This window comes from Cololabis saira, chromosome 8 (assembly GCF_033807715.1).
Source record: "Cololabis saira isolate AMF1-May2022 chromosome 8, fColSai1.1, whole genome shotgun sequence".
Classification (NCBI taxonomy): Eukaryota; Metazoa; Chordata; class Actinopteri; order Beloniformes; family Belonidae; genus Cololabis; species Cololabis saira.
In genome coordinates, this window is record NC_084594.1 from 19,492,829 (window position 1) to 19,564,701 (window position 71,873).

Sequence of the window (71,873 nt, forward strand, 5' to 3'; positions counted from 1 at the left end):
CGTCCACAGCTTCGAGCCGCCGCGTCGACAATGGAGGCAGAGAACATGGTCCACTGGGACTCAGTGTCCCCCGCCTCCTCCGGGATCCGAGAGAAGCTCTCTCGGAGGTGGGAGTTGAAGATGTCCCTAACAGAGGGCTCAGCCAGACGTTCCCAACCAACCCTCACAATCCGTTTGGGTCTGCCCGGTCTGTCCAACCTCCTCCTCCGCCATCGCATCCAACTCACCACCAGGTGGTGATCAGTTGACAGCTCAGCCCCTCTCTTCACCCGAGTGTCCAAGACATGCGGCCGAAGGTCAGATGAAACGACAACAAAGCCGATCATTGACCTCCGGCCTAGGGTGTCCTGGTGCCACGTGCACTGATGGACACCCTTATGCTTGAACATGGTGTTCGTTATGGACAAACTGTGACTAGCACAGAAGTCCAACAACAAAACACCGCTCGGGTTCAGATCGGGGAGGCCGTTCCTCCCAATCACGCCTCTCCAGGTATCACTGTCATTACCCACGTGAGCGTTGAAGTCCCCCAGTAGAACAATGGAGTCCCCCGTTGGAGCACTATCAAGTACCCCTCCCAGGGACTCCAAGAAGGCCGGGTACTCCGCACTGCTGTTCGGCCCGTAGGCACAAACAACAGTGAGAGACCTTTTCCCGACCCGAAGGCGCAGGGAAGCGACCCTCTCGTTCACCGGGGTGAACTCCAACACATGGCGACTGAGCTGGGGGGCTATAACCAAGCCCACACCAGCCCGCAGCCTCTCACCCTGGGCAACTCCAGAGTAGTGGAGGGTCCAGCCCCTTTCAAGGAGCTGGGTTCCAGAGCCCAAGCTATGTGTGGAGATGAGCCCGACTATCTCTAGCCGGTATCTCTCAACCTCACGCACAAGCTCTGGCTCCTTTCCCCCCCACTGTGAGGGTTTTGGTCCAGGGATTGGGTCGTCGAGGCACCCCGCCACGACTGCTACCCAGCCCACAATGCACCGGCCTTTCATGGACCTTCCTGCGGGTGGTGAGCCTACAGGAAGGCGGGCCCACGTCGCCGTTTCGGGCTGAGCCCGGCCGGGTCCCACGGGCAAAGACCCGGCCACCAGGCGCTTGTTTCACCATGTGTAGTTAGATATCCAAATTTATTCTAAGTACTGTTTAATTTCTAACATTTGTGTAAATAAAATCGGATTAATTTCAATGAGAGAAATTGTTTGTGTTTATTTTACACATAATTGTAACATTTGTTGGTTGCAAAGGCCTGTGCTCGAACTCCTTCCTTCCCTGTTACACTCTAGTGCCACCCCTGGCAACAGGCTGGCATGAATAGAATAATAGTTATCTTCAGACTGATTGTGCTGTTCAGTTATTTCCTGACATTCAGGTGGTGCCCCATGTTAATGTATTCATTTTGATAATTTATTTACATTATTTATAAATATTGTTAGACAATTATTAATAACCTTTTTATAACTGCACAAACACTCCCCTTTGTTGCATAACAACAGATAGCTTCCTATTGCAGTTATCCCACAGTTAAGCGCTGAAGACCTGATCTAATACATGAAATACAACTGATTTCACAGTCTCAATGACATTGGTGGAGACCCAACTGTCCATTTCTTCCACCACATTTTCAATCTTGTCACAAGAGCAGAAGGTCTCTTTGCTCGGGCAGTAGCAACTGGGAGTTCTCCAATCCTTCCTCTGATTCTGGAGTCGTATATTTTTTCCACAAAGTCTCAGGAATGTCTGGCAGAATATCTCTAATCTGCTCTCAACCCTCCTCCACTTTCTGACACCAGGCTTGTTATGGTAGCTCCGGGACAGTTTTAAACATCCCTCTTCTTCCTTAAATTCACGGTTACTTTTGGAGTATCCTCATGGTGGAGCGCAGGTTTTTTTTTTTTACCTTATTGACAGTCTTGTGCAACACATGGATAAAAACCAATGGAAATGATAAACTTCTTATTTAGGCTGATGAAAACTCAACCCGTTTCTTGATGCACTTACTTCTTCCAAATGTGATCAATCACTTCTGTCACACAGCCCGACGTCATACCGAACAGGAAGTATTGAGGTAATTCACCCACCTTTTCTTAAAGGTATTGTGACATCATTTTTAACATGCTTTTAACACTATTAAAAGTCTTGGCCAACATCCCTCAAATGTGTCTAAAAGGGTGTAACAAGAAAAAATTAACTCCAGTACAGGCTTTTTATGACGGTATTTATGACGGTATTTTTTTGCGCCGTGAAAAACGCTTCCTTTTCCCCCTTTCCTGTCAATCATTGCGCCGCTCCTCCTCCAAACCTCCTCCTCCTGCTACACGCTTCTGCCGGCGTCTCCACACACACGCGCGCACACCGAACCACAAACACAGCCCAGACAGGGCGACTACAGCCCGGGGGTGAAGTCCGTCACGTCCGGTCACGGACTTCTAACAGCGGCGTCGGAGAGTTAAGCCGGGAGCGACAGGCGAAGCATGCACGGAAAAGCAGCACGGCGAAGTAGTCCACCGCAAACAATCATAAAAATAAAGGCATGCAAGCAGCAGTGTCCCCTTATCTTAAGTCCAGTCAGTGGCCGCGGGTCTTTTTAGCAGTTTTGCGATGAAAACAAAAGAGGCTCTAAACAGCTCCGTGTTAAGCCTGATTTATGGTTCCTCGTTAAATCGACGCAGAGCCTACGCCGTAGGGTTCAGCGTACGGTGTGCGTCGCCGCGTAACCCTACGCCGTAGGCTCTGCGTCAGTGTAACGCGGAACCATAAATCAGCCTTTATGGTGCGCTGGAGAGGAGAGGAGGCAGGGAGCTTGGTGGAGGGGGCGGTGATTTAGCGGGTCTATACGTAACGGCCCGCCACCAAACCACATGCGCCGTTTTTGCATAGTTATGCGGAAAATCCCAGAAAGCATACAATACACTGAATGTGAAAAGTTTGTTGTTTTTTGGGTGTAATTGATGTCAAGACACCCAACAAAACACAAAAAATCAAGAAAAATTTGTTTTTCATGTCACAATACCTTTAAACCCCTTCTCCCACTCATAACACGGGCCATTAAAAAGTATTAAAAGGTCAAGGACTAGAATTAATCACTTGACAGTAAAACATCCCTACTTCCAGGGTCAGTCTGTTCAAAGGTCACCTGCCAAACTGTCAATCAGTTTGACGAAAGGATGTGCATATATGTATTTTCCATTAAATATTATCATTCATTAGTAGGATTGTCAGTGGGCCTAATAGTGATCAATATTTTTTTTTCTTTTTTTTTAATGATGATTTCATAAGAGATTTATTTTGATCATTGAGTTTAGCAGTGAGTTCACAAGGTAAATCTGTCCAGATTATATAGGCATGGCAGGTTCATTTATATAGGACATTTCAACAAGAAGGCAATTAAAGGTGCTTTACATAATGAAAAGATAAAGAGTAAATAGAATAAAAAGGACAAGATTATGAGTTCTAGTGCAGTGACATATTAGAGAAGTTATGATACAAAGTATAAAATGTATAAAAAGCACTTTTTATACAAAATCTGAAACGCAAACTGTATCACGGGTTAAGTTACGTAAATTATATACAGACCTACCAACACACACCATAACATACAGTACTACTACCGGAAATAAATAGTTTAATAAAATTGTATTAAAATACAACTCCAAAACGTGTTAAATCATAACTTAAAAAAGCCCCAAATCTCATTTTAAAAGTAAAATTAAAAAGGTGGGCCTTAAAGGAGACCTATTATGAAAAACACGTTTTCTCTTGCTTTAACATATATAAAGTGGTCTCCCCTCAGCCTGCCAACTCAGAGAAGGAGCAAAGCAACCAAATTCTGCAGTGTACAGCCGCCCGGATGAGCCCTCCACTGTGATGTGGCTTCTACGAGCCGTTCAGATTCTGCTCCTGTCGTTACGTAACGATGGGAGCAATTTACATAGGTTGGCCTCCGATGCGTGAAACCACGCCCACAACTAACACTGGCCGGAACAACAACAAGAACTCTGCCGGCCGGAGCTTCCGCCATTTTCTATGCGTCATTCAGGCAGCCAATCAGCACAGTGCCTCATTATCATAGCCTCCCCGCCCACTCAGAATCCCGCATAGATAATGAGGTTAGAGACTGGGATGCTGAAGACATGGCTCAGAGGCTAAATTTCTAATTTATTTAGCAAAAAAAATCAAAAGCTTGTTTTTAAGACATTCAAGGCCTGTTTAAAATAGGTATAATATGCCATAATAGGTCTCCTTTAAGTTTCCCTTTAAAAGCTGCCTTTGGATTTTGATTTGGAACAGAGGTGGCCAATTCTGGTCCTTAAGGGCATGTAAATGGAGGACAAAAACCATTAAGACCTTTATAGACTAGTAGAAACAAAATTATAATCAGAATGAAAGAAACAGGTATGCTGTGCAATGACTTTAAAATTGGTGTAATATGTGCTATTTTTCTTTCTTTAATCAGCATCCATGCTCCTGAGTTTTGAAGTGATGTTAATTGTGAAAAATGTTCTTAAGCAAACCAGAATGGAGAACACTACAATAATCCAGTCTCCATGTAAAAACCTAAAGACCAGTGTCTCTGTGTTGGCTTGAGAGAGAAATGCTTTGAACCTGGAAATGTTTCTGTAAATATTACTAACAGCTACTGATTGTTACTTGCTTGCATGGTACAGAGCAAATACTTCCTTAAATATCTTTTAAATGTTGCATCTCGTAGCCCATACACAATGGGACTGATAAACCTGGGGAAAATCTGAATAATGATGTAGCAAACAAAGAGTATTTGTAAAAAATGTTCAGGGAACAATCGTATCAAAGCTGTCTGTAAGATGTGAAATAAATACGTTACCATACTCAACAGCAGCTGAAAACCATGAAGGAGGATTGTGTTCCTGGCTTTCTTGAAATTTCCATCTACTGAATTAGCTGCTTTAGCGGCAAAAAATATCTTGAAGTAGGTGTAGAGCAGGGTTAGCCAAACTGAAGTGAGATAAATTAGATATGAAACATCCCTCTTTTCTGAAATTACTGGATGTCGGAAAAGGTTATCCATTTCACATAATATTTCTGAATAAAATAGCTCCAAAGGTTCTGTTGCCAAGGTTATAAAAAAGTCTGGCACAATTGTCCCTGCGCTCAAAGCCCAAATACAGCCGATCAGAACGTAGGTTCTTTTGATGGTGCAGAGTTTCGAGTGTCGCAGTGGAAAACAAATAGCGATGTAGCATTCAACTGCCATTACAGCCAAATTTAATGGCGTGTTGAGGGTGACGAGTGTGACAAAGGTAACCATGAAGCAACAGAAAGAAGCATTAATTTTATAAAATACATAACTAAAGACAAACAGACTGATTGATACAGTGAGCTGGATCATATCATTCAGTACCAGGTGGACGAACAAGATGTAACGAGGATTCATGTAAAATACCTGTAAAAGTGAAAGAAACAAAGACTTTAATCTATTCATTGTTATTATAAATAAAACTATCAACAACATTAATTGTGACAATCCATACCTGGTGTTTCCTGAAGGTGTGAACCAGTGTGCCATTGATATAATTGATGATGAGGCCAAGAGCGAGAACAATCACATTTTTAGCCACAGCTGTGCTTGCGGAGTCTCGGAAACTCAGACTGCTCGACACGTTGAAGTTGTAAGATGATGAATTCATAGAGGTGATGTCAGTAGTCTGCAGGATTGTTTTACACAAGAAAGAATATTTAATATTTTATTACAGTGCTCGAAACTTGACGGAATTGGCAGAAATAATTCTACAGAGAAAATGATAAACAACACATCCAATATTTCACCATAATAGCTCATCATGATAGAAAAACCTAAAACTCAATATTTAAAAACGTCAAGTTACTGGGTAAAAAGAGAGCATCCTTTAAGACCTCTTAACTAGAAGAGAGAATAGTCAATATTTAATAGTAAAGCTCAAAGATTGATGGGATTTCATTGTGCACAAAATCCTGTCTGTCTTTGTAAAATTTGAGGTTGAAGATATTAGCTCAGAAGAATTCTTTCAAAGATTGCTAATTTAAAACAGCTGGTACAGGTTTCCATATCTCCACAATTTTCTTTCAAAATTCTTCACTTAAAAAACAAATTCACATTTTGTTTCTATAGGTGGAAAGATTACCATTGGAAATTCTTAAGTAATAACTGAACATGTTTTCTTGTACATCAAAAGTGATAAACAGTGTGACAAATAGAACATAGAAAGATAGATTAGATGAGTAGAAAGCTTGTTTCCTGCCTCACATTGCCTCAGGTTCCTCTTTGAGCTGTGGAAAAATGAGAGAGAAATATGGCTGACGCGTTTATATTAATATTGTTGATGCACAGTTCCTATTGGATAGCTGGACCATGGTTTCATGGCAGTCCAACACTCTCAGATTAAAGCGAGAGACAGGGAAAGAGAAAAACAGGCAACTATTAAATGTACTTTGAAAGTTATGTCTTTGCAGACACTATGAATGTAAGACATTTCTCGTTCTTCTTACAAACACATTTGATGTGTTTGACTGCATGGACTCATCTTTAATCCCATTTGTTTAAGAAAACTATAAAACCATTCATTGAATCTGGAGGAATTTCAGGAAGCACTTAAAAAGCAAGACAATAACCCCTACTCAAGAACAATGGATTCACCTGGTCGAGGAAATCTACACAAACGAAAAACTGATACATCGCCTAAGGCTGCAGGAAGCCCAGTTCAAAGAGAAATGGACGCCGGGATAGACAATATTTATGACGGAACAACGACAAAACAAAAAAACTTGATTGTGGAAAACAAAATAGAATATGGACAGATTGCTTGGAAAGTGACTCCCAAATGTTGATGTTGTTTTATCTTTTTTATTTTTTTTAAATGTGTTCTGTACTTGTTTTAGTACTATTTTGATTGAGTTGTCCCACCTTTGTAAAGGAAAAATTTGAAATAAAAACTAAAGTGAAAAAAAAAAAAAATCAAGACAATAATTAAAGCTGCAAGCGGGCCTTGTCAACCAGTTCCACTGACCTCAGGTGCCACCACCTACCACACTTTTTTTTATTTACCAAATGTTAATCTAGATTCTTCCTTTGGCCATGTGGTGCTATGGATATGAACAAATACGAGCATACGGTTGTGTTCAGATCATGCAAAGCAAATCTCAAACCTCTATAAAAATGTTTGCCAGAGCTAGTTTAATTTTACTTGCAAAATAATTTGCGAGCTCCTCCCGAGTGACTGAGCTCCTCACCCTATTTCTCAGGGAGCACCCAGCCCACCCTGCGGAGGAAAGACATTTTGGCTGCTTATGTCCACAGCTTTACCACAGCTGAGGGTGGGAGGATAGATTGACTGATAAATTGAGACCTTTGTCTTCCGACTAAGCTCCTTCACCACGATGGTCAGGTACACCGACCGTATAACTGCAGATTCTGCACCTATCCATCTGTCAATCTCATGGTCCATATTGCCCTCACTTGTGAACAAGATCACGAGATACTTAAACTCCTCCACTTGAGGCAGGACCTCTCCACCTACCTGCAGAGGGCATGTGACTCTTTTACGGTGGTGGACTACGTCATGTGATCATGTGAACTCTTATTGAACATTTTGTGAATATGTGAATCCGACTTTAAAGCCGGTTCAACCTGAAATCAGCTTTAAAGTGCCTCTTAAAATGGCCGCTTTGTGAAAGACTACAAAGACCACGGTGCCTTGGGGGCGGCGCCTGAAGGGCGTGCGTCCAATCACTAGCCAGGCGCTGATGACATTACCGCAGCCCCTGGAATGAAAAGTCTGTGTTCCCCAGCTCTCAAGTCTCTCTTTTCCAGCCCAGCCGGACAGGATAGACGCATCCGGCCGACCAGCGCATCTGGACCACGTCTCCCCATTTTTTCCGAGAGCTGGCAGGGAAGAGGGCCGTTCAGGACCTGGATTAACGGGCCGAGCGTAAGATCCGATACCAGAGCGCTGCGCTCTTGACTCTCTCTGCCTTTAACCCCCTTTTTTTCGTTCCGAGCCCTTTCCTGCCCCCGGAACCGTGGCGTTCCAGGGACGATCGCCAGCGTGAACCAGAATCCGCCACAGAAGCTCCAGCCTTGGACTCCTTCCTCAGATCACTTCACGCTTCAGAAATCCTGTCCATAAAGATTACAAGAGCACCAGTAACAAAGGCCGAAGTCCAAGATCCCATGGGAACATGTCTTATGACATAGGGCTGTGTGAAGAGGAATTTTGGAAGAGGTAAACCCATCAGGAAAGAGGGTGAGTTTTCATCAAAAGAAGTCTGTGATTTGCATTGGGGTGGTAGTCTAGTGGCTACAAAGGTGGGATTGGGTCTGGAGGACCCAGGTTCATGTCCCAGAATGTAAATGTAAATGCACTTTATTTATATAGCACCTTACATCGACCTACAGGTGAACCAAAGTGCTTTACATAATAAACATACAATCAGCAAAATAAAACAAGAATAAAACATATGAACATATAAAACATCAAGACCAAAGTATAAAAAAGTGTCGCCACACTACTGGGTATTAAAAGCCACCCTGAATAAATAAGTTTTCAGTTTAGATTTAAAAAGGCCCAGGTCAGAGATCGCACGTAACTCACAGGGGAGCTTATTCCAGAGCCTGGAGCCGGCAACTGAAATGGCTCGGTCCCCCCAGTGCTTCTGCTTTGACCTGGGCACTTCCAACAAACGTTGGTTGGAGGATCTCAGAGCTCTGCCAGGCTCACGCACTGTTAAAAGCTCTGATTAATAAGGAGGGGCAAGGCCGTTCAGAGCTTTAAAAACAAACATTAAAAGTTTAAAATCAACTCAAAAAAGGAACAGGCAGCCAGTGAAGGGAAAAGAGGACCGGGGTGATATGCTCTCGTCTGGGTGTGTTTGTTAAAAGACGGGCAGCTGCATTTTGTACCAGCTGAAGACGGCTAAAAGAAGATTGGGCAATGACAACATAAAGTGCATTGCTATAGTCCAATCTGGAGCTGACCAGAGCGTGGATAGCTCTCTCCATGGCATGAGGGCTCAAAAATGTTTGTACTTTGGCTAAAAGACGCAACTGATACAAACTTGTCTTCACAACATTGTCCACTTGTCGGTCAAATTTTAAAAAGCTATCAAATCACTCCCAGGTTTCCCATTTTCACCCAGTGCTCCTACCTAAGCTACAGTCCAGGGGCCTCATGTACAAAGGGTGCGTACGCACAAAAACGTGGCGTACGCCCCTTTTCCACGCAAATGTTCAGATGTATCAAGAGTGAAATGACCGTGGAAATGTGCGGTGCCCTACGCCAACTTCATGGCTGGCGTACGCATGTTTCCACAGCTATTGGTCTGTTGGCGACACTTAAAGGTGATGCTAGGAAACTGTTAATAATGTGAAAACAATTAGCCCTCAGAGTGATGTGCACATCAGAGACACACTGAACAATTAACACATTCACCTGTCTGCAATTACATGAGTGGATATAAAAGCATGCGCAAAGTGGTGCAGAAAATACCGTTAACAACAATGGCAGCTTTGGCAGTGTTAGAAGATATCGCAAATGGCGCAGTAAGAAGAGAAAGAATATTTAGAGAGCGAGAGGATTTACTGGCAAACGATGATGACTGGCTCATCAGCCACTTTAGGTTCCAGAGGGCGACCCTCTTGGAACAGTGCGCGGAGCTGCGGCCGGTCTTGGAGCGCGACATGGCGAGGAGCCATGCATTGCCGGTACCCGCACAGGTGCTGACCACACTGGGGTTCCTAGCAACAGGGACATTCCAGAGGAAGCTGGCCGACCGATCGGGACTGTGCCAGTCGACCCTGAGCCGAGCCATGCCAGCTGTGTGGGACGGAATTATCCACATGTCAGCCAGTTATATCAAATTCCCATACAATGCAGTTGAACAGGCCAACATTAAAGCGCAATTTCCTGGAGGCATGCCTCTGCGGCATTGCATAGAGGAAGGGGACAGTACCGCTGGAGTGGCAAACCGGGGTGGTGGTCCCTCTGTTTAAAAAGGGGGACCGGAGAGTGTGTTCCAACTATAGGGGGATCACACTTCTCAGCCTCCCCGGGAAAATCTACACCAGGCTACTGGAGAGGAGAATACGGCCGATAGTTGAACCTCGGATTCAGGAGGAACAATGCGGTTTTCGTCCCGGTCGTGGAACACTGGACCAGCTCTATACCCTCCGCAGGGTGCTTGAGGGTTCATGGGAATTTGCCCAACCAGTCTACATGTGTTTTGTGGATCTGGAGAAGGCATTTGACCGTGTCCCTTGTGCCATTCTGTGGGGGGTGCTCAGTGAGTATGGAGTCCAGGGCCCTCTATTAAGGGCTGTCCAGTCTCTGTATAATCGGAGCAGGAGTTTGGTTCACATTGCCGGCAGTAAGTCAGACTTGTTCCCGGTGCATGTTGGACTCCGGCAGGGCTGCCCTTTGTCACCGGTCCTGTTCATAATTTTTATGGACAGGATTTCTAGGCGTAGCCAGGGGCCGGAGGGGATCCGGTTTGGGAACCTCAGGATTTCATCTCTGCTTTTTGCAGATGACGTTGTCCTGTTGGCTTCATCGGACCGGGACCTTCAGCATGTGCTGGGGCGGTGTGAGAAAGTGAGCAACCCCTCCCCTTCTCACCATCACCGGACATTCTTTTTTAATGTGTGGCAGAGTGGAGGATTGGGCGTGGTCTGCGGGGGAGCAGCACACAGGTGTGCCTGGTTCTGTTGATTGTGGCGCACCTGTGTCCAATTAACCTCTCCACCCTGCCTGGGGTTAAAAGCAGCGGCTGGATACCAGAAAGGGGTCTGCTGGAATGGAGGTAGCTTGCAGAGAGGCTATGCCCCATTGTGACATTTTTTAAGACTACTGTTTTTGCCTTTATGTCTTTGTGCTTTGTTTTGGCACACAATAAAAAGCCTTATTTTTTGGCATTCTACGCTCTGCAAGGTTCTTTTTACACCTCATCACCCAGATCCAGTTTTGCCTTGTCCCCTTGTACGTGGGGAGGCCGCTCTGGTTCCTCACATTTGGTGTCAGGAGTGGGATCTTTGGCGCCACCTGAAAACTGGAGAGAAGAGGTGGGAAGCGACGCCGTGGGTTTGGAGGAGTCTGGGAGACCCGGTGACCAGCAGGAGTCTGGGAGACCCGGTGACCAGCAGGAGTCTGGGAGACCCGGTGACCAGCAGGAGTCTGGGAGACCCGGTGACCAGCAGGAGTCTGGGAGACCCGGTGACCAGCAGGAGTCTGGGAGACCCGGTGACCAGCAGGAGTCTGGGAGACCCGGTGACCAGCAGGAGTCTGGGAGACCCGGTGACCAGCAGGAGTCTGGGAGACCCGGTGACCAGCAGGAGTCTGGGAGACCCGGTGACCAGCAGGAGGTCGGATACCGGGAGGATGCGTCTTCGGATACCGGGAGGATGCGTCTTCGGATACCGGGAGGATGCGTCTTCGGATACCGGGAGGATGCGTCTTCGGATACCGGGAGGATGCGTCTTCGGATACCGGGAGGATGCGTCCTCGGATACCGGGAGGAAGCGTCCTCGGCAACTGGGAGGAAGCGGCCGGCAACCGGAGGAAATGGCCGTTTTCCTGTCTCGCAACGGGGTTGGCGAGACTCCAGAGGGGGAGGGAAGTGTGAGAAAGTGAGCAACCCCTCCCCTTCTCACCATCACCGGACATTCTTTTTTAATGTGTGGCAGAGTGGAGGATTGGGCGTGGTCTGCGGGGGAGCAGCACACAGGTGTGCCTGGTTCTGTTGATTGTGGCGCACCTGTGTCCAATTAACCTCTCCACCCTGCCTGGGGTTAAAAGCAGCGGCTGGATACCAGAAAGGGGTCTGCTGGAATGGAGGTAGCTTGCAGAGAGGCTATGCCCCATTGTGACATTTTTTAAGACTACTGTTTTTGCCTTTATGTCTTTGTGCTTTGTTTTGGCACACAATAAAAAGCCTTATTTTTTGGCATTCTACGCTCTGCAAGGTTCTTTTTACACCTCATCACCCAGATCCAGTTTTGCCTTGTCCCCTTGTACGTGGGGAGGCCGCTCTGGTTCCTCACATTTGGTGTCAGAAATGGGATCTTTGGCGCCACCTGAAAACTGGAGAGAAGAGGTGGGAAGCGACGCCGTGGGTTTGGAGGAGTCTGGGAGACCCGGTGACCAGCAGGAGTCTGGGAGACCCGGTGACCAGCAGGAGTCTGGGAGACCCGGTGACCAGCAGGAGTCTGGGAGACCCGGTGACCAGCAGGAGTCTGGGAGACCCGGTGACCAGCAGGAGTCTGGGAGACCCGGTGACCAGCAGGAGTCTGGGAGACCCGGTGACCAGCAGGAGTCTGGGAGACCCGGTGACCAGCAGGAGTCTGGGAGACCCGGTGACCAGCAGGAGTCTGGGAGACCCGGTGACCAGCAGGAGGTCGGATACCGGGAGGATGCGTCTTCGGATACCGGGAGGATGCGTCTTCGGATACCGGGAGGATGCGTCTTCGGATACCGGGAGGATGCGTCTTCGGATACCGGGAGGATGCGTCTTCGGATACCGGGAGGATGCGTCCTCGGATACCGGGAGGAAGCGTCCTCGGCAACTGGGAGGAAGCGGCCGGCAACCGGAGGAAATGGCCGTTTTCCTGTCTCGCAACGGGGTTGGCGAGACTCCAGAGGGGGAGGGAAGTGTGAGAAAGTGAGCAACCCCTCCCCTTCTCACCATCACCGGACATTCTTTTTTAATGTGTGGCAGAGTGGAGGATTGGGCGTGGTCTGCGGGGGAGCAGCACACAGGTGTGCCTGGTTCTGTTGATTGTGGCGCACCTGTGTCCAATTAACCTCTCCACCCTGCCTGGGGTTAAAAGCAGCGGCTGGATACCAGAAAGGGGTCTGCTGGAATGGAGGTAGCTTGCAGAGAGGCTATGCCCCATTGTGACATTTTTTAAGACTACTGTTTTTGCCTTTATGTCTTTGTGCTTTGTTTTGGCACACAATAAAAAGCCTTATTTTTTGGCATTCTACGCTCTGCAAGGTTCTTTTTACACCTCATCACCCAGGTCCAGTTTTGCCTTGTCCCCTTGTACGTGGGGAGGCCGCTCTGGTTCCTCACAGGCGGTTTGAGGCCGAGTGCGACGCGGCAGGGATAAGAATCAGCACCTCCAAAACCGAGGCCATGGTTCTCCATCGGGAAAGGGTGGCGTGCCTTCTCCGGCTGGGTGGAGAAGTCCTTCCTCAGGTGGAGGAGTTCAAGTATCTCGGGATCTTGTTCACGGGTGAGGGAACGATGGAGCGTGAGATTGACCGACGGATCGGTGCAGCGTCCACAGTTATGCAGCCGATGTACTGGACCGTCGTGGTGAAGAGGGAGCTGAGTCGAAAGGCGAAGCTCTCGATTTACCGGTCAATCTACGCACCTACCCTCACCTATGGTCATGAACTTTGGGTAGTGACCGAAAGGACAAGATCGCGGATACAAGCGGCCGAGATGAGTTTCCTCCGCAGGGTGGCTGGACGCTCCCTTAGAGATAGGGTGAGGAGTTCGGTCACCCGGGAGGAGCTCGGAGTCGAGCCGCTGCTCCTTCACATTGAGAGGAGTCAGCTGAGGTGGCTTGGGCATCTGTACCGGATGCCTCCTGGACGCCTCCCTAGGGAGGTGTTCCAGGCATGTCCCACCGGGAGGAGACCCCGGGGAAGACCCAGGACACGCTGGAGAGACGCTGGCCTGGGAACGCCTCGGACTCCCCTCGGAAGAGCTGGAGGAAGTGTCTGGGGTGAAGGAAGTCTGGGCATCCCTGCTGAGGCTGCTGCCCCCGCGATCCGGGAACGGATAAATGGAAGAAGATGAGTGAGTGAGTGAGTGAGTGAGATAAATATGGAGGACAAAAATCATTAAGAGTGTTGTGCCACAGATAGGGGCCGCTGTTTCAGTTATCAAGAGTTATTAATAATTGTCCTTCAACAATTATGAATAAGTAATAAAGTAGATTACTTATCAAAATGAATTATTCAAAATGACTTAATCAAACTGGGTACCACCTGGATTTCCAGGAAAATTATAACTTTAACAGCAGGATCAGTCTCAAAATATGGATTATTCTACCAGAATAATAGTAAAGGCTATTATTTCTGCAGAACAATGTTGAAGGCAGTTATAAGTTTGGCACTGACTTCGGCAAACAAGCCATTGTGCAGTGATTAAAGTTCTCCGTCTCTAGACGGATTTCCGTCAGTTGGAAAATGCCTGAATTATGGTTTGTCGTTACACCAACGCAGAGCCTACGCCACAGGGTACGCCGTAGGCTCTGCGTTGGTGTAACGTGGAACCATAAATCAGCTGTCGACGCTTCGCTGTTGTAAACCAATAAAGCGAGCCAGAGCCTTGGTATTAGCCAATCAGAAAAAGAGGCTGCCCCTCAGGGAAGACTGACTTGTCAGAGACTGGGGGACCAGTAGTCACGTCATTTAATTCACATATGCGCGTGGTGTGAAACTATCAAACAATGAACACGGCGTCAAAGAGCAGCGGTAGCGTTAACAAAGCGCTGGTTTTTAAAACTCAAACTAAATTAAGTTTTCTTTTGAAAAAATGCTGAAAGAAGGGTCACTAAGAGCCAGGGACACTGCGCTTCTTTCCCCCGCCCGCCCCCGCTGCCCTCATGAACAAAACAAACATGTCGAAGCGGCCGCCTGAGAAATCAGCTCAGAAGTTACAGAACCAAAGTTTACTCCGTACAGACAGCGGGCTGAGCAGGACTGTTAATGCTGGAAATTACTTGCTGTTTGAGCCTGTGTTTATGCTGCCATGTGCATTAATCTCCGCTCACACAGACAACCACCTGCATTGTAAACGGACCTCACTCGTGCAGCACGCGAGGAGAGCGTGTCGTACTGTAATACAAAATTATGATTATTACATCTACTACAGACGTCGCCGTTAAAGTACATGATCTTTTTTCGCACGTATCTTTTCGTGTCCAGTCAACTTTGTGCGGGCAAAAAATTTGCAGATCATTGAATCGCCAGACACGTTACACACTCATACACACCCCCACCCGTGCACAACCACTGTTCAGTGTTTTGGATATTTCAGCTTAAATTTCAAAACGTTATATAAGTTCAATGAAGTTGTTTCTTCTGTTATTGGACACACAGTTTGTCATGACATACCTGAAAAATCCCTGATGCTTCATGGCAAGTTGTGTCTGGTGACAGAATAAATTAGACAAGCTAAAATGATTTGTTTACTGCATGAGCTGTAGCAATTTCCTTCTTTTTTGCACTTTAAATGGATATTGAAAGACCCATTTGAGTTATTTATTTTTTAGTTATTTCACAATAATTATTTTGAAATTATTATTTCACTAGTTATTTTAGAGTCTTATAATTCAGGCAACAGCTCAAAAAACATTTTTAATGACACTAACCCACATTAATATCGGATCGGATCGAATCGAATGGTGATAAAAAACAGAAAACAGAAGGGCTAATACAGCATTTAACTTTTTTACTTGAAACCTTTGGGAAACGACCGCACGGCAAAAAGGGGTCCATTTTTAAAGTGTGATGCAGCGCATAGATGGCGGGGGAATATGAACTGGCCTGAAAAACTTTTTTCAGTCAAAAATATTTTTTTTGCTTTAATCCCTGCATTGTGACAAAACATGTGCAAAACAACACAAACAACTTCTCTCATTAAAATCAACCAGAATTTATTTACACTAGGTGTCAAGCAGGTAGAAAAGCGACACCTTGAATAAATCCTGATGGCGTACTACATTAATACAAATCACTAACTATAAAGAAAAACAACAAGAATAAAACGTTAACTACATAAAGGAAAAGAAATCAAAAACAATAAATCATGTGATGCAAATCTTCCGATCTGTGTGTCAAACAACGTGGCTTCACGTGGGGTCCACGGCAAAGATGGCGTCACCCTCGTCACACCATGTGCAATAAGAGAAATGGCAAACACGGTGATTAACATATGAATAACTGCCGAAACGGCGCCACGAAAAGATAAATAACAGTAATGCCGGTAGTTGCCGGCGTTACACAATAATATGCATACAGTAAAGATTACATTAAACACAAATGTAGCTCTAAACCGCTCTAAATTAAACTGTTTGCCCAAAAACACAGCCTCACGCATCCCTTTGGTTCTGGTTCTGCAAGCTGTTCCAGGTGTTGGGAGAGCCCTCGGCTCGGTTCGGCTCCACCATGCGGTGATCCCGCAGCTGACCGCTCTTGGCGGGGATCCTCCGGTAGCGAGCGGCCGCTCGGCCCCTCTCCTGCTCCTAACTTTGAAATATAAAGACAGTTTTGCAGCGTGCAACAGCCGGAGGCGATCCCCCCGATCACGGAGCCTCTGACGCGGCCTCCAGGCGCGCGGTCGGTCCACTGTAATCAGTGCGGCTCCCGTTTCATCACCGAGGCGCGGGCTTCACGGACGCAGGAGGATCAAGCTTCTCGGGCTGATATAGGCACGCTGCCGGAGGATGAGGTCCTCCTGGCGAAAGGGACTCAGAACAGGGAAAAGTTAGTAGGATCCTGATCCGGGCGCGCCTCGGATCCCCCCCCCCCCCCCCCCCCCACCCTGACCCAATGGGCTTTTGGCAAGAAACCAAGAGCTGAAGAGCAAAGTGGTGAAGAGATGAAGAGAGACATTTTTGGGGTCCCATCGCTTTTAAGTGCCGGGACCGGTGACGTCATCAAAGCCCGCCGGCAGATCGCAGTTTCCTGTACGCGCGCCGCTTCAGGCGCCACCTTTTGTTCACACCTCCAAGGCACGCTGGGCTTTGAAGTCCTTACAAAGCAGCCATTTTAGGAGGCATACGAAGCTGATTTCAGACTGGAGGATTGAGCCAGCTTTAAAGTCAAATTTCACATATTCACAAAATGTTCATAAACATTCATTAGAGTTCAGAGTTCACATGATCACATGACGGTGGTCCAACAGAGTTTTATAGACTAGTAAAAACTAAATTGTAACAGAATGAAATAAACAGGTAGGCTGTGCAATGACTTTAAAATTGGTGTAATATGTGCTCTGTTTCTTTCTTTAATCAGCATTCAAGCTCTACACTTGAGCACTACAATAATCATGTCTCCATGTAAAAACCAAAGGACCAGTGTCTCGGTGTTGGTTTGAGAAAGGAATGGTTTTAACCTTGAAATGTTTCTGTAAATATTACCAAAAGCTACAGACTGTTACAACGCTCTCATTGTACAGAGCAGATACTTTCTCAAATATCTTTTAAATGTACTATCTCGTAGCCCGTACACAATGGGGCTGATAAACCTGGGGAGAATCTGAATAATGACGTAGCAAACAAATAAAATGTGTAAAAAATGTTCAGGGAACCATTGTATCAATGCCGTCTGTAAGATGTGAAATAAATATATTACCATGCTCAACAGTAGCTGAAAACCATGAAGCAGGATTGTGTTCCTGGCTTTCTTGAAATTTCCATCTACTGAATTAGCTGCTTTAGCTGCAAAAAATATCTTGAAGTAGGTGTAGAGCAGGGTTAGCCAAACTGAAGAGAGAAAAATTAGATAAGAAACATCCCTCTTTTCTGAAATTACTGGATGTCGGAAGAGTTTATCAATGTCACAAAATATTGTTGAAGAAAATAGCCCCACAGGTTCTGTTGCCAAAGTAATAAAGATGTCTGGCACAACTGTCCCGAGGCTCAAAGCCCAAATACAGCCGATCAGAACGTAAGTTCTTTTGATAGTACAGAGTTTCGAGTGTCGCAGTGGAAAACAAATAGCGATGTAGCATTCTACTGCCATTACAGCCAAATTTAATGGCGTGTTGATGGTGGTGACTGTGGCAAAAGTAACCATGAGGCAACAGAGAGAAGCATTAATTTTGTAAAAGACATAACTAAAGACAAACAGGCTGATTGCTATAGTGAGCTGGATCATATCATTCAGTACCATGTGGATGTACAAAATGTAACGAGGATTCACGTAAAATATCTGTGAAAGTGGAAGAAACAAAGACATTAATCCATTCATTGTTATTATTATACATAAAACTATCAACAACATTAATTATGACAATCCATACCTGGTGTTTTCTGAAGGTGTGAACCAGTGTGCCATTGATATAATTGATGACGAGGCCAAGAGCGAGAACAATCACATTTTTAGCCACAGCTGTGCTCGGGGAGTCTCGAATACTCAGACTGCTTGACACGTTGAAGTTGTAAGATGATGAATTCATGGAGGTTATGTCAGTATTCTGCAGGTCTCTTTCACACAAAAAAGAATATTTAATACATCATTACAGTGCTCAAAACTTGACAGAAAGAATCCTGAATAAAAGGATTTTTTCACACAAAAAATAATATTTAATATTTAATTATTACAGTGTTCGAAACTTGTCGGAATTGACAGAAAGAATTCTGCAGAGAAAATTATAAACAACACATCACAATATTTCATCATAATAGCTCATACTGACTATCACAGAAAAACATGAAAAAAATACAAGTTAAAAAGAGAGCACCCTTTAAAATCCTATTAATTAGAAGGAATAATATTAAATATTTCATAGTTAAGTTCAAAGATTGATGGGATTTGTTCGTGTACAAAATCCTGTCTTTATCTTTGAAAGAAAGATTCAGAGCGAATAACTTCTACCTCAAATTTGACAAAGATTGTTCATACAAAACAGCTGGTACAGGTTTCCATATCTCCACAATTTTGAATTTAATGGAAAATATTAAGTAATAATTTTACCTGTTTTCTTGTGAAAGTTGTTTGCTTAATCCATGCATATAAAAAGCAATGTTATTTTAAAGGAAGATCTAACTGTATAACATGTACATCAAAAGTGATAAACAGTGAGAGAAATAGAACATGGAAAGAAAGAATAGATGAGTAGAAAGCTTGTTACCTGCCTCAGATCGCCTCAGGCTCCTGTTTGACCTGTTGAGAAATGAGATATAGAGATGAGATATATGGCTGACTTGTGTCTATTAATATTGTTGACGCACAATTCCCATTGGATAGCTGGACCATGTTTTCATGGCAGTCAAACACTCTAATTAAAGCAAAGGTAGATAGAGAAAGAAAGACAAACAGGCAACTATTAAATGTACTTTGAAAGTTCTGTATTTGCAGACACTATGAATGCAAGATATTTCCTGTTCTTACAAAGACATTTTGATGTCTTCAAAAAACTACAGAGCGTACAACGCAGTCATAATATACACACTGATGCTTCATCAAGGTTGGAAGTGTCGTCTCATGTTTCATCGAGCAGAAAGAAGACAGTACATTAAGTCTCCTTCTGTAGCAATTTTGCCACACTGTGACCCCCACGCCCCTATACGTGCACTTGTGGTTATTTCTGACGCATCGTCAACTTCTTAAGTTCTTTCTCAAAACGTTTGACATGTCTCATGTCATTCTAAAAGAGCAGGGCATATCCAAAAATTAAGGTAGTTTCTTCCTCTTGCCACAGAGTGTGAACACATTTGGTCATATTATTGTATAATGTTCATACACGGGGCATTTGAAAATGAAATGAGAGAGAAATATGGCTGACGCGTTTATATTAATATTGTTGATGCACAGTTCTTATTGGATAGCTGGGCCATGTTTTCATGGCGATCAAATACAAGACATAAAGAAAGACAAAGAGGCAGGTATTAAATGTAGTACTTTTAAAGTTATGTCTTTGCAGACTATGAATGCAATTTCCCATTCTTCTTACAAACACATTTTGATGTGTTCGACTGCACAGACTTATTTTTAATCCCAATTGTTTAAGAAAAACTATAAAACCATTCATTGAATCTGGAAGAATTTCAGGAAGCACTTAAAAAGCAAGACAATAATAGAAGTTGCAAGCAACATTGATTGGGCCTTTGCAACAAGCTCCACTGCCCTCAGATGCCAATGCCTAACACACTTTTTTTTTTTACCAAATGTTAATATAGATTATTCCCTTGACCATGTGGAGCTATGAGTATAAGCAAATATGAGCATATGGTTGTGATGGAGCAAAGAGTTGCAAAGAGAATCTTTGTCACGGTTGTGTCAGTTCCTGCTTTTTTTTAAAACCCGTGTCTTTGTGTTTGAGTTTTTGTTTGACTTTCCTGTTTCCCATCTGCCCTGATCAACTGCACCTGTGTCTCGTTAACCCCTCTGTGTATATCTGGGGTCCGTTTCACAAAGCAGGTTTAGTGAAAACTCTGAGTCTGTTAACCCTGAAATGAGGGAAACTCTGAGTTCTCCGTTTCACAAAGGGAGGTAACTCAAACCAGAGAAAGAGGAGTAACTCTAGCCCGTTTCACAAAGAGAGGTAACTTAAGCTCTCGGTCAGTTACCGTAGTAACAGACGCTCTGAACCTAACCTGGTCGGGACCAGGTTTATATCGTGAAACCTGGAGTTTCTCTGCGTCTCCGCCCTCTTTCAGAGACACACGCACATTTCATTTCCTCATTCATTCAGTCAGCAGGCGAGTTTTGGCAAAGTTCTTCCGTCTGTCATTAAAAACAGAGTCAGTATATATATTACAAGTCCATTGTCACGAACATGGCATGTCCTTTTGATGAAGACACAATTGATGAAGGTGCAGGATTAATGCGCAGAGAATTAAATATTCGTCGGGAGATGGTTATCAGACCACATGATACATGTACATTATACATAGTCTCATTACAGGCAAAGCAATATATGTTAATCCTTTATTTGTTATAATTTTGATGATTGAATTGTTTATTGATTTCATAATATATTATAATTTTTTTAGATTTTTTATTTGGGGTTTACATAAACTGTGAGCCATAATCATCAAAATTATATCAAATAAAGGCTTGAAATATCTCACTTTGCATGTAGTGGGAAATAATATTTGTTTCATCTTATTTACTACGAATGAAGTTTTGCAATATATTCACATTTTCCGACCTCCACCTGTATATTATTACATAAATAAATAAGAGCATAATATGTGTCTGTATTGGTTCAATACGGAACGCAACTTTTAATTCCCAATTACGGAACAATTCTGTAGGCCTATTTCAAGGGACGGGTGGCAGGCCTACATAAACCCGAGTTCCACAGGATTGCAGGTGAATGATGTAGAGATCTGTTAAATTAATTTTATATTATATTCTGTGTTGCGGTGTTACTCTTTTTTCGAAAAACATGTTCAAATTCACCGTATGCGCGCATTAAAATCTCTAATTCCATTCGGGTGAAAAAGGACACGGCGTGAAGTGGATCTCCAGATGCAAAAACTACGGTTATGTTTCCTCAAAAGGATTTTGTAAATTTAAATGTTAAATAAAGTTTAAGAAAAAGAAAAAATAAAAAGTATGTGGACTTTTGTTGTCGCCGGTTGCCATGGTGAATCGTTGTATCAGGGCTCTATAGATACTGGCTTTTTATAGTTGTGGCACACGCGCTTAACTCCAGGTGAAACTACTTAGAGTTGAGTAAATTACCTCAAATCCGCTGTTCTGGAACTGAAAACTCAGAGTTTCCGATCTCAGAGTAGATCAACTAAGAGTTCAGGATTAGACTCAGAGTTTGTTGAACCTGCTTTGTGAAACGGACCCCAGGTCTTGTCTTTCCTTTGCTTCCTGCTGGTGCGTACTGTTTTGTTCCTTGATGTGCCATGTCACATTTTTTTGAAGTTTTTGATTCATGTTCATATTCTGGTTTTTGGATCCTGGTCAGCAGCGTTTTTGGTTTTGTTTAAAGGGGACATATTATGGCATTTAATGTATATTTTAAACAGGCCTTGAATGTCTTAAGCCGCGTTTATACTTGCAGTTCAGAACGCGTACGCGAGACGCAGGATACGCGTGACGTCACGTCCCGCGTATCCTGCGTATCCTGCGTACATTTGACGCGTCGACGTGCACGTTCTCAAAAAGACACTGAACGCGTACGCGACCTGCAGTTCTCGCTCTGGCCGCTAGTATCGCTGTTCCCGGTCTGATCCCGGCTGGCACTGCTGCTCTCCCCTGGAGAAAGTTCCCCGTGCATATATTTATGCAATATTTAACTTCCCCCCAGGGTTTCCGTTGTCCGGTAAAATATGCCGAAGTCCGGTATTTTATAATCTCTCCGGTCAAAATACTCACTGGTGCTGCGGGACTAGAGTCCCCGGGAGTACCGCGGATGCCGAGCCCCGGCCGCCGAGCCCCGGCCGCCGAGCCTCGGCCGCCGGGGGTCGGCCGACCCCCGGCGGACCCCCGGCGGAGCCCCGGCGGCCGAGCCCCGGCGGAGGTACGCGCCGAGCCTCGGTGCCTCCCGGAGCCGGGAGGAAGCGGTGCCGGGAGCCAGGAGTCAATTGACGGGACTTATTTTATTTTAAATACTCTGTTTTTCAATAAAAATACTATTGAATGACTTGCAAATGAATGAATGAATGACTTGGAATCATATTAGGAACAATACATTTTTTTACCATGTTAATCTTTCTTATATATTGACATCTACTTCTCCATATGAACCTAAAATTAACTGGATTTATTGTTTGGTCATTCTTGTTGAGATGGGTAAGGAGAATGCTGGATAAATTAGTCTGGAAAGACTATCCACTTTTGATAATAAGCAATAATAATAAGATAAGATAAAATAGTCCTTTATTACTCCCTCAACGGGGAAACTCACGTAGCAGCAACACACACACACATACAGGGAAGGGGGTAAAACAGTAATATAAATAAGTAATACAAATTAATAAAGAGTAATAATAATAATAATGCTGTGGTTTTATATAGCTCCTTCAAGGCTCCCAGAGCTTTACAGAGATCATTATTCATTCACACACATCCTCCCGGTAGCTCCGTTTGTAGCCGCAGCTGCCCTGCAGACTGACGGAAGCGTGGCTGCCATATCGCGCCAAACGGCCCCTCTGACCACCACCAAACATTCATACACATTCACACACATTCACACGATGTTATAATCTCCTACATCATCCAATATTGTCCTGTAAAAGTGTTTGTTTTTCTAATCGGCTACCGCTGCTGCTGCTACTACTTCTGCTACTTAATATAAGTAGCTTTTCCAACTGTTGCTCTGCTTACTGCCCCCTATCGGTCACCATCGGTATGACAGGCTCTACTCGGGTGGTACGCGAGGTCAGCGCGAGGTACGCAGTGGAGCATGAACAGACACGTTTGCAGGGTACGCAGGATACGCAGCCACCTGCGTAGAGTATATTCCCGCCTTTAAAAACAATCTAAAGCTTGTTTTTTCTACATAAATCAGAAATCCAGCCTGTGGGCCCTGTCACTAGTTTTAGTGACAGGGAATATGAACTGGCCTGAAAAACTTTTTTCAGTCAAAAATATTTTTTTTGCTTTAATCCCTGCATTGTGACAAAACATGTGCAAAACAACAAAAACAACTTCTCTCATTAAAATCAACCAGAATTTATTTACACTAGGTGTCAAGCAGGTGGAAAAGCGAAACCTTGAATAAATCCTGATGGCGTACTACATTAATACAAATCAATAACTATAAAGAAAAACAACAAGAATAAAACTTTAACTACATAAAGGAAAATAAATCAAAAACAATAAATCATGTGATGCAAATCTTCCGATCTGTGTGTCAAACAACGTGGCTTCACGTGGGGGCCACGGCAAAGATGGCGTCGCCCTCGTCACACCATGTGCAATAAGAGAAATGGCAAACACAGTGTTTAACATATGAATAACTGCCGAAACGGCGCCACGAAAAGATAAACAACAGTAATGCCAGTAGTTGCCGGCGTTACACAATAATATGCATACAGTAAAGATTACATTAAACACAAATGTAGCTCTAAACCGCTCTAAATTAAACTGTTTGCCCAAAAACACAGCCTCACGCATCCCTTTGGTTTCGGGTCTGCAATCTGTTCCAGGTGTTGGGAGAGCCCTCGGCTCGGTTCGGCTCCACCATGCGGTGATCCCGCAGCTGACCGCTCCTGGTGGGGATCCTCCGGTAGCGAGCGGCAGCTCGGTCCCTCTCCTGTTCCTAACTTTGAAATATAAAGACAGTTTTGCAGCGTGCAACAGCCGGAGGCGATCCCCCCCGATCACGGAGCCTCTGCCTCCAGGCGCGCGGGTCGGTCCACTGTAATCAGTGCGGCTCCCGTTTCATCACCGAGGCGCGGGCTTCACGGACGCAGGAGGATCAAGCTTCTCGGGCTGGTATAGGCACGCTGCCGGAGGATGAGGTCCTCCTGGCGAAAGGGACTCAGAACAGGGAAAAGTTAGTAGGATCCTGATCCGGGGCGCGTCTCGGATACCCCCCCCACCCCCACCCTGACCGGGGAGGGGAGGAGATGTGATCCCGATGGGCTTTTGGCAAGAAACCAAGAGCTGAAGAGCGAAGTGGTGAAGAGATGAAGAGAGACATTTTTGGGGTCCCATCGCTTTTAAGCGCCGGGACCGGTGACGTCAGGGCAGGACTGGGACAAAAAATCGGCCCGGGCATTTTGAGCCTAGACCGGCCCACCAGGTATTGATGGAAAGAAAATGAAGCCTATGAATGAAAACAAACGTTCTTGTGACACCGCTTGTACACTGTCTTGTTGGTGTGTATATGTTCTTGTCTAATAAACCTAAACCTACACCATCCCCCCCAGTCCCGTTATAGATGTACTTAGTAATGTTTCTGAGTAGACCAGCAAACTTGTATGGCAAGCCGTTTTAACATTTAATAGCTAGACTGGATATGTGTTGCAGATATCTGTAATTCAATTCTTCCTAGTCAAAAAGAACATTTCAGATATCTACAATGATATATTAACCCATTTTAAACAGGGGGAACGCATTCTGACAGCGTGAAATACTGCTGTCAGAATGCGTTCCCCCTCTGTTTATCATGAAGGGATGCTCACACATCTTTCAAATTCCTACTGCTGACTTCTTTGACCACCACAGATAAGTCCTGTGATTTTCAGGCTGATATCATCATATTTGACCATTTTAAACAGGGGGAATGCAGCGCTGCCTCTGTTTTTACTAACTAATGACCATGAATTGCCTAAACAGTGGGTTCTTCCAATATATGTACACAAAGTCTTTGCTGCGATGGCATCACTGTAGGTAAACATTTCTCCAAAAAGATTGATGTATTATTTCACCCACCCACTATTAATCACGGTGTAACCCAGGTGGAAAATCCAGCTTACTAAGCTGTAAAATAGTTAACCAGGGTAACTAAAGAAACATTTTATTTTTATTAAAATATATTATAAGTTGTTTTATTTTGAGAACATGTACAAAACGATCTACCTCTATAACTAACATTACCTCATTAGTTGGTTTGACCTATATAAAAGAGGTGTACTTAGAAGCAACACTAGATGGCAGCACACGTTTTACATGCGCTCCCAACGTATCAGATGTGACGTCATCGCATGCGCTCTCTCTTTTTGACGCGACGTTCCATGAGGACAGAAGCAACCAGCAGAAGCTGAGAAATATAAACTCATAAAACAGTATTAAACAGTATTAAACTAACAAAACGTTACACCAGCTGTTGTTAGCTGTGTGTTAGTTGAGTCAGGGGGTGAACCCAGCAGCAGTTGGTGAATGAAAACCACGTTATCCCACTCGGTGAGAAACAGCCACAAATGTTACTGTGTTTGCTAAACCTAATTCTAATGCATTCTAAATACATGATGATGCTAACAGATAGCAACCCTGCCTTACACAGGCCAAACCCCCTTGTGAGTGTGTCCAGACGTCGTCGTTGCTAGAGCATTGGATGTGATTCGTTGAGATGTTTTGTCATTGAAATGGTGCTGATGTAAATTACTAGTGTTGAGGGGAGTGTGTGATGTAATGTTATTGAACTAAGTGAACCAAAAAACGGGATTTATCCCCACTTTTGATTTGTAGGATGTTACTTTCAGATGGAAAGTGTATTATTTCATTTGTTTTGGTGTTAATGCATTTAAAGGTGCATTCCACCATTTTTTTTGGTCTTAAAGGGGCAAATGCCAAGATTTATGCTACAAGCAACTAAGATGTAAAATGAGTGTTAAAAGTGCCTTTTAGGTGATGTATGTTAAAAAGAAAAGCACTGTGTGTTATATTTTGCACTAATGTGTCATTTTGAGTTAATATTTTGCACTAATGTGTCATTTTGAGTTAATATTTTGCACTATGATGACATCTTGAGTTCATACATGATAAAAAAGGTATTTTGATATTTTTCTACATTGAAAAGCTGGTTAAACTGAAGGAGTTTAATTCATTTATTTTGTACCCAACCAGTTATTGGTTAAAAACATATGCCAGCATATGTGAATATATTAATTCTAAAATTCATTCATTTGGATTAAGAGTTAAAACTAATTTAGAGTATTTGCATTCTGCAATACTCTGTTGATATGGATAATTAAAAGGTTGTACAACAAGAAAAGAATTGAATACAGATACAGAAGGTATTTTAATTCATGAAAGGAATTAGATCATAGACTAAAAGACCTGTTCCAAACTACAGGTCAGGTTTTTGGATAAGGTTGAAGATCCGGACAAGATGGCGAGCCACCACCCAGGACCAAGACCTGCTTGAGAGTTACAGACGGACTGTCTGTGTATGGTATGAATGTCAGTCACCCGACTGGTGCTGACTAGAACGCGTGATTAAGAGTGCACTCCAACGAACACTAATTGATAATCCTTCTGTGCACGGAGCACAGGAGAGGGACCAGACCGCCGTCTGGTTCTGACCGGTCCAATTGACTGTCACTAACAAGTAACCAATAACGAACAGTGACTTGACTGACTTTTGAATGAGCAGAGCTCGGAACAGTGATAAGAATCACACAAAGACATTTTTCTTTTATTTTATTATTTTTCGGGGTTATTTTCATGCCGGCTAATGTACCTGTCAATTTAATTCATGTGCACTTTTTCATATTGCAATTGCTTTAAAAAACTAAAAGAGTGCCCGTTGGTTACTCAACTAAAGCTACTTGTGTCGTCTGATGTGATTGTGTGGTCATTTTACAGTTTTACTAGTCCCATAGTAACAGCCCAAACGAACCTAGAAATCTGAAGCGCCCACCGTCGTACACACTGGTCCGTGGTGAGAGGGCTACACAAAGTGGCGAGCCAGCCAGGAGTTAAAAGGTTAAAAAAAGAACTGTTGTACAATTACCACACCATATCAGACTTGTGTTTCATGTACTGTATTGACCATTGGTTAATTCGGGTGAATTCAACGAAACCAACATGGATATTCTAATTGAGAACGAAAGTGTCAAGGTTCCAAACGCCGTATTACAGGTCTGTCTAAAACAGATGTAGATGAGGAAATAATTGATCACCTGAACCAGTATGGGTCAATTGAGAGATGCATTAAGTGTCCACATGCACCAGAAACCCTAATCGTAGAATTTCGATCTGGTGTTGCTGTTGAGTCTCTTACGTTGCCATTTTACAGATCCTGTGAAGCAGACTCTAAAATCGTACACAAGGTTGATGCACTAGCTAACGTGTATACTCGTCGTAAAGGCACAGACCTAACAGACAAGTTTTTGTCTGAGCTTAAGAACATGGCTAAAATTAGTGGCAAATCTTTTGAACACGTCTTGCAAGACGGGCTAGCTAGAATAACTGATGTTGTTGGAGAACCAGACGGGGATGTACAGGATGAAACTGAGGAAAATGTTGATGAAACTGAGGAAAATGAGCCCGACACTTCTCTGAACCACAATGTAGATCTTAGTTCTAAAATAGCTGTGAATGTCACACCAGCTAAATTAGACTCAGACCCCATTCTAAAGCTCCCGTCCGATCAGATAGTGCCACCTAAAGTACAGCATTTAGTTGTAGAGCACATTGTAAAAGCCACTGATTCTTCAGCACAGAGCCATTCAAACGCAAGGTTGCGACCCTTCTCAGGCAAGGTACCATGTCCCAACTTTGAAGTAGACTATGACACCTGGAGAGACAGTGTTGAGTTCTACATAGCAGACCCCACACTCAATGACAGACAATTGGTGAGAAAAATAGTCGACAGTTTATCTTCCCCTGCCGCCAGCGTGGTTAAGTCCTTAGGCCCACACTCAACTCCCAGAGCTTATTTAGAACTTCTCGACTCCGCCTATGCTACAGTGGAAGACGGCGATGAGTTATTTGCAAAGTTCCTCGGTCTGAACCAAAACTCGAACTCAGGAGAGAAAGCATCAAGCTATCTTCAGAGACTGCAGACTGTTCTGAACAAAGCTGTGCAAAGGAAGGCAATCTCAGCCAGCGATGCAGATATGCAGCTCTTGAAAAAATTTTGCAGAGGATGCTGGGAGAATGACATCATCAACCAACCAAATCAATTTTACTGGAGAGTAAAATGAAAAACCCACCAACCTTCTCTGAGTTATTGTGGCTCTTGCGCACTGAGGAAGATAAGCAGGCAGCTAAAGCGATGAGAATGAAGCGACATTTAGGTTTCATCAAAACCAAAGCTCAGTCACAAGCTCATAATGTCAGCCTCTTGGATAATGATGAATCTGACTCAACTGAGGCAGTCAGCAAACCGACCACAGAGCTACAAGCAATTCAGAAGCAGCTTGTCTTTCTTCAAACTCAGATTGCAACCCTTATGCAACAGAAGGAAGTGAAACCTGAACAAAGGAACAAAGGAGCAAAGATCAAAAAGAAACCGAAGGAAGACAAATCCACTGAAAAAGAAGAATCATCCAGCGTGAAACAGCCACCAGCCAAACCAGGCTATGCATTTAAACGACCAAATCCGTGGTACTGTTTCCACTGCGGTGAAGACGGACATATCAAGACCAATTGCAGTAATCCTCCAGATCCTGCACTCGTGAATGCTAAGAGACAAGAACTGAAAGCAAAACAGGAAGCTTGGGAGAAAAATAACACAACAGAAGATTTAAACTATTAGCTGTTCCTATTGCGGGGCAAATGGGAACAGAAGAGTGCGAAAGTCCCAAAACTGAGACTACACACAAGACAAAAGCGTCACTAAAAGAACACAGAACTGTACACACAAGAAAAATCCCCAAAGGTCTTGTAGGCAGCAAGACCAGAGCAAACATTAAAGTTAATGGAATCAACTGCGACTCATTACTTGACACCGGTTCACAGGTCCCTACTGTGTCCCAGTCCTTTTATGACCTGCACCTATCCGACCAAACCTTGCACCCAGTGAGCGACATACTGGAAGTAGAAGGAGCCACTGGTGATTTAGTCCACTATGCAGGCTGTGTACAGTTGAATATCCAATTCCCCAAAGAGTTCATTGCTTCTGAACCTCAAGTTGAAACCCTTGCTTTAGTAGTTCCAGATGTCCGTTCCAACAGTGACATGCCAGTACTGATTGGAACTAACACTCTTGACACACTCTACGAGTCTCAGTACTGTGATTCTGTACCAACAGTTAACCCCTACTGTGGTTACCAACATGTACTGCAGATCCTGCAGTTTAGACACAACCAACAAGATAATCAGCTTGGATTGGTCAAGTTGCGAGGCAGTGATCCAGATGTCATACCTGCTGGTCGGAAAGTTGTACTAGAAGGGTTTGTTAATGTCAGCGGTATCAGCAATGAGAAATGGGTTTTACTTGAGCAACCCACCCTTTCATCACTACCCGGTGGAATCCTCACTGACCGCTGTCTCATCACCCTTCCAGTTCGTTCCCCACACAAGATCCCAGTTGTGTTAAGCAATGAAACTAACCATCATATAGTACTGCCAACCAACTGTGTAATTGCCAAGCTGAGTGTCCCCCAGAAAATCGCTGATCCCCAGAACACTCCTGGGAACCAGAAACCAGAAGCTAGTCAGCAACAGCCTGCTAGCCAGACAAATGAAAATAAATGTGACATGAATGAAAGTCTCAAGTTTGATTTCGGCGATTCCCCACTTGATGAAAAGTGGAAGACTCGAGTAACAGAAACCCTGAACACTTACTCCGATGTATTTTCCCATCATGATCTTGACTTCGGTCATGCAACAAAAGTCAAACACAGAATCCAACTCAAAGATGAGACACCTTTCAAACAGAGACCACGTCCTATACACCCTCAAGACTACGATGCAGTAAGACGTCACCTTCAAACTCTTCTGGATGCTGGAATCATACGTGAATCCGAATCACCATTTTCATCACCGATAGTTGTTGTCAAAAAGAAGAACGGTGATATTCGGCTATGTGTTGACTACCGGAAATTGAACATTCAAACAATCAAGGACGCATACGCCTTACCTAACCTTGAAGAATCGTTCTCTGCACTCAGTGGATCGCAGTGGTTCTCGGTGATGGATTTAAAGTCGGGATACTATCAGATAGAGATGGAAGAGAGTGATAAGGCCAAAACAGCATTCGTGTGTCCTCTCGGTTTCTGGGAGTGGAATAGGATGCTGCAAGGGATTACTAACGCGCCAAGCACATTCCAGCGCTTAATGGAAAAGTGCATGGGCGATATCAACCTGCGTGAAGTCCTAGTCTTCCTCGACGTCATCATCGTCTTTTCAAAAACCTTGGAGGAACATCAGACTCGTTTAGCCAAAGTCCTGAACCGATTGAGAGAGAATGGTCTCAAATTGTCTCCGGAGAAGTGCCGTTTCTTCCAAACATCCTTACGCTATCTGGGACATATTGTGTCTCGAAGTGGAGTGGAAACCGATCCCAAGAAGATCGACGCCTTAAAAACCTGGCCGAAACCTAAGACTTTGAAGGAACTAAGATCATTTCTAGGTTTCTCTGGATATTATCGTTGTTACGTTGAAGGCTACTCAAAAATCGCAAAGCCCTTAACGAGTCTCACGGCGGGCTATCCACCAACCCGGAAAATGACCAAAGTTTCCAAGGATGGTATCAAATACCACAATCCCAAGGAACCATTTGGAGAAAGATGGACAGAAGCATGTCACAAATCCTTCGAGGAGATCATTGAGAAACTAACATCATCCCCAGTCCTAGGGTTTGCCAACCCTGAGTTACCATACGTCATTCATACTGACGCAAGTACAACCGGACTTGGAGCGGCATTGTATCAGGAGCAGGATGGACGGAATTGGGTTATTGCCTACGCAAGTAGAGGCCTGTCCAGAAGTGAAGCACGATATCCAGCCCATAAGCTGGAATTCTTAGCCTTAAAGTGGGCTGTCACTGAAAAATTCCATGACTACCTGTATGGGAACACCTTTACTGTTGTAACTGACAATAATCCACTCCGATATATACTCACCACTGCTAAGATGGATGCCACCAGCTACCGTTGGTTGGCCAACCTGTCCACCTACTCCTTTGACATCAAATACCGTGCCGGTAAACAGAACCAGGACGCGGATGGTCTATCGAGAAGACCACATGGAGAATTGATCAATGATTCCCATTCTCAGGAGGAGAGTATGAGAATCCATGATTTCACATCACACCACTTAGCTCCTGTGGATGTAGTCAAAGCGACATGTCAGTATAACATTGTGGTACAAGAAGAGGAACCGTTGCCATCTCCTTGTCTCATAGAGTCATTAGCCATCCATCCAGATGCTATTCCAGCTGCATATGAAGAGGAGGATGGGTCCTCTGACGGCCTTTGCACAGTCCCTAAATACAGTGAAGCTGAGTTGGCAAGACTACAGCAAGATGATCCTGTAATATGCACAGTCATCAAGTTCCTTGAATCAGGAGAACCGGTACCTGACAGCTCGAAGTCAGAACTGCCAGAGCTTCCTCTGATGCTCAGAGAGATAAGTCGGCTAGAACTGAAGAATGGCCTGTTATACAGGAAACGGCAGTGTGACAACACAACAGTGTACCAACTTGTCCTTCCACGTGTGTTAAGATCCTCTGTACTCACCAGTCTTCATGATGAGATGGGTCATCTCGGAATAGAGCGTACTCTGGACTTGGCCAGATCTCGATTTTATTGGCTGAAAATGACATCTGATGTGGAGTCCAAGGTCAAAACCTGTGGGAGATGTGTTTAAAAGGAAAAAACAACCAGATAAAGCCGCACCTCTGGTCAACATCAAAACCAGCCGACCTATGGAACTTGTCTGTATGGATTTCCTGTCACTAGAGCCGGACAGTCATAACACAAAGGATATCCTGGTCATTACCGACCACTTCACCAAATATGCTGTGGCTATTCCGACTCGAGACCAGAAAGCCACCACAGTTGCGCGATGTCTTTGGGAGCAGTTTTTCGTCCATTATGGATTTTGCGAACGTCTCCACAGCGATCAAGGACGTGATTTTGAATCGCTGCTCATCAAAGAACTCTGTGGCTTGGTTGGAATAAAGAAAATCAGAACAAGTCCTTACCACCCTCGTGGGAACCCAGTAGAACGATACAACCGTACGCTACTGAGCATGCTGGGTACTCTACAGGAGAAACAGAAAACTAAATGGCGTGAATATGTCAAACCTTTAACTCATGCATACAACTGCACGAAGAACGAAGTCACAGGTTTTTCACCCTACGAGCTCATGTTTGGGCGACAACCTCGACTACCGATTGACATAGCATTCGGATTGCCAGTCAAAGAAGGCTCAGCCACGACTCACTCTCAATATGTGAAAAACTTGAAGTCTAACCTGAAAGCAAGTTACCAACTCGCTACAGTAAATGCGAAGAAAGTGGCTGACAAGAACAAGCAACGTTTTGATGTGCGAGTGAGAGAATCTACGCTGGAGATAGGAGACAGAGTGCTGGTGCGCAATGTTCGCCTCCGTGGCAAGAACAAACTCGCCGATCGGTGGGAGTCTACTGTCTATATAGTCCAAAAGAGAGCAGGCGACCTGCCGGTCTATACCATATGTCCTGAAGGTCAGGAGGGACCTACTCGTACTTTGCACCGAGACCTACTTCTCCCATGCGGATTCCTCTCTGAAATTGAAGAAGAGCCTGTAAAACCAAAGACGCCTGCTAAGCGTAGAACAAGACAGACCACAAGAACGGATCCTCATCATCAGTCCTCGGACGAGGATGAAGATGACATCCAAAGTCGTCAACTAAAAATTGAGACAATGTTCTATCCCATTGAGGTCGAGACTATAATCAGACAACCGTCAAGACCTTTCAGTGTGTTTCCATCGGAGGATGTCGTAGCAACTGGAAGTGAGACAGAAAACCTACCTGATGTGGAACTAGAAAACCTACCTGAAAAAGAACTACCAAACTTACCTGTGAACTTACCTGAACCCACTGAAGCTGAAGTCCTAAACTCACCTGTGGAGGAAGAAAATACAAACCTACCTGGAAACATACCTGTGGAAAAAGACAATGATCAAATGGACATGGAAAATCAACAAGCAGAAAGTGAAAAAGACTTACCTGAAACAGAAGAGAAGGAATTAGCTGGAAAAGAACAAGAGGAAATAGAGAGTGGAGAAAAACAAATTGTTTCTGATGGAGATGATGATCCATTGCAAGAGGAAACACAAACCCATCCCTCGCCAAGCTCGGCTGAGTTGGCAGACAGTTACCTGAGAACTGAAGTAACTGAAGAACCTGTAGAAACGACAGAAGATGATGTCAATGAACAAGATTCCATGCAATCTGTACGTAGGTCTGAACGTCCGAGAAGGCCAACAGTGAAATTCACCTACCCTCAGTTAGGGAACCACTTCACGTATTTTGTTCAAAACGTAGTTGATGGTTTCAATAAAGCAATAGTTGATGCCTTTGAAAGCAAGATCTTGAGAGAGGAACATGAAGGGACTCATGTTATTTAAGGAGGGGAGGGTGTAACCCAGGTGGAAAATCCAGCTTACTAAGCTGTAAAATAGTTAACCAGGGTAACTAAAGAAACATTTTATTTTTATTAAAATTATATTTTGAGAACATGTACAAAACAATCTACCTCTATAACTAACATTACCTCATTAGTTGGTTTGACCTATATAAAAGAGGTGTACTTAGAAGCAACACTAGATGGCAGCACACGTTTTACATGCGCTCCCAACGTATCAGATGTGACGTCATCGCATGCGCTCTCTCTTTTTGACGCGACGTTCCATGAGGACAGAAGCAACCAGCAGACGCTGAGAAATATAAACTCATAAAACAGTATTAAACAGTATTAAACTAACAAAACGTTACACCAGCTGTTGTTAGCTGTGTGTTAGTTGAGTCAGGGGGTGAACCCAGCAGCAGTTGGTGAATGAAAACCACGTTATCCCACTCGGTGAGAAACAGCCACAAATGTTACTGTGTTTGCTAAAAGCTAATTCTCATTCATTCTAAATACATGATGATGCTAACAGATAGCAACCCTGCCTTACACAGGCCAAACCCCCTTGTGAGTGTGTCCAGACGTCGTTGTTGCTAGAGCATTGGATGTGATTCGGTGAGATGTTTTGTCATTGAAATGGTGCTGATGTAAATTACTAGTGTTGAGGGGAGTGTGTGATGTAATGTTATTGAACTAAGTGAACCAAAAAACGGGATTTATCCCCACTTTTGATTTGTAGGATGTTACTTTCAGATGGAAAGTGTATTATTTCATTTGTTTTGGTGTTAATGCATTTAAAGGTGCATTCCACCATTTTTTTTGGTCTTAAAGGGGCAAATGCCAAGATTTATGCTACAAGCAACTAAGATGTAAAATGAGTGTTAAAAGTGCCTTTTAGGTGCTGTATGTTAAAAAGAAAAGCACTGTGTGTTATATTTTGCACTAATGTGTCATTTTGAGTTAATATTTGGCACTAATGTGTCAGTTTGAGTTAATATTTTGCACTATGATGACATCTTGAGTTCATACATGATAAAAAAGGTATTTTGATATTTTTCTACATTGAAAAGCTGGTTAAACTGAAGGAGTTTAATTCATTTATTTTGTACCCAACCAGTTATTGGTTAAAAACATATGCCAGCATATGTGAATATATTAATTCTAAAATTCATTCATTTGGATTAAGAGTTAAAACTAATTTAGAGTATTTGCATTCTGCAATACTCTGTTGATATGGATACCGTATTTTCACGACCATATGGCGCACTGTGTGGAAAGGCGCACCCTCAGTTTTGTGTGTCATTTTTGGTTTTAAAACACACATACGGCGCACCGACCCAAAAGGCGCCGTCTACGGAGACGGAGCTGCACACACACGCATTGCAAAACACACACGCGCTAAAAATAGAGCGGAAGCAAAACTTAGTTTGATATTTTATTTCACTTTTCACATCAATCAAACCCTTCAAAGGTTCATATTCTGTTTCTGCATTAAAGAATTAAAAAAAACCACCGGGGCGCCGCACATAAACCTGTCTCAGCCACCCGATCATCTCCTCATCCATCCAGCCCTTTTCATTTCACTCTGGCTGGAAAAGTCTGTTTAGGCAACGCTTTTCTTTTAAAAATCACCATAGCCGGCAGTTTCTGTCCATCAGCGTGGCAGGCAAGCACAAGAGTAAATACACTTTTCATACCCCGTTGTGCTGCGGATCCCGACCGCGGCGGTCCCGGGTCCCGCTCCCTCCCCGCGCTGGACCGGGTCCGCTCCCCGCCTGCTCCCCCGCGGCGGTCCCGGGTCCCGGGTCCGCCCCCCCCCCCCCCCCGCGCGCTGGACCCGCTCACACACGCGCTGTGGGGGAGCCGGTACCGGGTTGTATCCGACAGGAGCTCCGCTCCACTAATTCAGCTGCGCCAGTCCGAATTTCCAGACCTGTCTCGGCCACTTGATCATCATCCCTTCATCCAGCCCCCCCTTTCCATTTGTCCTTATAATGACTCCGGCTGGAATCGTCTTATGCAAAGTTTTTCTTTTAAAAATTACCATAAGTTTCTGTCCATCAGCGCGGCAGGCAAGCGCCACAAAAATGAGAATCTGTGTGTTTCGCGCCGCGAACACACACACGCAGATGTCGGGGATCCGCTACCGGGTTTTTAACCGACAGATTTGGCTGCAAATCTCGGAGGGTGAAGTTGATCCGACCTGAGACGTACCCCAGAAATCTCTGCTCGCAAAGCGGGCGGGAACCAGGTCGATCGGACCGCTTTGGGAACCAGGAAGTCGGGCTGCAGCAGCGCCCATCACCGCGGCTTTAACCGGGGAAAGTGACCGGTTCCGACCGGCCGGGACCGGAGGAGCCCACATGGACTGGTAGTAGGGGCTCCCGGGGAAAGAGCACCGGCATTTCAGCCGGATCTGCCCCGGGGATGCGGCGATCGGACCGCAAGCCCACGGCAGGTGCATCTCGGTTCCGACATGCAAAACACACACGCGCTGCAGAACACACTCACACAAGTGTGCTTATTTAAATAGAGCGGAGCAAAACTTAGTTTGATTGTATTTTATTTCACTTTACACATCAAGCAAATCCTTAAAAGTCTTCATCTTCTGTTTCGCATTAATCAGCTCAGTGGATGGTCTCATTCACGTCGCAACTCACGGGGGCTTCACCCGCCCCCTTCTCTTTTTACCGTTCTCATGGTGGCCGGCCTTACATTACCGTAATTCAGGTAATAGACACGGCGCACCGTTTCTTAAGGCGCCCGGCACATTTAAAAAAAAAAAAAAAAAAAAAAAGTTGCGCCTTATGGTCGCGAAAATACGGTAATTAAAAGGTTGTACAACAAGAAAAGAATTGAATACAGATACAGAAGGTATTTTAATTCATGAAAGGAATTAGATCATAGACTAAAAGACCTGTTCCAAACTACAGGTCAGGTTTTTGGATAAGGTTGAAGATCCGGACAAGATGGCGAGCCACCACCCAGGACCAAGACCTGCTTGAGAGTTACAGACGGACTGTCTGTGTATGGTATGAATGTCAGTCACCCGACTGGTGCTGACTAGAACGCGTGATTAAGAGTGCACTCCAACGAACACTAATTGATAATCCTTCTGTGCACGGAGCACAGGAGAGGGACCAGACCGCCGTCTGGTTCTGACCGGTCCAAAAAGTAGAGATACGGTAGAGCAATGTGCAATTTGATTATGCACTTTATATTAATGATGGGTTTTGTGCAATATGTATACTCCATTTTGGTTCCTGTGCAATATAATTTATCTCCTCGCACTAAGCACTTTAAAATATAAACACTTTAACATATATCCACTATAACTGTACTCTACTGTTTAGACTCGTTTACACACTGGTCGTTGGTCTCCTGTTTTTATTCTTTGAACTGAGTTTCGTGTTGTGTTGTGGTATTATGTGTTTCTGTCTTTGTTTTTTTTTTTTTTTATTCCTTGTACTGATTTTCGTGTTGTGTTGTGGTATTATGTGTTTCTGTCTTTGTTTTTTCTGATTCGTTTATGTTCATGTTACCATCAACCTGCCAGGGGACTACAGATGGAAATTAGCCTTAGGCTATAATCTGGCATATTTACATGTGAATGTTCATTAATATGCACTGTCCCATTTTAAATAAATAAATAAAAAATAAATAAATAAAAAAATTGACTGTCACTAACAAGTAACCAATAACGAACAGTGACTTGACCGACTTTTGAATGAGCAGAGCTCGGAACAGTGATAAGAATCACACAAAGACATTTTTCTTTTATTTTATTATTTTTGGGGGTTATTTTCATGCCGGCTAATGTACCTATGTCAATTTAATTCATGTGCACTATTTCATATTGCAATTGCTTTAAAAAACTAAAAGAGTGCCAGTTGGTTACTCAACTAAAGCTACTTGTGTCGTCTGATGTGATTGTGTGGTCATTTTACAGTTTTACTAGTCCAATAGTAACAGCCCAAACGAACCTAGAAATCTGAAGCGCCCACCGTCGTACACACTGGTCCGTGGTGAGAGGGCTACAACAGCATTATTAAAATTTAGTGACAATCACGAATCCAAACACCACTGTCCCTGTCAAAAAAGCAACTTAAATTTGGAGTTGCTGATTTAGTTTTATAGAATATATAAGATATTGAATATGAACTCATCATTCTTCAAATAGTATCAATAATAATATCAATAATAAGCCATGCGCTCTAATGTTGTGACTACTCCAGCCAGAGCTGCCTGGGAGACTTGCGAGGCCCTGTGCGGAATGGCTGGGTTTTTCGGGTCGGATCGGGTGTCTATATGCGCAATTTTAACTCTCCAATTAGCAAAATACTGGATACCTTCCCCTGCCTCATCATCATTTGGCTTGCCTCGACACGGGGCCCCACGGCTGCTTGAGACCCGGTCGGATCGGTTTTGTAACAAATTTATCAAACGAGCCTTTCAGAGAGACATTAAACTCTTCCATTTTCTTTAGTTTTTTTTTCTTTTTTCATCCCCTGAGGGAAATTTCCTGATCCTGTCTCGTTCTCTCGACATTGTGTGACAGTTTGTTCCACACTCCACCCGTCTGGATCAGAGCAGCTTGTGTCTGCGCTTGGTCTGATCAGTTGTATTGAACAACAGACACGCGCATCATTGCACATATATTTATTGATATGCACAGACTAGTACACATTTAGGTCTGTAATGGAACGTGACTGTTGATATTTATAAGGGAAAAAACGAAAAAAAAAAAAAAAAAAAAAATTTTTTGGCCCAGCCCGGCCCAACATCCCCATTGGCCCACCGGGCAAATGCCCGGTATGCCCGATGGCCAGTCCACCCCTGGGTGACGTCATCAAAGCCCGCCGGCAGATCGCAGTTTCCTGTACGCGCGCCGCTTCAGGCGCCACCTTTTGTTCACACCTCCAAGGCGCGCTGGGCTTTGAAGTCCTTACAAAGCAGCCATTTTAGGAGGCATACGAAGCTGATTTCAGACTGGAGGATTGAGCCAGCTTTAAAGTCAAATTTCACATATTCACAAAATGTTCATAAACATTCATAAGAGTTCAGAGTTCACATGATCACATGACGGTGGTCCAACAGAGTTTTATAGACTAGTAAAAACTAAATTGTAACATAATGAAATAAACAGGTAGGCTGTGCAATGACTTTAAAATTGGTGTAATATGTGCTCTGTTTCTTTCTTTAATCAGCATTCAAGCTCTACACTCGAGCACTACAATAATCAAGTCTCCATGTAAAAACCAAAGGACCAGTGTCTCGGTGTTGGTTTGAGAAAGGAATGGTTTTAATCTTGAAATGTTTCTGTAAATATTACCAAAAGCTACTGACTGTTACAACGCTCTCATTGTACAGAGCAGATACTTTCTCAAATATCTTTTAAATGTACTATCTCGTAGCCCGTACACAATGGGGCTGATAAACCTGGGGAGAATCTGAATAATGACGTAGCAAACAAAGAAAATTTGTAAAAAATGTTCAGGGAACCATTGTATCAATGCCGTCTGTAAGATGTGAAATACATATATTACCATGCTCAACAGTAGCTGAAAACCATGAAGCAGGATTGTGTTCCTGGCTTTCTTGAAATTTCCATCTACTGAATTAGCTGCTTTAGCTGCAAAAAAGATCTTGAAGTAGGTGTAGAGCAGGGTTAGCCAAACTGAAGTGAGATAAATTAGATAAGAAACATCCCTCTTTTCTGAAATTACTGGATGTCGGAAGAGTTTATCGATGTCACAAAATATTGTTGAAGAAAATAGCCCCACAGGTTCTGTTGCCAAAGTAATAAAGATGTCTGGCACAATTGTCCCGAGGCTCAAAGTCCAAATACAGCCGATCAGAACGTAAGTTCTTTTGATAGTACAGAGTTTCGAGTGTCGCAGTGGAAAACAAATAGCGATGTAGCATTCAACTGCCATTACAGCCAAATTTAATGGCGTGTTGATGGTGGTGACTGTGGCAAAAGTAACCATGAGGCAACAGAGAGAAGCATTAATTTTGTAAAAGACATAACTAAAGACAAACAGGCTGATTGCTATATTGAGCTGGATCATATTCAGTACCAGGTGGATGTACAAAATGTAACGAGGATTCACGTAAAATATCTGTGAAAGTGGAAGAAACAAAGACATTAATCCATTCATTGTTATTATTATTATTATACATAAAACTATCAACAATATTAATTATGACAATCCATACCTGGTGTTTTCTGAAGGTGTGAACCAGTGTGCCATTGATATAATTGATGACGAGGCCAAGAGCGAGAACAATCACATTTTTAGCCACAGCTGTGCTCGGGGAGTCTCGAATACTCAGACTGCTTGACACGTTGAAGTTGTAAGATGATGAATTCATGGAGGTTATGTCAGTATTCTGCAGGTGTCTTTCACACAAAAAAGAATATTTAATACATCATTACAGTGCTCAAAACTTGACAGAAAGAATCCTGAATAAAAGGATTTTTTCACACAAAAAAGAATATTTAATATTTTATTACAGTGTTCGAAACTTGTCGGAATTGACAGAAAGAATTCTGCAGAGAAAATTATAAACAACACATCACAATATTTCATCATAATAGCTCATACTGACTATCACAGAAAAACATGAAAAAAATACAAGTTAAAAAGAGAGCACCCTTTAAAATCCTATTAATTAGAAGGAATAATATTAAATATTTCATAGTTAAGTTCAAAGATTGATGGGATTTGTTCGTGTACAAAATCCTGTCTTTATCTTTGAAAGAAAGATTCAGAGCGAATAACTTCTACCTCAAATTTGACAAAGATTGCTCATACAAAACAGCTGGTACAGGTTTCCATATCTCCACAATTTTTTATTTAAAAATTCCACACTTAAAAAACTAATTTACAGTATGTTTATAGGTGGAAAGATAACCAATGGAAATTATTAAGTAATAATTTTACCTGTTTTCTTGTGAAAGTTGTTTGCTTAATCCATGCATATAAAAAGTAATGTTATTTTGAAGGGAGATCTAACTGTATTACATGTACATCAAAAGTGATAAACAGTGAGAGAAATAGAACATGGAAAGAAAGAATAGATGAGTAGAAAGCTTGTTTCCTGCCTCAGATCGCCTCAGGCTCCTGTTTGACCTGTTGAGAAATGAGAGATATATGGCTGACTTGTGTCTATTAATATTGTTGACGCACAATTCCCATTGGATAGCTGGACCATGTTTTCATGGCAGTCAAACACTCAAATTAAAGCAAAGGTAGATAGAGAAAGAAAGACAAACAGGCAACTATTAAATGTACTTTGAAAGTTCTGTATTTGCAGACACTATGAATGCAAGATATTTCCTGTTCTTACAAAGACATTTTGATGTCTTCAAAAAACTACAGAGCGTACAACGCAGTCATAATATACACACTGATGCTTCATCAAGGTTTGAAGTGTTGTCTCATGTTTCATCGAGCAGAAAGAAGACAGTACATTAAGGGCCAAATCCACAAAGAACAGATTGCGCCCGCAAATAGCGCTGTGAATTGCGCCGCATTTGCGCCCGCAATTTGCCCCGCCTTAAGGTCCTATTCACAAAAGATTTTGCTCTAATGATATACCGGGGCAAACACGCCCATAAAGTTTTGCGGCTGAGTGCAATTTGCCCTTGTCTGAGTAAGTGAGCGGAGCTGTTTCCAGTGTTCTCCATATTTCAGCACACACATCGGTCCCTAATGAAAACTGCAGAAATAAAAAAATAAAGCGAGTGAAAATAAAACGTCCCTCCCCACTTTTCAAACTCATGCTTTTGAAAATGTATTTAAAAAAAAAGTTCAGTGAGTTTATGACGCTAGAGAGCAGAAATATTACATTAAAGCGCTTATGCCCCACTCGCTGGTCCTCTCGCCACGATGCGCTTGTTGCGTTGAGGCACAGATATGGAGACATTATGAAGGCCCTTATCAAACTATCCCTTACAAGTGACAAAAAAGATGAGCGTGATGAAGCAAGTGCCCTCAAGAATGCCATAAGCAAATTTTCATTCATATGTTTGGTCAACGTGCAGACCAAGATTTTGGAGGGCGTAAACGCTGCCTCGCAGCAAGCGAAAGACACTGATATCCTCAAAGCATCTACTCTACTGAAAAATGCTGTCAGTGTTTGGATGGAGTACAGGGAGCAATTTGATGAGGTCAAGTCCACCTCTCTTGCTCTAGCCACTAAATGGGGCAGTCAAACACAGTTTGAAAGAAGCAGGGCGAGAAAAATTAAGCGTCACTTTGATGAACTCTCTGAAGACAGCCGCCTCACTGACGCAGAGAGCAATTTTAGAGTAAACGTTTTTAATGCCTGCCTGGATATAATCATCCAGCAACTGTCCCAAAGATTCAGCAGCTTATTTGGAACTGCAAACTTGTTCGAGGCCATTCACCCCAGCACACTGCAGCACGCACAGGATGACGAGTTATACCGAGCTGCCCGGCGGCTTATGACCACTACAGTCGGGATATCGCTCCCAGCTTCCCTGGCCAGCTGCTGTCCTTTAGGACATGTTTCAGGGACATTATGCCAAAGCAAAAAACTGTCACGGATCTAGCCAAGGTGCTGATTGTAAACCATCCAGCGGTGACTTCCACATTCAGCGAGGTTTGCACAGCCTTCATGTTCTTTCTGACTCTTCCCATCACTGTTGCAACCGCCGAGCGGTCATTCTCCAAGCTAAAACTGATAAAAAACTATTTGAGGAGCACGATGGGACAGGAGAGACTGAGTGGACTGGCCATGTTGTCCATAGAAAATGATCGAGTGAGGAAATTGGATATACAGCACTAGTGGATGAGTTCGCGGAGCGCAAGGCACGTCGCGTGCCCTTCAAATAGTGGTGAGTAAGCCTGGGACATTAAACTGCATTAATACAGAATTAAGGCGAGTGGGTTTCAAAATTATGTCAGGGTCCGACGTTATATAGCCTATATATATATCACTGACAGGTGATCACAGGTGTCACTGAGACTGCAGCGCACGTCTCCACCTGTGACAGCCTGTCACAGAGGTGGAGACGGCTCATTGATAATAATGTTATAATCAGACACATAGCCGCACGTCTTCTCAGGAGGAAGTGCTGAGAAAAAATACTCTCACACTGATTCATTTACTTTTTATTAATGAACTACGCCAAAACTGACAATCTCCATTGGGTTTAAAGGGCCCGGTCCTTTGCCCCGCCCCCCGGCCCGCCTCTGACTTGTTCCGCTACTGATAAGTCTGATATATGTTGTGATATGTGATGACATTATTAAGCTGTTAAACACACACATTCTAGATTTATATGTTTATATGGAATTGTTTGTAATAAAGCAGCCCCTTATAGGATGAATCCTGAGCTCCTGTTATTTCTATTTTTAAATCCGAGATAAGTCCACAACCCCACTTGATCTGACTGTGTACAGTCATGTCTGACTATAGATTTCACCCTTAATATCATTCAGTATCACACAGGCTTGAATGATATTGAAGAGAGAGAGAAACAGAGAGATGGGGAGTGGGGAGTTTGCGCGCAGTTTAATACACGCTTCTGAAAGACGGTATTTGCTCCACTATTTTTGCGTGTGGCAAATAGCGCTGGCCTTTGTGAATTAGGCGGTTTTTGCAATGAGGCTTATTTGCATAGAAAGGGGGCAATTTTGCACCGAATGTATGAATATTACCTAATTTACATGCATGCAAATGGCACAGGCGCACAATGCCACTATTTGCTTGGCAGCGCAGTTTGTGGTGCAATTCCCCCTTTGCGGGTGCTTTGTGAATTAGACGCTCTCTTTTTGTCTCATTTGCACCGGTTTAGCGGCCGCAAAAGCCGCGCAATCCTTTTGTGGATTTGGCCCTAAGTCTCCTTCTGTAGCAATTTTGCCACACTGTGACCCCCACGCCCCTATACGTGCACTTGTGGTTATTTCTGACGCATCGTCAACTTCTTAAGTTCTTTCTCAAAACGTTTGACATGTCTCATGTCATTCTAAAAGAGCAGGGCATATCCAAAAAATAAGGTAGTAGAAAGACAAAGAGGCAGGTATTAAATGTAGTACTTTTAAAGTTATGTCTTTGCAGACTATGAATGCAATTTCCCATTCTTCTTACAAACACATTTTGATGTGTTCGACTGCATAGACTTATTTTTAATCCCAATTGTTTAAGAAAAACTATAAAACCATTCATTGAATCTGGAAGAATTTCAGGAAGCACTTAAAAAGCAAGACAATAATAGAAGTTGCAAGCAACATTGATTGGGCCTTTGCAACAAGCTCCACTGCCCTCAGATGCCAATGCCTAACACACTTTTTTTTTTACCAAATGTTAATATAGATTATTCCCTTGACCATGTGGAGCTATGAGTATAAGCAAATATGAGCATATGGTTGTGATGGAGCAAAGAGTTGCAAAGAGAATCTTTGTCACGGTTGTGTCAGTTCCTGCTTTATTTTAAAACCCGTGTCTTTGAGTTTTTGTTTGACTTTCCTGTTTCCCATCGGCCCTGATCAACTGCACCTGTGTCTCGTTAACCCCTCTGTGTGTATCTGGTCTTGTCTTTCCTTTGCTTCCTGCTGGTGCGTACTGTTTTGTTCCTTGATGTGCCATGTCACATTTTTTTGAAGTTTTTGATTCATGTTCATATTCTGGTTTTTGGATCCTGGTCAGCAGCGTTTTTGGTTTTGTTTAAAGGGGACATATTATGGCATTTAATGTATATTTTAAACAGGCCTTGAATGTCTTAAAAACAATCTAAAGCTTGTTTTTTCTATATAAATCAGAAATCCAGCCTGTGGGCCCTGTCACTAGTTTTACCGCTTCTAACCCCTTTTTCTGTGCTTCATTTTAGGGGAGGGGAGGCTATGATAATGAGGCTCTGCGCTGATTGGCTGCTTGAATGACATATAGCAGGGGGTGAAGGAGGGCGAAGCTGATCCAGCCTGGGACGTACCCCAGAAATCCCTGCTCCCAAAGCGGCCGGGAACCTGGAGAATTTAGTCGGACGGACCCCGCTTTGGGAACCAGGAAGTCGGGAGGAGCAACGCGCATCACCGCGGCTTCAACTGGAGAATCTGACCGTTTCCGACCGGCCGGGACCGGAGGAACTCGCCTGGACTGGTAGCAGGGGCTCCCGGGGACCGACCAGCGGGATTTCAGCCGGATCTGCCCGGGGGATGCTGCGCGCTGGCCCCGCAACCCCACGGCGGGCACCCGGCGCACAGATCGGCTCCGGGGCGCATCCTCTGCGCATCGTCGGTTACCGGGGATCAAACCGACAGATTTGGCTGAAAATCTCGGAGGGTGAAGCTGGTCCAGCCTGGGACAGACCCCCGAGGACCCAGCTCCCAAACCACCCGGGAACCTGGATGATTTAACCCGGATCCGCTCCGCCGCTGCGCCGCGTCCGACTGGCTCAAGGAAGGACCGCTCCAGCCGGCGTAGAGAGCTGGTTGTGGCCGTGGTTTCAGCAGCGGAGGCCGAACCTCTGCGCCTCGGGTGGCGTCACCTTAGGCGCAGATTTTAATCGGCTCAAAAAAAATCACGTGACACTGGGGGATTCTGTAAGGCAGGGGTCACAGACCTTGCAGAAATTCATGGGATTGTGTCTCCCCTCTGCTGGCAGGGTGAGGGGAGACCACTTTATATATATATATGTTAAAACAAGAAAAAACGTGTTTTTCATAATATGTCCCCTTTAAGTTAAAGGGGACCTATTATGAAAAACACATTTTGTGGTCTCCCCATCAGCCTGCCAACTCGAAGAAGGAGGAAAGCAACCAAATTCTGCAGTGTCCGTACAGCCGCCCGGATGAGCCATCCAGTGTGATGTGGCTTCTACGAGCCGTTCAGATTCTGCTCCCTTTCATTACGTAACGAAAATGCTATTTACAGAGGTTGGCCTCCGATGCGTGAAACCACGCCCACAACTAACTTCGCCGGCCGGAGCTTCCGCCATTTTTTCGTAGCGGTGTACCGCGTCATTCAGGCAGCCAATCAGCACAGTGCCTCATTATCATAGTCTCCCCGCCCAATCAGAATCCCGCATAGATAATGAGGTTAGAGAATGGGACGATAAAGACATGGCTCAGAGGCTGAATTTCTAATTAATTTAGCAAAAACAATCAAAAGCTTGTTTTTAAAACATTCACGGCCTGTTTAAAATAGGTATTAGATGCCATAATAGGTCCCCTTTAATAAATCATCATTTTTGGAACTTCCTTCTGGTCTCCTGCATTTGGGTCCTACTCCAACCGCATCCTGACAATCTTAACCTCTATAACAATGTTTGGTATGGAAATATTTGCAAAGTAATTCGCCACAAAACTACACAGCGTACAGCACAGTCACAAACAATAATGTTCATGTTTAATAGAGCAAAACAAAAAAAGTACACTGGAGAAGGAAGTCATTTCCTGGAGCACTTTTACCACTGTGACACCCACGCCACTGTAGGTGCACTCACGATTATTTCTGTGAGGTATCATCAATTTCTTGAGTACCTTGTAAAAATGTTTGACACGTCTGTGGTCATTCTGAATGAGCAGGACATATCAGAATCAGAATTGTCTTTATTTTCATTGTAACCATTGCAATGAAATTGGCCGTAAAAATGAAAATTCGCCCAAAACAGGTCTCACCATTAAAAAGGTTTATTCTGCTTGAAATTAATCACATTTTCATATAAAACATTAATCATATTTATAATCAGATGTTTTTTTATACTTAAATGAAAGGGGTTTATTGGTAGAATTTCAATTTTAACAGTTTTATGACATCATGCGTGCCCATGGCCTTTGAAATCAGCTGTCCCCTGATGGGACCTCATCATTTCAATTTGATTAAAAAAAACTTTAATTAATTCTAAAATGTAATAATAACCTTACCAGATTGAAGAGTTTATTGTTATATGTATGAAAAAATAAAAAAGTGCAAAAAATTAAAAAAATAAAATAAAAACTATCATTTTTTGGTAGTTGAAAATGTGTCCCCCACCTCCTGTCACTACCAGACAGGTAGATTTTTTGTAAAATCAATAAAATCAGGCAAGTACAAGGTCCACTATATTCCTGAGGACCCCCATTGGAAATCTTCACTTCTTCAGCATGGTAGAAGATCCCTCAAGCTCCTGTAAGTTTGCCATTTTCTCTAAAACCTGTACATATTATTTCAAACTGCTACCATCACAACCATAACATATCACCACCGTATCTTTTGTGTAGATAAAATAAAATAAAATTATGACATAAATGTTTAATATTTAAGAAGAGGTCTGTGGTAGCTAGCAACAGAGTGAAAACAAGATGGCTAATGTGGACAAGCTCTGCATAGCATGAAAAAGAGTAGATTTTTGTCACTACCGTCAGATGTCACTACCGTCAGACAGAAAGTCTGACGGTGGTGACAATAACCTCCAAATGGTCCCTAAGAAAGGATTCAATATAGTTTTTGACCACAATTAGTGCAATTATAGTTTTTGGTTTTTAATTTATTTTTATTTTATCTGTTTTTGTTTATGAGAATAGCAACATTTCATCTTTATACAGGGATAAACTGAATGGTATTGAGGACGTATATCTTCGGCCTATCGCCCAATCCCTTGGGGTGAGGTGTGCCTTCCCTGTCACATTTCACTGTCATTGCACTTAACTTTTGCAAACATCATTGTGGATGCACAGAGTATCCAAACCCCAATTATTTCATTCATATTTACTACCCTCGTTGTGGAAAAAATACCAAAGACATGAAACTTGGATAGTGTAAAGAAGCCATTGTAGATTATTTTACTATTGTTGTATTGTATTCTCTAAATGAATCAATAGACAGCTATTAATGTTTCAAATGCTGTAAATAAATGTGTACAGCCTCACTGTGAAAAATGAATGGAGAGCGTTAGGAAGGGCGTGTTTGGATGGTCCGTGGAGCCGCCTTGTTAGTGCTACAGACCCCAACATTTTCTGTGTTCTAATTGGACCTAGATTGTCAATCTGTACCCCCTTCCAGTAAGTTGCATGCAAATGTGTCCAGTATTGATCTGTTTTTGTGTTAACCTGGTCTAAAAAAATTAATTGAGGTTTATGGACCTGCAAATGTGGGCCTGCGAGACGTGCATACGTCGGTCTCTAAATCGGTCAATACTGGACCAATTTGGACGAAACTCACTGTATACAATGTTCCTTAGAGTAATCTTCAATAACTAGCTTTGTAAAAATGACATTATAACATAACTTACTTATTTAACGTACATCAAATGTCATTGTAATCAACCCCCATTTCATAGTCATGAATCTCAACTTTGACCTTATCTAATTTAGGAAGTTATGGCTAGACAGAAGCGGTCAGAGCAGGAGAGAAAGAGAATAAACAGGGAATATCAGAAAAAGCGGAGAGAGAAAATATATAGAGAGGAAGAATTAAAGGAAGAATACCTCAGAGCTGAAAAACAAAGACACAAAAAAAGAGTGGAGGAAGGGAAACTAAAAAAGATCAATGACTTGACAGAAAGGGAACAAAGAAGGATGAGGAAGGCTTGGAAATGTAGACAAGAAAAGTCAAGGAAACTTAAGGCAAAAAGTTCGGATCAGCCCAAAACTCCACCAGACAGTTGAACAACAGATTGAAGGGAGAAGGGATATGTGCTTCATACCATTTGAACATATTCTGGTCAAACTTGAGGAACCATCTGCACCAGGTCGTGCAAGCAGGACAAGGGAGATATACAGTCTGTCTAATGAAGTCATGGACTACATAGAGGAGAAACACATACACCACATACGGGCAGATAAAGCTGAATGAGTGTTCGAGTGATGAAGTAGAGTCAAGGAATATGCAAAGGAAATTCAGACAAGAGATTATTTTTGTGCTAGATCTGTTTTGTGATGTTTACACAGAATACTGAGTCCTTTGAAATGATCTGTTCTGCTCATCCGTATGAAGTAGAGCGAGTTTGGCATTACACCATCTTATAGTTCAGATTGATGTCAGAGCTATTCTGTCAATAAAACAATTCAATTTATTTTATTTGATGGTTGAGGTCCACTTTATTCCAGTTCAACATGATATCAGTGATCCTATTGTCACCACCATTTTTCCTTTTTAGTTAGATGATGATTAATTATAAATAGAAATGATAATTTTATTATTGATAATCCCTATTGCTTAAGTATTATTGGCCATCTGCTCTTTAATAGGCCTATTTGTTTAATATAGAGTTTACATGCACTAGATGGAAGTTTACAATGTCCGCGATAACATTATTTTCCAACGGTAATGGATATATTCTTCACTCTGATTTGATGACTTTGATCACTTAATTGTACTTCAAATTCTCCATCAAATGTGTATCAAGGTGCTCATACTTGTTCTGTGTTTTATTAATTGTTAAATAAAGTTGTAAAACAAATAGGCATTGAGTGTTGGTTTATATTTTGGAATTATATGTGGTAATGAGGTCACTTGTCACTACCGTCAGATTTGTGTCACCACCGTCAGGTCTTATGTCACCACCGTCAGAGGGACTTTTATTTGTTTTAAATACATATGTTTGTAATTTGTTACTTTAGTGCTCCTGGGTTATTGAAATACCATTCTATTTCAGTAGGGAAAAGTAATTTTAGGTTTAAAAAAAAGCATTTTTGACATGTTTAGGTGAAACATAATCGTTGTATTATGTAAGATCCTATGGAGCAGCACTTGTATAAACAGTATAAAAGAGTATAAAAAGTAAAGAAAAGTGAATATTTACCATTTAACACAATTGATGTGTACCTATAATGCAAGGCATTGGGTTAAAAGCTCTTAATTGGTATTGGACTAAATAAATAACAATAAATGAGCTTTTTATTATATCTGACGGTAGTGACAAATGGTACAAAGTGACTGCAAAAAAGTCTATTTTATGAAAAAAGTAAAAATTGGGGAGCTGGTCCCGGTACATTGTTGAACAGCCAACACATTGGTCTATAATGATATTACTTCAAAGTTTGTAATCAAAACTTTGTTCTCAAAAAACAAACAAACCCTGTTTTAGGCGATTTCTCAAGAATCACTGATAGCCAAACCCGGCTCTTAAGGTTCTATTCCTGTCAAGGGAATGTGGCGGACCCACATGCAGCACAACGGCGCAGTGTTTAGTAAAAGTCTTTATTAAAGTCAACCTTGCAGCAGGCAATAGAGCAGAGTTCAGTCCTGAGGATCGTGGTAACGCTCAGAGTCGCAGGAGAGCGAATACCAGAAAACAGCTAGCAACATTTCGCCCAATGTGACTACTGGCATAGCCACATGGTTGCCTGACCTCCCCCTCCCTGTTTTAACCACATCAGTCACACCCATGATACTGATAGCAGGACCCAGGTATGGGCTCGCCGTGCTGCCTGGGGGAGATGGGAGTGGTGAGAGAATGATTGTCCATGTCTTTGCCAGTGAGTGTATGTTAGTGTATCTGTGTCAATGGGTGTCCGTTGTCCGGCCCGGGTTTGAGACTCTTTGCTGTTGGGCTTATCTGGATGGCTCCTTGTTGGGGGGTTCTCACGCTCCGTGCATTCCTCCGCTTCCCCCCACTGCCCTTGCAGCTGTGCACGCCTTTGACTGTGGGGTTCCCGCTTTCATCGGGGCGGGTGCCGGCCCGCAGGCGTCGGCTGTATGGGTGGCCCCGTCTCTCCGGGCGGGCTAACCTCTCGCCCGGTGGGGGTTATGGGCCTGGAGGGCGTGGACCTCTTGGCCCCACGATCGGCCCATCCCGGGTGGCTGGTGCTCGGCTGGGTCCTGGTCCATCACCGTGGGTTTCCTGGCTGCCTCCAGTGGTCATGGGGGCTCCGCCGGGGTTTTCCTCTGTCACCTGCTGGGAGGGTTTCCTCCTGTCCCTTCTGGCCCTCTGTGGGGCTGCTTGTGGCCTGGGTTCGGGTTGCTTACTTGTCGGCTTCTGGTCTCTCGGGTCACGTGGTTGTGCCCCCCCCCACACACACTTGCAGTTCAGGTGAAGCCTTGTTTTCCCTTTGCACACACATAATTACACAGACAAACACACCTGGTCACTCACCTTCATACTCACTCCGCAGTTTTGGGGACAGATAATCGCAGTAGCCTAGTCTTGATCTCTGCCTGTTCCCGTTTCTGTTTGTCTGTTTTCTCTCTTACAGATCCCCAAGGCTTGTGTGCCCGTTGTGTGTTTTCCTGTGTTTCTCTCATTTCAGACTTGAAGCGGATGCCATCCCTCACCCCCCCCATCCTATCCCCCTCATATATATGTTTAAAAAACAAGAAAAAAATTCTTCATACAAATATGAGAAAACTGGCGTATAGGCTTCTGGCCTGTTATTGCTGGTACCTCTGAGTATTAGGAAAAAAAAAAAAAAAACAGAATCTAATTTTTAAAGCTAAATTCAAAAGGGGGGCCTTCAGTTTCCTTTTAAAAGCTAACCTCTGATCTTCATCTTGAACAGAGGTGTCCAATCCTCGTCCTTAAGGGCAAGTGCCCAGCATGTTTAAGAGGTTTTTTTAGTTGTTTCTGTGCTTTACATCCTGATACAAATTACGGTATCATTAAAAAACTTGTGCAGACCTTGATGACATGCTGATGATGACCATTTTATTGAATCAGGTAAAATTTTTATTCTGGGAATAAGGAAAAACCTGACAGAAGACCTGAGGAGGTCTGTAAATTCGAGGATTTCAGTTAATTATGGAGGACAAAAACCATTAAGAGTTTTATAGACTAGTAAAAACTAAATTATAAACAGAATGAAAGAAACAGGTAGGCTGTGCAATGACTTTACAATTGGTGTAATATGTGCTCTGTTTCTTTCTTTAATCAGCATCCATTCTCCTGAGTTTTGAAGTGATGTTAATTGCAAATATTGTTTTAAGGAGAGCAGAAAGGAGAGTATTACAATAATCAAGTCTCCATGTGAAAACCAAAGGACCAGTGTCTGTGTTGGCTTGAGAGAAAAATTGTCTTAACTTTGAAATGTTTCTGTAATTATTACCAAAAGCTACGGACTGTTACTTGCTCTCATTGTACAGAGCAGATACTTTCTCAAATGTGTTTTAAATGTACTATCTCGTAGCCCATACACAATGGGGCTGATAAACCTGGGGAGAACCTGAATAATGATGTAGCAAACAAAGAGTATTTCTAAAAAATGTTTAGGGAACCATTGTATCAAAGCTTTCTGTAAGATGTGAAATAAATATGTTACCATACTCAACAATAGCTGAAAACCATGAAGCAGGATTGTGTTCCTGGCTTTCTTGAAATTTCCATCTACTGAATTAGCTACTTTAGCGGCAAAAAAGATCTTGAAGTAGGTGAAGAGCAGGGTTAGCCAAACTGAAGTGAGATAAATTAGATATGAAACATCCCTCTTTTCTGAAATTACTGGATGTCGGAAGAGGTTTTCCATCTGACAAAATATGTCTGAATAAAATAGCCCCACAGGTTCGGTTGCTAAAGTAATAAAGACATCTGGCATAACTGACCCTGCATTCAAAGCCCAAATACAGCCAATAAGAATGTAGGTTCTTTTGATAGTACAGAGTTTTGAGTGTTGCAGTGGAAAACAAATAGCGATGTAGCATTCAACTGCCATTACAGCCAAATTTAATGGTGTGTTGATGGTGGTGATTGCACCAAAGATAACCATGAGGCAACAGAAAGAAGCATTAATTTTGTAAAATACATAACTAAAGACAAACAGGCTGATTGATACAGTGAGCTGGATCATATCATTCAGTACCAGATGGATGTACAAGATGTAACGAGGATTTGTGTAAAATATCTGTAAAAGTGGAAGAAACAAAGACATTAATCCATTCATTGTCATTATTATTATACATAAAACTATCATAAACATTAATTATGACAATCCATACCTGGTGTTTTCTGAAGGTATGAACCAGTGTGCCATTGATATAATTGATGATGAGGCCAAGAGCGAGAACAATCACATTTTTAGCCACAGCTGTGCTTGGGGAGTCTCGAAAACTCAGACTGCTTGACAAGTTGTAAGATGATGAATTCATGGAGGCAATGGCAGTATTCTGCAGGTCTCTTTCACACAAAAAAGAACATTAAATACATTATTAAAGTGCTCAAAACTTGACAGAAAGAATCCTGAATAAAAGTTAGAAACAACAAAAAATCCTGATATTTAGCCATGATCGAATAACATAAAAATAATATTTAAAAACATATTAAGTTACGGATGAAAAGACATCATGCAGTACAATCATTTCTTTCCCCCCAAAATTCTTCACTTAAATAATACATTCACAGTATGTTTTCTAAGGGAAAAGATACCCATTGGAATTTCATATTTTCTTCTGAAAGTTATTTTCTCAATCTATGAGTTTAAACAAACCATTGATTAAAAAAATGTTTCTGACCAATGTACTTGAGAAGTGATAAACAGCGCGACAAATACAACATGGAAAGATAGAATAGATGAGTAGAAAGCTTGTTTCCTGCCTCAGATCGCTTCAGGCACCTCTTTGACCTGTTGAGACATGAGAGAGTATAAGGGGTGATGTGTTTCTATTAATATTGTTGATGCACAGTTCCTATTGGATAGCTTGACCATGGCTTCGTGGAAGTCAAGAGAGAGAGAGAGGGAGAGAGAGACCTTTAACCACCACTTTATTGGTCAATTTTCACTTACAAATATACAAGATTTTTAAAAGTCACAGAACCATTAACTTAAAAACAAAACTTTTTGTGTGTGTGTGTGTGTGTGTGTGTGTGTGTGTGTGTGTGTGTGTGTGTGTGTGTGTGTGTGTGTGTGTGTGTGTGTGTGTGTGTGTGTGTGTGTGTGTGTGTGTGTGTGTGTGTGTGTGTTTATATGTTAAAAGCTGAGACTGAGAACTTCATCAATCACATTCCACAAGACATCTCCAGCACCCCAAATACAGACAAATTCCTGTAAATTGGACACCATTTTATGATAAGTAAACTCTGTCCTTATACATGCAGCCACCAAACCTCTAAACATAAGGTCAACATCTGTAGATCCTGTCTCTTTCATTCTGTTTCTTCTTGTGAGCCATATAGCCATTTTTGCCTGGCCTATCAGAAAATGAACAAGGCAGATGTTCCTACGGTGTGTTGCAGAGTACCTTGGACCAAAAATAAACAGTCTGTAATCTAAAACCTTCCCCAAATCACCTAACCACTGCTGCAGCAAAGCAAAGAGGGGAACCAATCTGGGGCAAGAGAGCCAAAGGTGTTGCAATGTTTCCTCAACTTGGCAGAAAACACAATGACTCCCTGCTCTAGGATCTATACGTGCCACATATCTGTTTGTAGCCACGGCCCCATGCACCACCCTCCACTGGAGATCCGCACTGTGTTTCTCTATGGGAGGTTTGTACAGGGACCTCCAGCTGCCTCTGGGAGATGACCCTGGCACCAACACACCAGACCACCTTGACTCCCGGACACCAGCTAAAGATGTTCTGTTGAGAACCTTCACAGTCACTACACTCAGACTTTTTGGACACTTCGGAGAAGTCTGACAGTTCCGGAGTTCGAAAGGACAGTAAAGCTCCACCTTCCTCCTCCACTGCAGCACTGATGGACAGTGGTGGAAACTCAGGCGACAACAGTGCTTGATACTCTACAGCACTGCTCCCCAACGCCTCTCTAAAGAGACCAGGAAGACCATCCAGCACCTCTTCCAACAGCTTTCCCAGCAGGCGCAGAGACTTAAAACCAGTTTCTTGACTCAGCCTGGCAGTAGTTTTCCACTGTCCTGCTGACCTCAGATCCGCTACCTTCGTCATCCTTGCTGTTATACGGACCCTCTGTAGACTAGCAGATCAAAGTATCCTGCTTTGTATGAATGGGTTATGGAACAATGGCTCCTCTTCAACACTCCCATACACCTGAGAACAGTCTCTCCTAGGTTTCAGAACCGTTTTCCAGGCATGGAGAACAGACTGATAAAAAACAGAGGTCTGTGATACATCTATGCCAGCAAAGTCCAGGAAAAACAGATGTTTATCATAATTTAAACTCTCCACTTTGCGTAGCAGTACGGAGGCAGTCTCAGTCCAGAGCTGCTGCTTGTGATAGAGAAATCGCTGGGCTGTTTGAAGACGAAAAGATGTAATTCGACTGCGCAGGTCGATCAATCCTACGCCTCCCTCTGACACAGGTAAAAACAGCACCGCAGATCTGGTCCAGTGATATCCTCCCCAGAAAAAGTTCACCCGTCTGCGCTGTATTTCTTTGATTAACGTTTCTGGAGGTTCTACAACCATAAACTGGTGCCAAAGCATCGAGGAAGCCAAGTTGTTGACGACCAAAACCCTCCCCCTATAAGACAGATGGGGCTGGACCCATGTCCATCGAGACAATCAGGCACTAATCTAGACAGAGATATGCTGATAGGCTAACTGGATTGTTGGTATCCTCTGCAAAGGTCAACCCTCTAAGGCCCTGCCTAAGATGACTCAGGGGAGGTTCAATTGCCAGAGTATACAGCATCCTAGAGAGGGGACATCCCTGCCTAATACCTCTCTGGACAGGGACAGGTCTACTGAGTCCTCCGCCCACCTTTAACAGTACAGTTGCTCCTGGGTACAACAGTTTAATCTAGGACACATATTTTTTTCCAAACCCAAAAACTTCAAGTGTGTTAAACAAATAAGAGTGGTCAACTCTATCAAACGCTTTTTTTTGGTCAATGGAAAAAAGTCTGACATCCAGCTGCTGAAACCTGGAGAGGTCAACAATGTCCCTCAGCAGAAAACAGGTTGTCCATACTTGTTCGTCCAGGAACACAGTACGTCTGGCTGAAGTGCACAACACTGTCCATGCAGTCTTTTAGCCTATTGGAGAGTCATTTTGCGATGATTTTATAGTCAATGCACAGCAGTGAAACAGGCCTCCAGTTTTTAAGTAGGCCGAGATCTCCTTTCTTGGGTAATAGTCAGTACTGCTCTTGTGCAGCTCAGAGGCAGAGTTTCAGAGTCCAGACAATACTGAACAACTTCAACAAAGTCTGTCCCCACTAGGCTCCAGAAACGCTTGTAAAACTCAGATGGAAGACCATCAATCCCAGTAGACCGACCACAATTGAGCTGCTGGACTGCTGCTGACACTTCATCAAAGGTGATGGTGTTCTCCAGTGAGGCAGCCATCACTTCATCCAGCTGGTAGTCCCTCTAGGATCCTTGCCATAGAATCTGGATTACAGCTACCAGCACTAAACAGATTGGTGTAGAAGTCTATGGCCAGCTTCCTTGTAACTGCTGGATCAGCTGTTACAGAACCATCAGGAAGCCTAAGATGCATCATCTGGTTATGCTCTCTAACTTTCTTCTCTAACTTAAAGAAAAAAAGAGTTGGAACATCTACAGTATGTCTTTAATAGTTGCCATCCGAGTTCTGATTAGAGTACCTTTTGCCTTTTCATGCAAAAATGTACCTAAAATGTTCCTCCTGCCTTCCAGAGTCCTGTTATTACCATCTGCCCCATTGATTACTCCATCTTCTAGTAACCTAATCTCCTTTTCTAGGTAGGTCCTTGTTATGCGTCTCTGTATTGGGAATAGCTGTCCTCCTCCTGTGTGGTGGGGGAGGCGCTGTTTCCCTGGTGCCTTGGTGCTTTCCTCATTTTTGCCTTTCAGGTCAGGTCCAATCCAGGTGCACAGGATTGGGTCTGATTGCCTGGGAGGGTATTTAAGGAGAGGGTTCCAGGGCTGCCACGCTCTCTCCCTCCCTGCCTGTGACAACAACGGCCAACCATTTTTCCCTTAGTTGTTTCTTGTTACTTTGCACATTATTATCTTTAGTTACCTTGTACCTTAGGGCCTTATTTTTAATAAATACATGAAATGGTTTACCTGTGTGGTCTCCCTACTTGTTGTGATCTACCGTGAGCCAGGTGGTCATAACAGTCCTCAATCGAGTTTCTTTCTACAGCTCTTACATGTGTTGTGTACTGTTGACAAAAACATCTGACCTGTGTTTTCCCAACCTCCCACCACTGTGCCAAGTTATCAAAATATTCTTTCTGCAGCCTCCATTGACTCCAGAAGTCAGAGAAAGACTGACAGAAGGCCTCATCCTCAGTCAGCCTTACATGAAAGTGCCAGTAGGGACAGCGTTGGCGGGGCATCAGTAATGAATTATCTGATGTCATTAAATGATGATCTGAAAAACCAACAGGTGATATTATTGACTTAATTAACCTGTTGTTGTAAATTTGGTTAATATAAATCATGTCCAATCTGGCAGCCTTTACACTGCCTTCTGTCACTTTCACCAATGTATACTGTCTGACTGTTGGATGAAATTTCCTCCAAACATCTGTGAGGTCATTTTCTGCAACCACACTAGTCAGAAAAGAAGCTGATGATGGATTAGCTCTCTTGTGATTCTGTCTACTGATGGATGTGTAGTACAGTTCCAGTCTCCTCCGACCACTATGACTGACCTACTGTTAAACTGTTTCAGTTTACTGTTTACCTGATGAAACAATCTGAGGCGGTCAGCACCAAAATTATGAGCATATACACTATATGCTGTGAAAACAAAACTCCTACACCTGCACTGAGGTTAGTACCATGACTTAAAAAGAGCTGCCCCCTCCATCTCATCCCACACTCTACCTCGTTATCTACCGTGCTATGTGTCTCCTGCAGAAGTAGAACATCTACAGTATGTGTTTGGTTCTGCTCAGCTCAGCTAACACTGCCTGCTTATTTCTATCCCTCCCTCCATTCATATTAAGAGTTCCTACTCTAAGACCCTCCATGAAGAAAAGAGAGGAAGAAGAACAGAACAGTAAGACCCTTCCAAGAGAATAAAATCACCCTGCGTGCTTCACCCATTTTCTTTTTACACTTTGAGAGAAGCCTTTCCCCGCTTTTCTTTTCTCAGTTTAGTCATTAACTTTTTCAGTCGAAAGCTTTTCTGTTTACTTAACTGTTCATCACTTGCCTTTTTGTTTACTTTTAGAACAGAGTTGATGAACCGATCCACGTCAGGGAAAAAGTCTGTTATTTCAACAGACTGCCTGCCATAGGTTTCATCCAGAAAATGATTGATCTCCTGTAGTAAATATAAAGATTGATCATCCTGTGACACTGTATCAGAAAACTGTGACAGGGAGTCATCCTCCAACATTTCCTCATCTTCATTCACAGTGTTTGTTTCGCTCAGCTGCTTCAGCTCCTTCTGCCTGTTCACTGCCTTCATCTACCTCTTCTGCATGTCTCTCTATATTATCAGACCGTCTGTCCACCAAACTACTGTCCTGTGCCGTGGTTTCATCATTCAATGTACTAGAGTGCGGGGCGCTGGTCACCTCTGTCACAGTCTCTGGCTGCACGGCCCGCGGGGGCTCGTTGACAGTGCTACCTGCAGCCTGTTGCTCACCTGCGCTGCTGCCCGCAGCGGCCCGCTCCTTGTGCGGGCATGCTGAGCGTCCAACATCACCACACTCAAAACATTTCAGACTGCCAGAGCTACAGTGTAGAAACCATTTTCATGCCTGACTTTGAAAGACACTTGAGCAGGATCATTCAGATACATGAACGCCTGTCTCCGTAAAGACTGAACATGCTGCAGTTTGGCGTCCTTACAGCCGAGCTGTCGCTGGCGAACTTTCCAAAGCGGACCAGCTCTTTTTCTAGCAGTTCATTGGGGATGAAAGGGGGGACGCCTGACACAGTGACCCATGCAGATGGCACAAACAGCGGTGAAACAGCTGTGTACAGATTATCAAGCACAATGCCCCTTTCGACCAACACGTGAACCAGGCGCTCCTCACTTCCTCACCTCCTTACTCATCCTAGAACCATTTGTAATGTTCTCATGTCCGACCTTTTCTCCTACCGCCAAGAGAACCCGCTCAACGGTGTACTGTGGAGCAGCCACATCCCTGACACATTCCAAATCCACTAATAAATGAATTAAACTCCTCTTACCTACTCACAAAGAACAGTCTGGAAAGTTGAAAACTCAAGAAAACACCATTTCCCCGTCCAGCACTCACTCAGTGTCTCCAGACACTCCACACACTAGTTCCTCGTCTTCCACTTTGCAAACAGCATTGTCACAGCACCACTGATTAACAAACGTATCTAGATCACCCATTGCTTTGTAAAAGGAAATGTCTAGTAGTGAAATCCTTGATCTCAGCAGGTTACTAAAGATTGGAATAGCCCCATGATCCGTTTGTTGATGTATCTTGCCTTCCCTACTCAAGTAAATGGCAAGCTTTGCTTGTCCAACAATAAAGTTTATCAACTGACATTTATACCGTTGCTTTTTCTTATACGGGTAACCAAGCACAAAACATTGCATTGAGCACTCCTAAAGGATTAAGTAGTTTCCCTTGTATCACAATATGGACATTTGTCACTCGCATTACGGTTTATCGCTACAGTAACTGCATTAACTGCAATGGCCCCATGTAGTACTCTCCATTGCAGGTCCCCTGTCCTTTTGGTCAATGGCGACTTGTAGACAACTCTCCAAAGAGAGAGATTTTTGATTTTTAACTCAGCGTTTATTCACCGTTAAGTGCACTTTACAAAAAACATATTACCTTACATTAACATAGCACACTCACAGAAACACCACATCTACATCAGCACATGGCCAAACTTCAGCTGACCCTCTGTTACCAAGCAGAGCACCTCATTATGAGCCCAAATTTCCTGAAACCTTTCCAGGTCATGGGCTGCTTTGTAAAAACGGAACTCTATCGCTAGTCTGGACTTCACCATCCTTACAAAGACAGGAACCACATCAATATGTACGTCTTCCTCCACCTTCCTCCTGCGGCTCACATACATGGCCATCTTTGCTTGACCTAACACAAAGTTAAGAAGCTGACACTTGTCTTTCTGGTGACGAGTATATCTAAAACCACAAATAAAAACCTGTTTCAGAAAAGTTTCTCCACAGCTGTTAAAAATATTTTTTAACCGCACAAACAGAGCAGTGAGACAAGAGCACTCTAAAAAACAGTTGAATACAGTCTCTCTGTGACTACAGAAAGGACATTTGTCCTGTACATCCTCATTAATCACTGAGATAAAAGAGTTCACAGCTATGCTGCCATGTAAGATCCTCCACTGTAAGTCTGCATGCCTCTTTGTTATGGGAGGTTTATACAAAGACCTCCATGCCAGTTTAAAATCAGGGTCCAAGTCCAAATAAGCCCTCCACGGCGTGTCACTGCGCCCACTCAGTTTACCCTGATTCAAAGTTTTAACCATCAGTCTGTATAGATTCTTCCCTGAGGCGTCCTCCAAAGAAACGCCTACAGGGCCGTCAGGTTCAAGTAACGGACCAGGACAGTTTTTAAAATTAGGAAACAGTCCAATGGCAGGGTATGGGTCCAAAGAGTCAGGCAGCAGTGCACCATCACAAAAGTCTGCTAAAAGAGAAACTTCATGTTTGCTCAGTTTATATTTCCAGTGTTGTAGGAGTTGACTGATCACTCGTGTGGACCTTACTCCCATCAGGGTCGCTAATTTCCCTGCGAATTTCCCCGCTGTGGGACTAATAAAGGATTATCTTATCTTATCTTATCTAATCCAACAGGATCGTCCAGCCGAGGTCCAGCCAGCTCCATCACCTGTCCCAGAGTATACACTCCTGCAGTGTGAAGCCATCTGAAGATACTGGGTCCGCCCAGCTGGGGCAGTCCAGAAGTCCCCCAAACAGCACAGGTTCCTTCAGCAGCCAGTACAGAGAGTCCGCCACTCCCTGCCTCTGCTTCCTCAGCAAGCTCCACACAGAGAAAGCAATCCTGTAGAAAGCTGGCAGCGATGAAGTGCTCATCTTCTTTAAGTCCATCAAAAACAGAGACAAACCCAGTCTCAGTCCACCAAACTGCTGCAGGATGCAGCATGATAAAGGTCTCCACAGCGGGTCTGTAGGCCCAGTGAGCAGTCTCTGTATGAACTGAAGACGGAAGGCAGCACCTCTGCTGGCCAGATTAACCAGATCCTGTCCACCCTCCTCCTTCTGCAGAAACAAGACACACTGCTGTACCCAATGCAGTTTGTCCCAGAAAAAATCTACCAACACCCTCTGGACCTGTGATAAGAGAGAAGCTTGGGGATCTACACAGGCCAACCGGTGCCACAGAGCAGAAGCCACCAGATTATTAATGACCAGAGCCCGGCCTCTGTAGGACATTTTAGGTAACAGCCATTTCCGCTTCATGAGCCGACCTTTAACCTTTTATAATACATTGTCCCAATTTTTCTGCAAAAAGGTTTGGTTGCCCAGAAACACTCCCAGATATTTCAGTCCTCCAGTTTTCCAGACCAACCCTCCAGGTAACCTGAGCCTATCCCTCAGCCTCTCTCCCACCATGACAGCCTCACTTTTCCCCCAGTTCACCTTGGCAGAGGAAATGCTCCCAAACAGAGTGACAGGGTTCACCAAAGCATCAATGTCTTTTTGTGTGTTAACCAGGACAATAACATCATCAGCATACACTGACAGCCTAAATGGGACATCACAGTGAGGAAAACACACACCACTCAGATCCTTCCTCATTTTGTGGAGCATTGGTTCGATGGCCAGAGAGTAAAGCATGCCTGATAAAGGGCAGCCCTGTCTGACCCCCCTCTGAACACTGAAAGGAGCGCTCAGACCTCCATTAATTTTCAGGACAGTCGCAATGTCACTGTACATAACCTTGATCTTGGCAATGAAACCTGAGTTGAACCCAAAAGCAGCCAAGGTTTCCCAAAGATACTGGTGTTCAACCCGGTCAAAAGCCTTTTCCTGATCTATTGAAATCAGACCAGTGTCTACACCCAATGAGCTCGAGACCTTCAAAACGTCCCGAATTAAAGTGACATTGTCACTTATCAACCTGCCGGGCACACAGTACGTCTGGTCAGTGTGGATGACAGAAGACATCACCTCCTTGAGTCTGGTGGCCAGGACCTTGGACAGGATCTTGTTGTCCGTGCAGAGTAAAGACACTGATCTCCAGTTCTTCAGTTCTTGCAGGTCTCCCTTCTTGGGCAGTAATGTGATGATGGCTCTCCTGCAGCTCAGAGGCAGCTGTCCCCTCTGCAGACTGTCTGTGACCACTTCCAGCAGATCTCCACCCAGCATAGACCAGAAGGACTTCCACAGGGAGACCGTCCATGCCAGGAGCCCTCCCACTCTGTAAGCTCATCAGGGCAGAATACAGTTCAGTTTTGGATACTGGAGCCTCCAGCTTTATATTATCTCCAGCATCCACCTGAGGAAGACCAGTAAAGAAGCTCCTGCACACCTCTGGGATCTCTGTCAGTTCACTCTTAAACAGCTCTTTATAGTAGTCGGCTGCAAATTTTCTAATCTCAGAGGAATCTGAGATTGTTGAGCTGCTGTTGGATCTCACAGAGTGCATGATCTTTTTCTGTCCATTTTTCTTCTCCAGATCAAAGAAAAACTGGGAAGGTGCATCCATCTGTGTGACGTGGAGGAAGCGTGACCTGACCAGAGCACTCTGTGCTGTGGTGCCCAGCAGGTTGGCCAGAGCTGACTTTTTAGACTTGAGGGAATCTAAAAGCCCTCGATCTCCTGTAGACTCTAGCAAACTCTGTAGGTCTACCACCTGAATCTCAAGGTCCCTCAGAGATCTGGTTATGTCTCTAGTGACATTGCGAGTGAACTGTTGACACAGCTGTTTAATCTGTGTCTTTCCAAAGTCCAAAGTCACTGTTGTATCCAATTAAAATGAGATTTACAATTTTTGTGGATACACCAAAAATATTCAAATGCTGCGCTAAAAGCCATGTCCTGAAGCAGGGCGCTGTTAAAATGCCAATAAGCACTCCTTACACAAACATTTTTGACACAAACAGAAGAAAAAAACAGGCAATGGTCGGAGAAGCCCACTGGGTTAATGTGACAGCTCTTAAAAAATGTTCATATGATGTTTAAAAGAGTAAAGCCGGTCCAGCCTGGTCAGAGATAACATGTTATCCTCACAGTGACTCCAGGTGTACTGCTGCTGAGTCTTATAAAACACTCTCCACACATCTGACAGCTTGTGTGCTTCAGTCAGCTGTCTGAACCTGCCTGACGAAGCAGGATGAGGCTCCTGGTGATTTCTGTCCAGCTTTGGGTTTTCAGGACAGTTAAAATCACCTCCTAAAAACAAATACTCATCACTGCGACAGTTGTTAATAGTGTCACATAAAACATCCAGTACTGCCATCCTCTCCACCGCGCTGGTTGGTGCATAGACATTTAAAAAGACTAAAGAGACATTTTCATACTGAGCTTTAACCTTCAATAAAACACCCTCAATAATCTCCTCCACTTCACAAGAAGAAGGTAAAAAGCTATTGGAGAACACAATCCCCACCCCTCCACTACAGCTGGACCTATAGCTCAACATGACTTCCCCATCATATCCTCTCCTCCAGTCACTTTCATTCTCTGTGTTACTGTGTGTCTCCTGAATCAACATCACATCTATTCTCTTCAGCTCCATTAACTTAAAGAAAGCAGCTCTTTTACTGTCATCTCTGGCTCCATTTAGGTTTAAAGTGCCTATTTTAAATTCACATGGAGAGGAGAAAGTGAAAGAGACAAACAAGAGAAGAACAGATGAGAAAAAAAGAGAGAGACACAAGATCCCTGGCCTACTCATCATCATCACCATCAATAATTTGTGCTCGTACTCTGATGATCAGTTTCCTCAGACGATAAATCTCCTGATCTGTCAGGACATCATCTCCACAGCCTCCTGGGGCCTGTACTACGAAGCGGGATTTGGGGTTAGCGAGGTAACTTCAGGTTTAACCCTGGGTTTTCAGGACTACGACGGTGGTTCACTTCTTACCGGGGTACATCGCCATGGTAACTTATGCTGAACAGCTAACCTGCTCCGGAGCAGGTTATGTTCGAGATACAGATCGCCGGGTATAAAAGCACCGCCCACTGACCAATCAGCTCTCTTGGAAAATGGCATGCCCTTTCGAAGAGAATCCAGTGGAGCTCGGTGCGCGGATCGTGAGAGGATCCCTCCGAAGAGAACGCGTATTCAGGGACCACCAAAACCCCTTTGCTTTCCCTGATGAGTACCTGTATGAACGATCCAAAAAAAAAGGAAAAAAAGAAAAAAGAGGTGGAGGAGAAAATAAAAAATAAATCAATCAATGAATAAATAAAACAAATCATCACCCAAAATCCGATGTACAGTCAATCCAAAACTAATACCAATTAAATAAATAAATCAAGAAGAAATCAAAAAGAAGATGCATTTGTAAGGGGATAGCAAAAAAGGGATTTTCAATTTCGTCCCTCGAACATTCTGAGAAGTCACTTTAAAATACTAAATACCTCCCTCCTGAAAAAATTAAAAATTAAATAAATAAACCCAATTCTTTGGTACAGCATCAGCACAAGTTATCGGTCAACAACAATAGTTATAGAACCAATATATACAGGACTGTCTCAGAAAATTTGAATATTGTGATTTTCTGTAATGCAAACACAAAAACAAAAAAATGTCATACATTCTGGATTCATTACAAATCAACTGAAATATTGCAAGCCTTTTATTATTTTAATATTGCTGATCATGGTTTACAGTTTAAGATTAAGATTCCCAGAATATTCAAATATATGTTTATATCCCTATGAACTTACGCATTTATACAGTCAGCGATCTTTTGCCAGCTGTCTTTCCTGCATTTTGCAGCTGCAACTGTGTTGCTTTTTGCCTGTATTATATGCCTATACTCATCATATTTCCGTAAAATTATTGTTTGCTCTTCGCTACTGAAATAAGCGGCTCTGACAGCGGACTTCTCCATGCTTGCGATTGGTCATGCGCTGAAAACACCGCCCCTTTTATGTGCACGCGCTCATATCCAGATTGGAGAAACCTGGGTTGATATACCGAGTTGATAACCACCGTCGTGTGACCGCTTAGCGTGATTGCAATTGTCCGGGTTAGTGAATCTGGATAAGGAAAAGATATCCTGGGTATGTTGAACTTGCTTCGTAGTACAGGCCCCTGGTCTTCTACTCAGAGGTTTGGCTGACTCAACAAACAGCCTTAGGTCAGAGAAATGAACCTTCACTTTCACCAGCCTGGCTCCTTTAGTTTCCTGCAGAAACTTCTTGATCACAGCAGGAGAGTAGTGTTTCTGCTGCCCCTCCTGCCTCATGTTGAAATCACTCTCTGACTCGGTTAAACCAGATGTAGCTTTTGTCCCTCTGTTCATTTTTATGGCTTTTGCATAATTCATCTCAGGTTTTGTTTGTTTCCTTTTTTGTGACATTTTTAACAAATCATCATCAAACATCTCTTCATCATCCTCACACACATCATCTGCAGCTTCATGTTCCTGCTCATTAGTTGTGTTTTCTGCTCTGCTCTGACTCTCTGCCTGTTTGTGTTGTTGAGTGTTTAACTGTGTCTCTGTGCCTGTGTCAGCCTGCCTGTCCTCCTTTCTCTGTTTATCATCATCATTTTCCTTACCTGACAGTTCACTGCTAGAGCCTGCGGGGGGTTGCTGACTGCGGGAGCCCCTCTGAACCTGGCGACGACCGCACCGGGGCTTACAGCCCCGATCGGCTCCGTGTCCGACCCCGTCTGCACCTCACCAGGAGCCGGGGCTCGCCCTCTCCTGCGGCAGCAGCCGGCCGCTGCTCCACTCTTTTCGCCGGGCAGGAGTGGATTAGATGCCCCTCCACACCACAACCAAAACACTTCATAGTGTCCGATGATGCAAACACCATATATCCAAACCCGTCTACTTTAAAATTAAATGACAGATTGAGATCGGCCGTGTTGTCTTTTAGCACCATGAATACCTGTCTGCGGTGACACACCACATGTTTAAGCAGCGGGGATTTGCAATCTAAGGAAACCATCTTTATTGGGGAGACAAGTTGTCCGTACCGGCTCAGCTCTTTAACCAGCATGTCATTTTTTTATGAATGGGGGCACATTAGATATTGTTACCTTTCTAGCTGGGCTCACCAGCGGGAGAACAGGAGTGAAAGTGTCCTGAATGACGACACCTTTTTCCACCACATCACTGACTTTAGTTGTGCAATCTAGGAAGATAACGATCACTCCATTCATACGGGAAGCAGACTTCACGCTGCCATAACCCACCACCTCTCCAACCGCTAAGCTGGCTTCCTCCACTGAGCAACTCACCGCAGGCACAAGTTTGACAGCATGATGGCGTGTCAGCTTCTCAAACTTCGCGCCACCCTCCACCACGGGAATACTGCCCAACCAGTTTTTCCACAACATACACACAATTAATAAATAAGACACATGCTCTACCTTCAACAGAGCTGCGACCAACCCCTTAAAACTTTGAACCACATCAGTCCAGCCCCGACCTACCATCTGGTTCTTCCTGGTCTTCCAGATTGCCAGCTTAGCGGTTCCAAACAAAAAATTGATAAGAACCAAAATTCCTCTTTTTTTAACCACATACTTGGGCCCAAATACCAACAGTTGGATAGAGAAAATGTCCCCCCAATCTTCCACCCATTTTCTAAGAACTCTGAACAGGCCTATCAAGTGAGGACAAAGAACCACCAAATGTTCCAGTGTTTCTCTTTGTGTGGCGTTGCCAATGAAAGAAGATGTCCACTCTCCTCCTGCCACTCCACAGCGGCAGGACTGACGCTCAGTGAGGGAAACACGTACGCGCTGAACCCCATTGGTCAGCAACCGCACTGTTCCTGGCAAATGTCCCCAGCTGTACAGACATTGATTCCCAGACTTCCTCCACCAACCTCCTCAGCACTCTGGAGGACCGAATGCCAGTAATTTCACAGAGTACATTTAATGATGTTTTAGCGAGGCGACCCAGTTTGTTGATGCCAGCCTCAACAAATTTACTTCTCAGTGTAGCTGAGGAAAATGTGGTGACATTGAGAAAGTCATTATGACACAGTGGCTCCTCAAAGAGCCACATCCCTGACTTGTGGTCAGGAGTCTGTGTGACCTTCAGTCCGGTCAACCTCAGAGAGCTTTAAAAGAAAGAGGTGTTTGTCCAACCCAAGCCACCCTGCTTTTCTGAGAAGCAGCCGATCAGGAGCCAACCATTAGATATTGTACCATTAGATAACCATTAGCCGACGCCTTCAGCCAGTGTTGACCAGTCCAAAAGAAGTTCACAAAACGTTGTTGCATCTCCCTCACAAGACTCGGAGGTGGCACCAAAACAAGCAGTCTGTGCCACAGAGATGAGGCAACCAGGTTATTGATAAGTACTCTCCCCCTGTATGACAGATAGGGTAGCAACCATTTCCAGTGAAACAACCTGGCTTCAACCTTCTCCAGCACTCCCATCCAGTTCTGCTTTTGAAAGTCCTCCTTTCCCAAATACACTCCCAGGATCTTCAACCCACTATTTCCCCACCGAAGGTTCCCTGGAAGACCAGGAGTACTCCCCAAGCTCCACTGACCTGCCAAGCAAGCTTCACTTTAACCCCAATTGACCTTAGCTGAAGAAGCTTTCTCATACAATGTCAAACTGTCCTCTAGTATTTGTACATCTCTCCAGTCCTGTACAATCACAGTAATGTCATCAGCATATGCTGATAAAACAAGCGGAGGCCCCGGTGCCAGCTCTGGCAGAGCAAGACCCTTTAGTCCACCTGAATTGTTTGACATAAAGACTCGTGGGTGGTGTCATCAAACATGGTTTTGAGTACTTGACCTTCATTGGCATGAATTAGCCCCGCACCTTTTTCTGATTGGTCAATATTTGAAAGTCCCTATTTTCTGCTAAAACTTTTGAATGGTTTGACATAGAGAGTCGTGGGTGGTGTCATCCGACTCGGTTTTGAGTACTTGCCCTTCATTGGCATGAATTAGCCCCGCACCTTTTTCTGATTGTTCGATATTTGATAGATCCTATTTTCTGCCATAACTTTTGAATGGTATGACATACAGAGTCGTGGGTGGTGTCATCGGACTCAGGTTTTACTCCTTCATCTTAATTGGTGCTGTAGCACTGCTCGTTGCTACGGGGGTCACTCAAGACAGCAGATACCGGGATTTGGGTAGAAATATTTTATTTCTGGTTCTACCAGCCAAGTTTTGCCTCTTTGTAGAGGACCTCGGTGCATCCGCACTGCCAGCAGAGCTGCACCTCGGCTCCGCTCTGCTTCCGTCCTCTCTCGTCTCCAGGGCCCGCACACTACTGAAATACACAGAGAGTGATTAGACACACCTGTGTACCGTCAGCTGTTCCAGCCGCGTCACCTGTGCGCCACTCCCCCGCACTCCCTCTCTCCCCTGCAGACCACGCCCCAATCCTGCACCCTGCCACAGGTGCAAATTAGCCCCGCCCCTTCTTCTGGTTGATCGATATGTGATAGTTTTGATTTTCTGCAATAACTTTTGAATGGTTTGACATAAAGACTCGTGGGTGGTGTCCTCAAACATGGTTTTGAGTCCTTGAACATAATTGGTGCAAAGTAGCCCCGCCCCTTCATCTGATTAGTCGATATTTGATAGTTCCTACTTTCTGCCATAACCTTTGAATGATTTGACATAGAGAGTCGTGGGTGGTGTCATCCGCTACATGGAAGTCATACAAGCACTTCCACTGCAGCACCCCTGAACGTGCACAAGGGTGCGAGGGCCTGTTCATCGCTGCTTGCAGCTTTAATTTATAAGTGCTCTGGTAATAACAGGTATAATTCTTTTGATAAAGTAAAGCTTGCTGTTTTATTTTTTCTTATTTTTATTTTGAAGGGGTAGGACCCAATACGTTTTTTACTTCTTCCTACTCCCTTTCGGGCATGAAATAATGACTGTTTATTTGTATTCTTTTTTGTTTTGTGTAATTGTTTTTTGTTTTGTATGCTCGAAATAAAGATTTCATTCATTCATTCAAATAGAGTATTGATTATATAGTAAATATAGTAAGAATGTGAGGTAACCACTGAGATGGAAAGATTAAGAAAGTTAGATATATTTTGAATATTGCTCTGACTGTTATGCAGGTCACGTTTTTTTTGGATGTATGATTCTGCGTGCTGATCCAGTCCAGAGGTGGCGAGCCAACTGTACCAGGACCCACGGATGTCTGCTGATTTGGAGAGTTTGATTTCCTCTGGACTGCCTGAACTTTGCTGATCCTGCTAGGTGGTAGGATAAAATTGCACTTTACCGTTCTTCTGCATACTCTGAGAGGATGACATCAGAACCCACATTTCCATGGTGTGGATTTATACCACAGTGACTGACTTAAAATCCCCCGGGGGTGTATTTTGTTTTCTATTTAGTGATCTGGGCCCAGCTTTCACTTTGTTATTTTTGATGAACATATTTGTGTTTTCTTGTGGACTTTTTTTTGGACTGTTTAATACAGGTACTTAAACTAAGTTTGTTGTGTGGCCTCATTAATTATCTCTCCTGCTCCAGTAGCCGAACCTAATCTTTAAATATAAAACTAACTAAATATGAACTAAGTTCCTGATTTAATCACTTCTATATTGATGTGGGTGTTACACTAGCAAGGAGATTATGGATGCCGCAATGTCAGATGAGCTCGGCACTGAGGTCCTCAGCGCCATACGCTCAATGAAAAAGGATTTCACTGTGAAATTCAAAGACGTGCTGGCCGGGATAAGTGGACTCAAGAATAAATTACAAAACCAAGCAAACCGGATAACAGAAACTGAAGACAGAATTGGGAAGGTTGAGGGTCTGGGGTTCATCCCAACCCCTTCTGGAGAATAAGAGTTGGATAACTGGATAGAGCAAGCTCGACTGATGATAGAGGAGTGTGATCAACCATACAGAGAAAAGCGACTGAGAATTATGAAAAGTGTAAAGGGTCCTGCAATAGAAATCATACAAGCTGTTCGTTTCAATTACCCAGATGCAACTTCCAAAGAGTACATTGATATGCTAGAGAACATTTTCGGCAACCCTGAAACAGGTGAGGAACCCTACTTTGCCTTTAGAATGCTAAGCCAGCAGCCAAATGAGAGATTTTCAGCTTATCTGGGAAGGATGGAAAGAGTTTTGAACAAGGTGGTTCAAAAGGGGTGATCCAGGAGCCATGTTGCTTCAACGAGAAGCTAATAAGCTGAGGATAAGAGATGAACTGCTCTATAGAAAAGTTGAGAGCCCGTCTTGTACAGTACATCAGCTTGTCCTTCCAAAAGAATGTATCAACATGGTGCTCAAATCCCTCCATGATGAGTCAGGACATCTTGGGGTAGAAAAGACAGTTGAACTAATCAGAGATCGTTTCTACTGTCCCAAGATGGGAGCAGAGGCGGAACAATATGTAAAAAGTTGTGACAGATGTGTTGCAAGAAAAACAGCCCCCAGAGAACTGCTCCACTAAACCAGATAATGAGTAATGGCCCTCTTGATCTGGTACTGTATGCATTGATTTCTTTCTCAAGGAATCGCTAATATCCTTGTAGTAACTGATAATTTTACCTGGTATGCCCAAGCATTTCCAGCAAAAGATCAAAAATCTGCCACTGTAGCCAAGATTCTGTGCGAGAGATACTTAGTGCATTATGGACTTCCGGCTCGTATACACTCAGATCAAGGCCTGCAACAGGGTTTTGTGGGGTAGGGAGAGTGTGTGTGAGTGTGTTGTGGGCCTACATTATTATAAAGTATTGACGTATTTTGGTTATTAGGAGTAAATATTAGTAGATTTAGTTAATAAGCTCTGTTACAACAGTTAAAATAAAAAACTGAAAGGTATTAATAAGTAAGTTCTGCCGACCATAAGTCACATATGTGGAATCGCCACAGATCCAGCTAAAGTTGAAGCGGTAGCCCACTGGAAGCAGCCCACTGATATCCCTTCCCTGCAGTCATTCTTAGGGTTCTGTGGGTACTACCAACGCTGAAGAAATGCTGAAGAAGGAACTTGATCTGATCAAAATTCAACAGAGGTGTTTATTTTTGCAGAATATACATGAGATCACCAATCTAGTCCAAGCAGTCCTCAGGTGCAGAAGACCACAACCTTGCCAACACAAAAGACATTTATATTATAGGTGGAGAGGGCATGGTTTAGACTTGGCCACTCCCGTGGTTGACTGGTCCTGGAGGCATGTTCCTTGGTCCAATCCGGTCCCGCTACGCCACATCTTCTTGGTCCCATCTGGCAAACGATATTTCCTGAAAGAGAAGGAACTACAATCCCCAGTCTCCATCTAATTTCACTTGGTCTCCCACATGGTCTTTTGTTCCAAACACGTGGTGAACTAAGCGCAACTAAAAAACATATTGGCTACGTTTGTGATATAAAATGAAGGGGAAAAAATTAATGATATAATGAATGAATAATAAAGAATCAATATACAATTGGAAAATAAACAAAAAACAATGTAACATAAGCCCAAAATGTAATACCCAGTAGTGTGTAATTTTGCTCTCGGTGAAGGCGGACGCTTCTCTTCTCCCGCGCCTTCCCTATCTGCCCTGCTGCTGCACTCTGTCTTGTGCTGTCTTGTCAATCTTTTTGGAGTCTTTCTTTGTATATCCTCCAAAATGTTTCAAACCATGGATCTGGTTATCTGGTCTCAACGGAATTGCCCAGATTTTCTCAATGAGAAAACAGATCAGTGGGGAGCCATCTTGCCCTGACGGGACGTTTGCAGCTGGATACAGGATGGACTCATGGCAGAAGTGGAGGATCCTGTGTCTGTCCATACTGTTGGTTAAGGATGTTGAAGATGTCTACATAATTGAACTTCTGATAAAAGGATTTCTTCTTTTTGGAATTCGCGGTAAACCTGGCATATCGACAAATACATAAAATGACTGCAGCTATTCTGGCCATTTCAAAGCCACCTGTCTGATGAATTATGTCATACTATAAACACTCACAGACTCGGATGCTGTGTGATCAAAAATCGCAAACTGGATGCAATTCTCAAACAGAATCACAGGCAAGCTGTGGTTTTTGAACTCTTTGGCAGGATTAAAAAGAACTGGAAAAGAGCTGTTTGAAGTGTCCATGAGATGAACCAGAGAGACTTCTAAGGCAGACAAATAATTACTACAGTCGGCCTAACCCAAAACAATTGTTGCTATCTGAATTTGGCTCCTGTGTGGCCGGCCTTGTCAGGCTGGATAATCTCCCCTGGATGGTATGCAAACATGTTGCTCTGCCCCCAGTACCTCCTCCCTTTTCACCATGGTACTTGTGGAACTGAATCAGAACTATACCGAGGCCGACTGATAACACTCGATCGTT

General features: G+C 43.6%; 4 protein-coding genes across 4 annotated transcripts; all 4 read right to left on the reverse strand.

Annotated features, from left to right (window-relative positions):
- Positions 1-4,636: 4,636 nt before the first annotated feature.
- Positions 4,637-5,651, reverse strand: LOC133449130 (odorant receptor 131-2-like). Its single transcript, XM_061728261.1, has 2 exons — positions 5,511-5,651; positions 4,637-5,422 (listed from the first exon to the last, which is right to left on the reverse strand). Exon 2 carries the CDS (start codon positions 5,411-5,413, stop codon positions 4,637-4,639), a length of 777 nt encoding a protein of 258 aa, XP_061584245.1. The 5' UTR covers positions 5,414-5,422; positions 5,511-5,651.
- A 2,454-nt stretch (positions 5,652-8,105) lies between these two features.
- On the reverse strand, positions 8,106-18,201 carry LOC133449131 (odorant receptor 131-2-like). Its single transcript, XM_061728262.1, has 4 exons — positions 18,046-18,201; positions 17,198-17,954; positions 9,594-9,827; positions 8,106-8,131 (listed from the first exon to the last, which is right to left on the reverse strand). The coding sequence occupies exons 1-4, from the start codon at positions 18,199-18,201 to the stop codon at positions 8,106-8,108; spliced, it is 1,173 nt and encodes a 390-aa protein (XP_061584246.1).
- Positions 18,202-23,817: 5,616 nt separating this feature from the next.
- On the reverse strand, positions 23,818-40,040 carry LOC133449132 (odorant receptor 131-2-like). Its single transcript, XM_061728263.1, has 9 exons — positions 39,885-40,040; positions 39,018-39,787; positions 33,418-33,442; positions 33,266-33,289; positions 33,188-33,199; positions 31,215-31,277; positions 30,192-30,259; positions 29,892-30,051; positions 23,818-23,970 (listed from the first exon to the last, which is right to left on the reverse strand). Exons 1-9 carry the CDS (start codon positions 40,038-40,040, stop codon positions 23,818-23,820), a joined length of 1,431 nt encoding a protein of 476 aa, XP_061584247.1.
- Positions 40,041-51,664: 11,624 nt separating this feature from the next.
- LOC133449133 (odorant receptor 131-2-like) lies at positions 51,665-52,694 on the reverse strand. Its single transcript, XM_061728264.1, has 2 exons — positions 52,545-52,694; positions 51,665-52,450 (listed from the first exon to the last, which is right to left on the reverse strand). The coding sequence occupies exons 1-2, from the start codon at positions 52,692-52,694 to the stop codon at positions 51,665-51,667; spliced, it is 936 nt and encodes a 311-aa protein (XP_061584248.1).
- Positions 52,695-71,873: the final 19,179 nt, after the last annotated feature.

Excerpts from the sequence above, each read along its gene's own strand:
- LOC133449130 (XM_061728261.1), bottom strand. The coding sequence starts at position 5,413 with ATGAATCCTCGTTACATCTTGTTCGTCCACCTGGTACTGAATGATATG.
- LOC133449131 (XM_061728262.1), bottom strand. The coding sequence starts at position 18,201 with ATGAATTCATCATCTTACAACTTCAACGTGTCAAGCAGTCTGAGTATT. Across the intron at positions 9,828-17,197 it reads TTTGAGAAAGTATCTGCTCT|CTGGCATGGCTCGGCTCAGG; the intron begins GTACAATGAGAG and ends CGTCCCACACAG. Across the intron at positions 8,132-9,593 it reads CCAGTCATCATCGTTTGCCA|GATTTCTGAAGCGTGAAGTG; the intron begins GTAAATCCTCTC and ends CTTTATGGACAG.
- LOC133449132 (XM_061728263.1), bottom strand. The coding sequence starts at position 40,040 with ATGAATTCATCATCTTACAACTTCAACGTGTCAAGCAGTCTGAGTATT. Across the intron at positions 33,290-33,417 it reads TCAGTTACTTCAGTTCTCAG|CTAATTCCTTCTCTTCTGTT; the intron begins GTAACTGTCTGC and ends GTTCTTTTCCAG. Across the intron at positions 30,260-31,214 it reads TCAAAGGAGTAGGTGGACAG|TATCCCGACTTTAAATCCAT; the intron begins GTTGGCCAACCA and ends TCTATCTGATAG.
- LOC133449133 (XM_061728264.1), bottom strand. The coding sequence starts at position 52,694 with ATGAATTCATCATCTTACAACTTGTCAAGCAGTCTGAGTTTTCGAGAC. Across the intron at positions 52,451-52,544 it reads ATACCTTCAGAAAACACCAG|ATATTTTACACAAATCCTCG; the intron begins GTATGGATTGTC and ends CCACTTTTACAG.